Here is a 50,869-nt window from a genome sequence, read left to right as displayed (position 1 = left end):
ATCCCCCACATATAAACGGGCGGGCGGGCATATAAAAACTGGACCCATGGGAAGATGGATGGACATATGCAGCTAACTTCCCTGAGAAGGGTCGTCCGATCCACCTGTTGAAGGCGTTTAGAAAAATCAACAATGAGCATAGCCAGGGACCCGTCAGAATGAAACGCGCTCAAAAAATCTGTAGCACTATGAAATACCGCTTCTGCCCCATTAGGGATCCCAACCCCGAATTGGAAATCCCCTAGATAAGCAGCCACTTTTTTCCCTATTTTACGCATAGCGACTTTCGACACCAATCTTCTCCAAATGGCCCCCACTGCGATGGATCTAATTCCATTGTCAGGCTTCAACAGGGGGGTCAACGGTGCCGAAGTAATATGAACTCCGCTAGAACTTTTGGACAAAGCCCCCCAAGCCACAAGTTGATAACATCAGTGATGGCCTTTAAGAGCCCGGAGGCGGTCGAAGACCCCTGGCCACAGAAAGCGTCTAAAATATGTTGGGGCCCGCAACCATCCCTCCCACAAGATGTACCCCTTTCGGGAAGGTTTTAATACATTCCAACACACAATCACCGTCCACCTGCAAGGCTGGTTCCGATGGCACGACGGAGGGCATGGTACCACAGGATGTTTATCAATCAATGCTCTCAAAGTATCCCCCCGGCAGGCGCGACCCCGGATGAACACAGGACTTTGATTGCCGCTGTGTAATGGCCGTCCGCTACCTTCCGAAGGCACTGCTTGATATTGCCCCCTCCCTCTTCTTTATGTTGGCAATCCCACATCACTGGAAGTTCAAGGAGCGGTAGCACCAACTCTTCTAAACCTGCCCCATCTTTCAAAACAGCAAAGCCCGCATAATGGAGCTACATTGAAGCGATTTCCTGTTACCGGACCTTCGTTCTTGCCTAGTAGCCGGTTTGACAACACGTAACATGCAACGAGGCAACAACAAAAGTTTAACCCAAGCCTCAATAGACCTCGGGGCATCCACCACTTACGGAGCCCCCCTGACAAAGCCTGGGCAAAAGCCATGCGACACGCGGGCGGAATACTCTTGACAGTAGCAATAGGAATGGTGAGGACGCGCTCAAGGAGAGCGACATCTACCACAAACGTCTTAGACTGACCACTCCCAAGTTCCACCTGTGAATCGCGGGGGTTGAAGGATCCCCACAATAAAATCAAAGCTGCCTCCTGCACGTGGGGTGCATTTAACAACTTCTTTTCCGTGCAGACAAGGCCTACTCAAGGCATGCAGGGCCATGCACTCCCCGCATAACCATTTCTTATGCAAGCGCGAAGGTTTCGACAACGTCATTGTAGAGTTCCAAGTCCGAAGCAAGACGCTCCTTTAACTGATCTCTCCTTTCCCTTACATTGAAATGATCCCGCTGAAATGCATGAGTAACCTGGAGTACCCCTTGTATCCCGGATACCATCTTTGCAAACATGAAAATTTTTAAAGGGGAAACGCCAAATCCCCGTGCCCGAGCTAGGACCGGGCTCTCCACCACAGACCCTCATAAATCACTTAAGAAATTAAAACTTTTTTTGTTTTTGGAAACAAAGGAAATTAAAATAAAATTTGGTGTTGGCATTTAATCAAACACCTGGCGGGGCATTACTAGCGAAACCTCCAAACTAATGTCATTCAAACAAATCGCCTAGAAAATGAAATGCTAGAAGACCAAATAAGCAAAAACCGAGAATGGGTGATGACGGTGGCAAAATAAGGGTGAAGCAGTGAGGTGGAGAGGGGGGGGGGGGGTAACGGCAGTGGCGGTGGTGGGTGAGAGGCGGTAACGGAAAGGGAGGGTTCAAAGATTTCAAAACAATGGACAACTTTTTGACTCTTACCTTGTTTTTATCATAACCAAATTTTTATTTTCTTAAAATGATATATTTTGACTCTTACCTTGTTTCGGCCTATTACCCGTTCCAACACAACCCACATGTTCTACTATGCATAGTCTTGACTCTTTTGATAGTTGGTCACAAGGTACCCATAAATTATGATTAAAAATAAAGGTGCATAAATCGGTTTTAAAACATAAAACCGGTTTTGGTTTGATCAAAAAAATCAAAATTGGTTTATAATCGTTTATGGTTTGGGATGAAACTGGTTTCTTGACCAGGTTACGATCGATTTTGGTTCAGGTTTTGGATTAGTTTCGGTTTGGGTTTTGGTGGTTTCGGTTTGGTTAGCCGGTTTCTAAGCAGGGAAATTTACGAACTAGTTCCGAACCTACAGTTTCAATCGGTTCCAAACCAGTTTCTAGTTTCTACATAATAAGTTTCAAACTGGTTTGATTTCCAGTTCGGTAAGTTAACCGGTTCTTTTGTCCACCTCTAATTAAAAATGTTGTCAACCATTTAAATAGAATATAAGATACAATCTATACATGACAAAATTTCAAATTATTGGTTACGTTAAATATAGGATACGTCTATGTATTATGAGAGATGGATATTAGTTATAGACATTAGATATAGACGCTAATCTCACTCAAGGCGGGCCATTACATATGACAGTGTAGTCGATGGTCATAGGCCCGACTCTCGCTAGGCCCATATTTTTTTTTAAACTGTATGTATTTTGGTGAAAAACTATATCTATACTTAATGTTTTAAACACAATTACATAATAACTAACTAGTCTAGTGGCAGAGGGGTATGACTCCCAACCAAAAGTTTGTGGGTTCTAGCCTATTTGAAACAGTTTTAGCCTATATTTACACATTAGTTTTTCAAACAACACAAATCATAACCAAGGAAGTCAATTTAAAAATTAAATTGTTTAAACTCAACAAAATAGTCATTTTTTACTTTAGGTCCAAAATATTTTTCGCCTTCGGCCCCAAATTTTTTTTTCAATTCTCGGAGCCGGTCCTTGATCCCACTTATCGTCTTGGCTGTATTATTCCTATTCCTGTTCGTGGCATAGGTGTAAGGCCCCGTTACCGGTAACCCTACTTTCGTGTTGGATTTACTCATAAACACAGTTCTAAATATCAGAGTTAATTAAAACATTTACGCGGAATATAAAACTTTCATAAAACATTACAAATATTCATAACTTGTCTCAAACATCCTTTGTTTTTCACATTAAAACATTAAAATTAAAACATCATAAGTCTTCAGATGCCAGGACTCTTGTTCAGTGCCACGTGTCTCCTCAAGCGAGCTGCCTCATCCTACTCACCTGCGTGCATACTAAAAGTCAGCTACGCTGAGTGAGTTCTAGATAATCACATAATCATACCATTCACATAACATTATATTCTTTCATTCATACTTTCATACTTTCAAACTTCCTTACTTTCTTACTTTCTTACTTTCTTTTGTATTAACTTACTTCATATCTTACGTTATAAAGAGCATTACGCCCTACATTTCCTCGAGTATTATTAGGGCTCGGTACCCTCCTCCTCGAGTATTATTAGGGCACGGTACCCTCCTTCCTCGAGTATTATTAGGGCTCGGTTTCCCTCTTTCCACGAGTATTATTAGGGCTCGGTTTCCCTCTTTCCACGAGTATTATTAGGGCTCGGTTTCCCTCTTTCCTCGAATATTAGTAGGGTTCGGTTCCCTAGTTCTCGAATATTAGTAGGGTTCGATTCCCTCTTCGTTACCATACAACCATACATCATACCTCGAGTATTATTAGGGCTCGGTACCCTTTTCGTAACCATACAACCATCCTTTCCTTCTTTTATTAACTTTATCACATTCATACCCATTAAGCATACATATCATACTTACCTTAACTTAGCGTTACAACCTGACAGTACGTGCAATATCCGAAGATCGTTCACGTACCGTCAAGCCATCATTCATACATTTCACATTATTCACATAAGGCATACACTTATCTCTTAGGATAAGCGTATTAACAAACATATTGAGTATGCACACAGCCCCGAAAACATAACACATAAATGGGGGCTAGAAACTCACCTGAACACGGTTACGTTCAACGTTTAATCGTAATCCCTTTCTTCAGTTGTGCACGGCTGACTATATAACAAGTATACGTATCAATTAACTATCACTTCTCATAATGTATTCTATCTTTATATGACCCACAACGAACCGGGGGTCCGGGGGCAGCGCCCCTGGCAGCGGGGGTTTAGGGGCGGCAGCCCCTAGCAGGGTCCAAGGGGCAGAGCCCCTGGCTGGGGTCGAGCTGCCAGGTCAGCTTGGAAAAATTTATTCCATTAACTGTCTTAACACATTTTTCATTAGATTTTTAATTTATTTTCTAATCGAACTTGACTTTAGGCGAAGTTAACCCTCGGGCGAACTTAGCTCTAGGCGAAGTTAACCTTTGGCGAACTTAGCTTTAGGCGAAGTTACCAGCTAGGCGAACTTAGCTTTACAGCGAAGTTGCCATCAGGCGAACTTGGCTTCAGGCGAAGTTGTCATCAGGCGAACTTGGCCTCAGGCGAAGTTACCAGTTAGGGCGAACTTAACTTTACAGCGAAGTTGGCCGATCAGGCGAACTTAGCTTGCAGGCGAAAGTTCATCAGGCGAACTTAGCTTGCAGGCGAAGTTCATCGCTTTGAAGGCGAAGTTGCCCAGATGAAGGCGAAGTTGCCCAGACAGCCGCTGTTTTAGTTTCTGATCGGCCATTTCGAGCGATTTTAACACCCTTGCTATGGTTCAATATCACCCACTACGCTTCCCGACCATTTTTGGTCGTTTATACACTAAAAAGCTTGGATCTTTAAACTTCAAAGATCAAGAACCATACCTTTTTGGGCTCGTTTGGGTCTCGTTTACTTGCTTAATCACAACCAACCGCTCTCTCTCTCGGACCTCGCTCTCCCTCTCCTCGGCTGCCGCCGGCGGTTGTAGGTGGTGTGTATGTTTTGGAGTGTTTTTAGGAAATGATGGAAATGAAGATGTTTTGGGGGTATTTATATCCCTGAAATCCCATTCTCATTTAACTCATCTCAATTAATCCAAGTCCAAGACCCGCTCCTTACCCGATATTAATTAATTACGCGAAATCACTAAACATAACTTCCTTTATTCATCATTAAAATTTTAGGATGTTACAATAGGATTTCTTTATACGATTCAAAAGGGTTGTACAAGGCGTAGTCGTGAAAGGGGTTTCGGTTTATTTGGGTTAATCGGCTACACCACTGCATATAAGTCGGCAAAGGCCTAAAGGGGATCGAGATGAGTTTTCGGGTAGTTGTACCCGATCAACAAAAGTGAACGGTACAATGACCGTTAAATTTGATCATTCCGAGATTTTTTTATATTTTTCTATTTTTTTTTTTTATTTTAACACTTTGTATACTAACCACTTAATCAATTTTATTTACACTAAAATTCACATACTCTTTTCTACTATTTTTCTACTCTCCTTACACTAAATCAAGGTTGCAAAAGTCCGCTAGGCCTAGGCGGGTCGACTGGGGAGTTAGGGTGTACTTGGAGTACCCGAGAAGTACTCGAAGAGTACTCAGACATGATAAATATAATGAAAATAATTTTCGGATATTATACATATAACCAAATATCATTAGTTTACTAATATTTATAACAAAATATATAATATATCAATATAAGTAAGAGAAATACATTTTTAAATAATAAAATATTCTAAAATTAGTTAATCATTAATTAAAAAATGATATTTGTTCTTCAATATATAGAAATACAAATTATGTTTTATTATTTTAGGCCTAAATCTATGTGAGTTCACTGATTAGATGTGATTATGGATAAGGTCGGCCACATTTGATCGAATCTTAGTAACTAGACGGAGTTAAATAAACTCTCCTCGGTGACATATCGTGTAGCGAGTAATTGATGAATACTCTGCCTATAAATGGAAAGGTGTTTCTAGCCAAAAGAACCACTATTTGACCGTTTTGCATTACCCAAACTGTACCATATCGTAACCCAGCCCAAAATAAATAAACACAACTCCCATTATATTATGAGGAAGAAGACAAACATGAACAAGATGATGAAGATAAACAAGAAGATGATAAATGAAAATTTTAAAACATGAGTGCCTCGTAAAATTTGGATAACCTAATAAGAGTATGAAAAATAATCAATCAGAAATATGTAAAAGTTTTTTATAGAGTTTCCTTTCAAGTAATCTATAGCTAATTAGGGTGGGAAGGACGGTTTAACTGGAAAAAAATAGACGTACAAATGTTGAACCACACAAGCGTGTTGAAGAGTGTTAACTCGCAAAACTTATATCAAAACGTAAAGCATGCAAGTAAAAAAGAATAACTAAGGGGTTGTTTGGTAGTTTCTTAATGGTCATTAAGAGACTACATTTAATGATCCATAACCTCTTAATGGTTAAAATGTAACCTAAAGTCTAAATGGTTAAAAGGTAACTATTAAGAAATAAGTCCCTTAACCATTCAGACTTAACTATTTATTTGTTTTTTAAAAAGCAAAAGTAATTCTAAAAAAACTGAAGCTTATCAAACAACTATTACTTTTCAAAAATCAAATAAGTAAATAAGCGATTTTTAAAAGTTCACCCCAAGCACCCCCCCCCCCCCCCCCCCCCCTCCTAAGGTTATCTCTTAACAATTAAAAGATTACTAAACAACCCATTAGTCGAAACGATAAAAAAACCTTAAACTCAAAAAATTAATAATAATAATAACAGATTAATAAACTTATAAAGTCTAGCTTTTATCAAAACTCAAACTAAAACATATTAATTTCACAGGACGATATTGAAAAACTATTTTCGACTGTTTGGTAGCCTCTTAACAATCATTAAGAGATTACAATCTTAATGGCTCATAAATTTTTAGTGGTTAAGAGGTGCATCTTAATGATTGTTAAAAGGCTACAAAAAACTGGTGAAAAAATGAAAATTAAGAGATTTGGTGTCAGTGTTGTCGCCAGCCTTGTGTACAAACAAACAAAGCAACCAACAATTATACGTTAATTTTTTTTTAGAATAACGACTTTTTTTGTTTAGGTCACAATACTCTCTAATTTAGAGAGCTCCGTTTCGTCTCTCCGATCAGACTATGTTGTCGTAACCAAGCTCACGCTGGCTTACGAGCTTGACTTGGGCATTACTCCAGAAAATTCATACCGCCGACTGTCACTTGACATTCGTTGTGCCGTCACAAGAGCAGAACTTTCCAGCGTATCACACGGTGGGACGAACATGATTCGAAGTGACAACCTCGCAAGACGTAGCTCAAATATTTAATTGTCAATATCCACCAAAAATAACAAAAGTGAGAATCGAACTTGGATCTCCGCTAAAGAACCAAAACCCTCTACACAACACGTTTGGGAACTTTTCGTAATCAGAATAATAATATAAAAAATAAATAATAATTAAACCATACTAAATACTCTACTTCTAGAAAATAGACTTTCAATCACTTTTAGAAAGCAGTATCTAATTCCAGGGTTGATAAAGTTTGGTTTATATGAAATTTCATAAAAGTAAGGAAGAACGTAGTCGTCATTGATATTGATATGTGGTCACAATCTATACACAGGTTATGTTATTCAAATTCCCTAGCATTGATAGATCAATCTAGCTACTTGTTTAGTCAAAGAGTGTGACCTTTAAGTCCAACACGTCTTTCTTCTTTTTTATTTACATGTTCGTAATTTGTTCATGATTTTTGACAAATGCTATAAAAAATTAATATATTTATGTTTTTTTAGGCCACTAGTAGTGGACAACAAAAAAGGGCGATAGGGGACGACAACACCGCCCCACCCCCCAGGCGAGAAGAGGGGCTAAAAGGGGCGGGGCGAGGGTTATTTGTCGCCGGCTATGTTTGGGAAAATATTATTATTTTATTGTTGTGTGTCTATGTGATATATGTGTGTATGTGTGTGTGAGCTAAAACACCATTACACTCTTAAAACAAAAACCCACCCTGCTGATTGGGCGCAACAGAACACAAAACGTCCCATTATATAGCCCCTTCACAACACATAGCCTTATAAAAGCAATTCAACATTTCATCAAATACTGAGTACCCGTTTCTCTACTTGAATTCTAGGTTTTTTTAAAGGAAATGATGTATACTTGAATATTCTACTATAAACATTGAATATTCAAGTGTATATTATCGTTCGTCCACACACCACGAGGTACACTTGAATATTCTAGTATAAACATAGGTGTACGTCAAATTGGATATTTCACAAATTAAATTTATAAGTTTCACCTTTTTGTTCACTTATTATTTAAATTTTCCTATTTTTATGCATTTTTTTTTCTGTAGATTGTAATATTTATTTAAGAAATAAAATAATTAGAAAAACTATGCTATGTTGATATTGACTTGGTTTGAAGCTCAACAATGAGCTCATTCAAAGTCCGCCATGACGAACCACCGTCTTCCACGACCTTTGCGGCGGCTTCACTGAGTTCCTTCGCCTTCTTCCTCATCTCCTTCGCTTTTACACCCTCCATCAACTCCATCACCTTCTTTTGTAACTCTTGCGTCACAAGTTTCCACCCTCACCCCAATTTTTATTTCTTCCACCACAAACTTTGCGTTTAGCGGCTGCTCCGCACCTAATGGCCATGCCAGAATTGGCACGGCCGCACATATACTCTCCAGCACGGAGTTCCACCCACAATGACTCATAAAACCCTTCACACTTTCATGCTCCAATATCTCCCTTTGATTTACCCATTCTTTAACCACAATCGCCTTATCCTTCACTCTCTCCTCGAACCCATCATCCAACCCGAAACTATTTTCGCTTCTCACTACCCACAAAAAGTTAGCTTCTGATTTTTCAAGCCTGAGCTTGATCCCTTCTATTTGCTCCTCAGATATTTCCGCTTGTGATCCAAACGCCACGTATAAAACCGAACTTCCAAGTTGAAGCTTTTTGTCAAGCCAAACCATCCATGATGGTTTCTTGTCTGACAAACTTCCATTCTGTCTTTGTCCTTGACCGAGACAGAATGGACCAACAGACCATGATTTCGGTCCTAGTTTTAAGTTCCAATACTCCACGTAGACAGGCTCAAGCTCGTAAAAGCTGTTGGTAAGTATTCCATAGCTATTTGTGGTCGCGAGTACTTGTTCCATCATCCATTTAGATAAAGGGCTATCAAGGCGGCGGTACTCCTTATATGCATCTTCAACCTCTCTTCTTAACCCTCATCCGTGGGAATTCTGGGACACTGACAACATCAGTATCGGTATCAGTACCAATATCGGTATTATTTCCATCAAAGAGGTGTGACTTGAGGGAAATAACTTGGGGCACAGTGATGGCAAAGTTGCTCATCCCATAGTAAACGAGCCGAGGTATATTAAACACATTTGCGGATTCTAGAATCCACCCAAAAAACCCGTCCGTGACCATGAACGTGACTGGGGTTTTAAGGTCCCGAATCGCTTGTTCAAAATGAAATTTCATGAATTTTGTGGAGGAGACAAAATTAAAAAAATAGGCTAAGGAGGGGAGTTTGTCTACGCTTTCGACGCCTGAAGGGACACCTGGGATGTTATTAGGGAATGGGAGGGTGACAATTGAGGTGGCAGTGTCGGATAGGGAGGCGGAGACGTATGGGAGGTTGGCGGGAGTGGTGAAGAGAGTGACGGTGGCGTTCGGGCGGCGAAGGAGGAGGCAGGCTAGTTGGAGGATTGGAATGGTGTGGCCTTTGGCCATGAATGGGAACAATACTACGTGAAGTGGTTGTGGAGGTGTTGAGGCCATGATTGTTGAAGTAAGAACAAAAGATCCTAGAACAAATATATGAATATTCAAAATCCTAGAAACAAATGTTTTGAAATTTATATTGTGATATTCAAATTAAGTGGCGGATATATGAGCATTGACATGCAATGCTACAATATATGCAATTAATTAAAGTAGCCTCACATATATGGAAAATATGTAACTTTTTTACTTGAAGCTTGGTGTTTGAAATTTTTTTTGGAGCCTGGTTTTGCACTTTTTACTTTTGGAAAAAGTTATAAGGTGTTTGGTACTGAAAAATTAAGTGGGAAAAACAAGATTTTTGATGTTGAAAGTTGCAAAAGTTCCATCATAATATTGTAATTTTTATAACTTTTGCCAAAAATAAAAGGAGCTCCAAAAATGAATCCCAAACACCCAAGTTATTCTCCTCATGTTAAATTTAGGGCGTGTTTTGGTAAACTTTTTAAACTTGTTTATTTGTTTATTTGATTTTTGAAAAACAAAAACATTTTTTAAAAGCTCAATTTTGAAGCTTTTGAATGAGCTTTACTAAACACCTTTTTACTTTTTAAAAGTCAAATAGACAAATAAGCAAAATTTAACAGTTCACCAAACACCCCCTCGGTAGGGATGTTTTTTGGGTTCGTTTTTCGGGCGGATTCTTTGAGTTTCAAAGTTTTAAATCTTGACCTGAAACCCAACCCAAATCTGTCACATGTTTTTTGGGTAATTTGGGTTCGGGTTATTTCGGGTTGGGTTATTCGGGTTTCGAGTATCGTAGAAAAAAAAAACACAAAACCATTTTTAAAAAAAAACTATAATGTTAAAATTAAAATAACATGTTTTTCTTTTATTATAACACAAATAATCAAATAATAAACTAACCTAACTTGATAAAACAATTCAAATGAAGAGTAAAACTAACACGAACAATAATCGTATTCAATCGGGCATGATTTGGTTGTTCGATTACGGTTGCTATTAATAATAAACGAAAAACAAAAATTAATAATAAGCAATCAATCCATAATAGTTAGAATGACAATAGTCGATTAGAGCCAGATTCAGATAAATTTAGTGGCTAAGACTTAGCCTATTAGACATATAAATATATTTAATTTCAAAACTATAAGTTTATTCGGGTGTTTCGGTTTGACCCAAATCTTATCAATCAAACCCGAGAGTCAACCCGAATTACTTCGGTTCAGGTTAGTCTTTTCTCGGGTTCGGGTTCTTCGAGTCGGGTTTTTTCGGGTTGGGTTTTGGGTAAAAGTGACAGCCCTACCCTTTAGGTAATACCACGTAAAGGAGAAGTTTGTAATGTGGTCTGGTGGCTCCGATCGTCTCTAGTTTTTTGCTCAGCAGTGTAATATATGCGTTTTTGACTAACATTTTTTAAACCGGTTTTTAAACCGAACTGGTTTAATCCAAACCGGTTTGAAATATGCAAAAACCAAACCTGTTCGTTTTGTTAAAAACCGGTTTTTTTACACCTCTAGTATTGGGCATTAATATGGGACGGGGTGGGCTTTATGTAACTTTAAATAACTGGGTTAATGAGATGGATAATGGATAACCTAACAATTTAATGAATATATATATAATGATTAGTAGATTGTTTTTGTTAATATAAAAGTGATTAGCATTTAGCTTACTTGTTTTTTTATAAATACAAATTTATAAAACAAAAGTTTGAATCTAATCTTAACATGGTTTAACCATGATGCATGGGCCTTCAGACTGAAGGTTTTCTCGGGAGAAGCTAGTGGGCTTGGGGTTATCCTGGTTAACCAGACTCTATATGAAGCTTAATTTTTGAATAAGGAATTACTAAAGGAATGCATTATTAATTCCTGAGACAAAGAAAAATAGGAGTTAAAAAAAATATTAGCCGTTCAAAAAGACGTTCTTGATTTTGATGTTCTTCAATGCAAACATATGGAACAATTTTCACTTTATTTACCATCATTTGTCACTAACACAAATGAATTTATTCCAAAATTTTATGCCATTTGAAAACATAGTATTTCACATGGAGTGTAACGTTTAATCGAATCCAAAGTTATTCAAAGCAACATCAACCAACCATTCAATTTTGACACATTTATAATGTTGAGAAACAATATGTTATCTACCCTAATATGCAAGTAAATAAATTAACCTAATTCATTTTAGGTATAATTTTGTGAATTTGTTTCTTTATAATATTTTGATGATTGTGGTGATAGACGTACGTATTTGTTTAAATGTTTAGAGATTACCGGGAAGATATTTGGACGATTAAGTCATTTTATGATACGAATTTGGCTCTTACACATGTGGTGATTCACATATAATAATGTTCTTTTGATGTTTTTAAAGTATATAATTTGATTTTTTTTATTGTCATTTGATGACACTTTGAAGGTACTAAGTTTCAGTTTTATCAAAATTTTATAAATTAATTAATCTAAAATATAAAAAAAAACAAAAATTTAGGAATTCGGTTCGCTTCGGTTTTTTCGGTTTTTATTACATGCAAAACAAAACGTTAGTTTAGTTTTTACAAAAACATAAAACAAAACTGTCGGTTTTGGTTTCGGCTTGGTTTTTCGGTTTCGGATCGGGTTTTGCACACCCCTATCTTTGGCTGTCATGTAGGAAAGAGATATATGAAATATTAATTAATGACTAAAAGTAAAAAAAGAGGGAGGGTGTGTGTGTGTGTGGGGGGGGGGGTGGCATTTTCGCTTAAATTAGTATATGTGCTTTGTATAATCGAGTCTGGTATCAACCAGTCCCATGTATATAATAAATGCAATAGCATAAATAGATCCTAGATTTCATACTTTCATACACATTATTTTAGGTATTATACACACTTATGTGTGTATATAATAAAAGCAAAATTTATTTTCTTTTTGTTCTTAAGGGTGTAACAAAAAAAATAGATTCTCATGTTGTGTGCATATAATGCAGCCACAATATTTTCATTTACTTATATATATATATATATTGTTATGATTACAAGTGAAAACAATTGTCACAACCTTTAAAAACCATGGACTTAACACCTTCACAACCTCTACATGTTATCTTGTTTCCATTCATGGCCAAAGGCCACACCATTCCAATCCTCCAACTAGCGCGCCTCATCCTTCGTCGCCCTAACGCCATCGTCACTCTCTTCACCACTCCCGCCAACCTTCCATACGTGTCCGCCTCCCTATCCGACACGCCCGCCTCAATTGTCACCCTCCCATTCCCTAATAACATCCCGGGTGTCCCTTCGGGCGTCGAAAGTGTAGACAAACTCCCCTCCTTAGCCCATTTTTTTAATTTTGTCTCCTCCACAAAATTCATGAAATTTCATTTTGAACAAGCGATTCGGGATATTAAACCCCCCGTCACGTTTATGGTCACGGACGGGTTTTTTGGGTGGACTCTGGAGTCCGCAAATGTGTTTAATATACCGCGGCTCGTTTACTATGGGATGAGCAACTTTGCCATTACCATGTCTCGAGTCATTTCTTTAAACCCGCGCCTCTTTGATGGAAAGGCTGATAATGATCATGTCGTTGTGCCCGAATTCCCGTGGGTGACTGCCACTAGACTCGAGTTTGATGATGCATTTACCGAACATGGGATCAATAGTCCTTTGTCTCAATGGGTTGTGGAACAGGTTATTATTATACCAACATGTTTTGGTTCATCTATATACGTATAAGAATGTATTTCAAAATAGTTAGAAAAGTGAAGAGTAAATATTGTTTTTACTTTTTAGTATAAACTAAATAAGTAGTTGTGTTTTGCTTTTTTTTGTTTCTAGGTGACTTGTTGTTTTACAACGCGGATCCTAAAATGGCAGATCATCTAGAGACGTATAAAATAAATCTTGTTTTCGCTCACTTTTCATTCTATTTTGAAAAAATAAAATCATGCATATTGATAGTATGACCTTTTTTTTGGCATTTATAAATAGTTTAGAAAAGAGAAATTTTTTAAAATAAAGATAAAACTCTTTTAAAAAAACACGCGCTTTGCAACTCTTTTAAAATGCGAGTATTTTGGCCACATGGCAATGTTTGTGCGGATTGCCGGCCACATGAGCACCTTAAGGACTTATTACGTATACTTTTTAGGTGAAAATGTTAGAGCATTCCCAGCCTATTCCCTATCATATATCTATATATATCATATAATTATACTAAAAATCATTATATTTTCTTCTTTATGTTTAATTAAATAATATTTTTATACCTTTATCGTTATCTTTTTCTCTCTCTTTCACTCACAACCACTTTTAGAAAATATTAAAATATTATACAGTATGATCAGTGAAACCCCAAATTCAACTTTCTCATATAACATTTTCTCTCTACTCCACTCACAACTACTCATAAACATACCATATAATTTACAAAACGCTCTCACACAAATATAAGGAATAAACTGAGAATGCTCTTAGCCAAATTTCTTCTTCTGGTGGCCATGTAGTCAAAATTTTCGGCTAGCCCATTGGCGTGTGTACGGATGGTTCGACGAACCCGCGGTGCAAATGTTCCGACAAATCCACTGGTGTTTTTTTTTTATAAAAAAAAATAGTTTCTTTTCTTCTAAAATTCTTCAATGAATTATTGTGTCCAATTAAAATCATGAAAGAAAAATTGATTATTGATTGAAATATTTGATATGATATATTGGGGGGTATATGCTAAATCAGAAACTATAGATATTTGTTCCTACAGGAATAAATGGCGCAGTTAATTATGAATGTCGTGTAGGGAACAAGTTCATGTTCAAAAAGAAAAATGTATGGAACAAATTGAAACAATAGGAATAAAAACTTTTTTTTTAATAAATTTTCTAGGAGCAGTTATGCAATTAATTTTATAGAAACTCTAAAGAGTTTTAATTTTAACAAAGAATTAATTTTGCAGCTATAAAGTATAAACACACAATTACATTTTTGTTGCATAATTAATAACTAGCAACTAATAATTAATGTTTAATAATTAATCTTAATTACTTTTGGAAGATGCAAATGCAACTACATAATTTATTTATGAAAGATTTAATTACCTACATAATTTAATCCTAGTTTTTTTAGTGTTTCAGTTTCATCCCTACGTAACTACGTTGTATTCATATATAATTCCATAACTATTCATAAAAAAATTAACCTATAACCAATATAAGGTGGGCGGGCTCGTTAACTCGGTTGGCCTGCGTAGCGGAGCCGAGTACCCGAGTACCCTGAGAACCCCCCCCCCCCCCCCGCCCCCGGCTCTCCTCAAACCGAGTATATATAGTCGGTCCGAGTAGATGGATTGTGTTGGTTAACTTGAGGTGACATTACTTTAGTTAATTTTTGAGTGTGTACTTGGGACTCGGGTACGTCACCCGGTACTTACCCTGAATTAGTAAATTGAGTAGTTTGGAGTCGGTGGTTGATTTAGAAGAAAAGTTGAGGGGTCGTGCAGACTAAAAAAATTGATTAATTGATAGCCGATACGTAAAATGAAGTAGAAAAATGTTTTCTTGCATTAAAAATGTACTTCGTCAAGAAAGTTGAGGGTTAGTGCGGGCTACACCTCAACCTATGCTAGATTCACCCCTTTTGGGAGTAGTGTTGGTTTGGGTGTTTCTTTTTTTTAAACATTAATATGATAATTAATTCATTGAAGATTCTTTTGAGTGAGTTACCTATGCATGCATATTCACATTTTTTAGTTTATTATTTGTCAATACACTTTTCCCCTTATCAATGAATTTATATTCTACTATTCTTTCAAAGGTGCATGCAACCACAAACAGCTATGGATTGGTTACCAACAGCTTTTTCGAGCTCGAACCAGCGTACACAGAGTACTGGAACTCAAAACTAAGCCCGAAATCATGGTCTGTTGGTCCATTCTGTCTCCGGCAAGGACAGAGAAAACAAGAAAATTTGTCCGGCCCGAAACCATCATGGATGGTTTGGCTAGACCAAAAACTTGAACTTGGGAGTCCAGTTTTATATGTGGCATTCGTGTCACAAGCCGATATATCTGTAGAGCAAATAGAAGAGATCAAGCTCGGGCTCGAAAGATCTGAAGTTAGTTTCTTGTGGGTAATGAGAAGAAGCGAAAATGATTTGGTGTTGGATGATGGGTTCAAGGAGAGAGTGAAGGATAAGGGGATCGTGGTTCGAGAATGGGTGGATCAGAGGGAGATATTAGAGCATGAGTCAGTGAAGGGTTTTATGAGTCATTGTGGGTGGAACTCTGTGTTGGAGAGTATATGTGCGGCCGTGCCAATTCTGGCATGGCCGTTGGCTGCAGAGCAGCCACTAAACGCGAAGTTTGTGGTGGAAGAACTGAAGATTGCGGTGAGGGTGGAAACGTGTGACGGGAGGAGTGTGAAAGGTTTTGTGAAGTGGGAAGGGTTGCAGAAGAAGGTGAAAGAGTTGATGGAAGGTGTGGAAGCGAAGGAGATGAGGAAGAAGGTGAAGGAGATTAGTGACGCCGCCAATAAGGCGGTGGAAGACGGTGGTTCATCGTGGCAGACTTTGAATGATCTCATTGTTGAGCTTCAAAACAAGGTGTAGGTGTCAGAAAGAAACAAGATATTTTCTCCGTCTCATTAAAAGTGACATGGTTTGAAAAACATAAAGTTCCAAACATATTGAATGATTACTTTTTTTGCTTACCAAATGACAATAATGCCATTGGAAATTAGGTCTATCAAATATTGTTTATTAAAGTTAGTTGTGTGTGTTTAAGGGTAAACTTAGAAGTTGGCTAATAAATTCTAAAAGTGAACATTTGTAATATGACAAAGAGTGAACTGCGGTTTTCGTCCCTGTGGTTTGTCCAAATCTACAGTTTTAGTCCAATAGTTTCAAATTTGCGATTTTCGTCCACATGCTTTCATTTCACTTGCAATTAAACCCAAATTCACTAATCCCGTTAAGTCTGGTCATTACACCCGTCATCGTGCCCTTCACGTGAGTGGCAGTTTTGTCATTTTTTTCCCAAATACACCCCAGCCTCTCGCATGAGGGGCTTACGAATTAGAACTGAGGTTTATTTGGAGAGAAAAAGGACAAAACTGTCTCTCACGTGAGGGTCACGCTGATGGGTTTAACGACTAGACTTAGCGAGGTTAATGAATTCGGGTTTAATTGAAAGTGAAATGAAACCACGGGGACGAAAATCGCAAATTTGAAACTATTAAACTAAAACCGCATATTTGGACAAATCACAGGGACGAAAACCGCAGTTTACTCTAAGTCAAATATAAAAGGAAATGTAAACACTTTTAATGAAATTTCTTTTAAAATAAACAAGTGACAACGATTTCAAACAAAACTGTTATTAACCACCACTCTATGTTCAAGCAATTTTAAAATATGCATACCAACAAAGTGACAAACCTTTCAAGTAATGCGAAAACCATTGTACATGTATCTATTTCTACGAACCTGCACGAGCCACACTAGTCACACGAAGGACTGCTTGTGCTCTTAACTTCGACAGATTTGATTCACAAAACTGCTCCCAAGAATGCACTCGCGGTTCTTCAGATGGCATGTCCAGTTTTGGTGCCAAAACATGGGACTATTCGTACGCGGCTTGCAGCTCCAAGAGGAGTGCACGAGCAGCCTCACGTGACTCGGGCAACTGGTCACTCAACTGGGTTGCAGCTATTTGGATCAGTTTGTTAATCCCGTATGCTTTGATTTCATCCACACCCTGATCAAGTTAAATAAAGAAAGAAAGGTTTAATATTTTTATTGTCAAGTGATGAACATAAAAATATAGATATAAACTGATATACTTTCTCATTTTTCAACAAAAAGTCCAACACAATTTTAGCGTATAAAAGTCCATGCATATGTCAAAATAACACAAAAAAAGTCCCTCAACTAGGGCTGAGCACGTTTCGGTTCGGTTATTAGGCGAAACCGAAACCGAAGTAATCGGTTATTTGAATATACAAACCGTTCAGTTTTCCGGTTTTTCGGTTTTCGGTCTTCTGGTTCGATTATTTTCGATTTTTTTTTTCAATTCTGTGCAGACATTGCAAAAAAAATAAAAAATGAAAATGCATATTTTAGGCTTGTATAAGAACGTATTAGAGTACTACATATATATTGAATTCAAAAAACAAAAATAGGCACGTGTTACGCGGAACTATACGAATACAAAGTTGCTAAATTAAAAAACATTATAAGTTTAATCTCAATCTTCATTCATCATCTTATTTATCTTCAAAGTTTAGTCCATTCTTCATCATCTTGATAATCTTTATCACTATCAATCAGTTCGGTTCGGTTTTTTTCGGTTTTTTAAAAATGTATAACCGAATCGAAACCGAAAATTCTGTTTTTCAAAAAAAACAACAAATTAACCGTCGGTTAATGCTTCGGTTCGGTTTTCTTGGGTGCGATTTTTAGGTTAATTCGGTTTCGGTTCAGTTAATTCGGTTTTTTGCTCACCCCTACCCTACACTCAACCCAATTTTTGTACATTACCCCACACTTGTCTATAATGCATGTATTTGTATAAAAATATTTAAAATAACGACATGTTTCGTCTTAAATTTGTCAAAATTTGATAAAGTGGTTCAATTTTTTTTGAAAAAGAAGTTCCTGTAATCTTATTTTGAAGAATTTAAGGGATAACGAGTCATTATTTCCAATATTTTTTTTACAAAAGCACGCATTTTAGACAAGTATAGGGACTTTAAGATAGCATAATTAAGTTACGGTGACTTTTATATGCCAAAATTATGTTGAATGACTTTTTCGTAAAGAATAAACATGACAATGCAAAATATTACCAGTTGTCGGACGCTGCGAGAAAAGCACAATGACGCTTTTGCCCTTATCCGAGGATTGCGGTTTTTAAGAAACGGCTGCAACTTTGGCAACAACAAAGCAGGAGAGACCTAAGTTGTTAAAGCTTCCAATGCCTTTTCAGCAGCGTCACATACAAACCGTTTGTCTTGTGAGGATTTCAGAAGAAGTTGCGTAAACTGAAACCGAACATAATCAAGTAATCAAGATTCAAACTATTTCATAAAACGAATAAACTAGGAATCATTATATAAATTACCAGAGGGTCCAAGAAATGAATAATCTTGTCACCAAACGCTTTGAAAACGTCGGCACAAGTCATGATTCCGGTTTTACAAACCGCACTTCTCGGATTCTTGAGTGATTTCACAAGAAGTGAGATTATTGTGTCCCTGATCATCCAAATCTTGAAGTAATAAATAATAATATGAATCATAGCAAGAAAACTATTAAAATGAAAATTAATAAGGCTCACAGTATATCTTCCAATGCTTCATTGTGGTAAATCGAACACCGCCTCACATTGTTGAGTGCTTCACATAGTAAAACCCAATCTTTAGATTCTAATCCAGGTATGAGCATCTGAAAATAAAACCAGAATTTAATCATAAACAGCTAAACACTAATTTCTGTGTAAATGGGACAAGCCGCTCGTGAGCTACTTGAGATCGGCTCGTTAAAAGCTCGAATAGAGCAGAGCTTAAGCGAGCTCAAGCCTAAAAACAGGCTTGTTTAATAAACGATCCCGAGCCCAAGCTTCACTCAGCGGGCTTAAGCCAGCTCATGAGCCTACACGAGCTTAAGAGTTTATATAGAATTGTTAATATGTTGATTACATTTATTTATTTAATAGCAATAATTATTTATATAATTATGATATAAAAAAATAAAATAAAAAAACTAAATAATATATATTATGTAATACATGAATATATAGTCAAAAAAATACATATAAATAATATAATAAACGAGCCGAGCTCGAGTTTGCAAATCTAGTAACGAGTCGAGCTCAAACTTTAGAAATAGAGCTCGAACTTGACTGGTTTCGAGCTCTGTTTCTAAAGCGCGAGCTCAGCTCGTTAGTAGATTTGCAAACTCGAGCTCGAAACGAATCAAGCTCGAGCGCTTTGTAAGTTAAACAAGCCGAGCTCGAGCTCGACTCAAGCTCGTTTACACTCGCCCCTAATTCAAGATTACTAGTTAATTAATAGAGCAAACCGAAACCGATATACCTTTAGACTGGTATCAACGTCTTCTAGATCATCGAGTTTCTCAGACTCAATGTACTCCACTTCAGAAATCACTACATTCATGTCATGATCCACCGCTTCATCTCGACACAAAGGCGGTTGATCAGATGATGCATTGTTTTGCATATATGGTTTAGTAAAGATATTATTATTATTATTATTATTATTATTATTATTATTATTATTATTATTATTATTATTATTACTTGAACTCTCTGATTTGGACAACAAGTGATCTCTAATTACAGTAGTTTCTGACATCATTGTGTATAACTGAAACAAATTAAAATTTTAAACACTAAATGTGTAGAATCAAAGAATATTACATGAAACAAATGAATTAAGTAGAGTAAAAAGCTTATGACTGGTTGGAAAGAGGTCCAATATGGGTAAATCCAAATTTGAAATACCTATCTGGATTCAGAAGATGTAATAATAATAATAATAATAATAATAATAATGTATGTGATTATTTTATGCAAATATGTACCTCATTGCTTAATATAAAATAAATTGGCATATATACCTGAAAGAAAGAAAGAAAGAAAGTAAGTAGGAAATGATGTGAAATAAATAAATACATAAATAAATAGATTTGAAGTCAGACGGTGTGAATTAGCCGGCCTATGCCGGCAAGGTTTAACAAGTCGCCGGTGGAGTAAAAGCTGCTGTGTAGACAAGGGAAATTAGAGTAACGGTTGTGAGTTATGATCATGATGTGATGATGTCATTCTCAATTTTAGAAACATGAATTTAATTTAATTTTATCCATATTTAACATTGATAGGGGCAAGATAAGTGTAGGACACTTAAAACCGGTTACTTGACTCGTAGAACCCTTAATTAGACTTGAATATATAATATGGGCCGGTTAAAGGTATTTAAATTTCACCTGGTTTCAAGGGTCTGACTCTTTTTTAAATCCTTGACCTGTTTACTAGTTTCTAGATAGATAGATATTAGATTCGCAATTAATCTAAAATTTTGGAGAGATTTGTATTTCATATATGATTCATCCGAAAATTTCCACCTACTAAGAAAAATAAAAATAAAGGGTCATGCTACTGATTGGAAACATATATATGAGAATCTTTGAATTGTTCTCTAAATGAATTTGTGAATGTGAATACTATTTGCATCAATTCAAATGGATGATAAACTTTTAAAGTTAGGCTTTACTATGTTATTAAATGAAAGTATAATTATTCTAGGATTCATATATTAAAGTCATATATGAGATATGCAACTAGTAAAGAGATGTAATTAATGCCTTAAAGGATAAATGGTTGGACCCTTGAAACTTTTATTTATAGCCGACTCTTTTATTGTTTAGATGGTAGGATCTTGGGTCCACGTTTCTTCCTAAAAGGATAAGGGGTCCGAGTAGAATATTAGGTAAAGGGTCGGGTCTTACCCTTTGAACAGTCCTGGATATTTGTTATTTTTTATGTATAACATCGACCTTTTTATGTTTTTACTTATGGTTTGTTTAAATAGTGTTATAATTGTTCGTATGCTATTAATATTTCTGTTGCTAACCTATATGACTCGAAACTATGGGACGCCATGGATACCCTCGCTTACCCGCACCATCCTCGGATTCCAGTTTAAAAGTCGACTATGCCACAATTCTCAAACTCATCATAACCGTCCGAATTTCTAACTGTTCATAAAACCACTCATTGCCATTGTAGTTCGTCTACATACTAAAGAAAAACCATTCAAATCCATAGCCATTAAGTTTACCATAACCATAACCACACCTCACTGTTACAAGGTGATAAAGACCAAAGCTTTATTTAATAGCTCCAGCTCAACATTTATTCAAAACTCAAAACCACCATTACTACTACCGAAACCGATCAGCTCAACGGTACTGGCTTGCCAGCTCACCCTCCTTCACAATGTAATGCTGCGCAGGGAAATCTTCACCCTTGAAATAATTCTCCAACATTTCTTTCACTCCAGCCGCATATCGCAACTACGAACATCCATTTGGAAATTATAACATCTTCAGTTTCAACCAACTTAAGATGATAATATTATTTTAAAACAACCCGTGTTGACTCGTTACCTGTGCATCAATGGTGGTTCCAGAAATGTGAGGGGTCATGGCCTGATTTGGCATGTACCGCCATGGATGATCCTTTGGAGCGGGTTGTGGATACCAAACATCTCCACTATAACCTGAAAATCGACATTCAGAAACAACCAATTGACTTTGACTTTAACTGAACTAACGAGAGAAAGTAAACAATAATATCATGTTCAAAGTTCAATCTTGCCTCCAATGTGTCCACTAGCACAGCCATCAGCAACAGCTTGTGTATCCATAATGGCTCCACGAGCATTGTTAACGATAAGAACACCTTTCTTCAACTTAGCAATCCGTTCTTTGTCAAATAATCCTCTGTCACATGACTCCCGTTATATAAATAAAGTAAATAAAGATATCATATTATATAGGGCAAAAGCATACTTTCTGTTTATTTTGTCTCGTAAAAAAACCCTTAACAATATTTTGCACAAAAAAAACCAACTTACTTGATGTTTTTTATCATAAAGTCCCACAACATGTTAAAATTGAAATATATATATATATATATATATATATATATATATCTTGATTATGATTGGATGAAATCATGAAAACATTAGACATAATAATCATTTGTGTATGACTTATTAACGATTTTAAATTTAGACAAATCATTTTATATGTTTTCAGTTTTTTCATTTAATTTTGAGTTACATCATTCACGCTTATGTATTTTTATTATATTGTTTTTTTTAAATCATTGTTATTATCAAATTAAGGAATTAAAAATTGGAAAACCAAAGACGAACATGAAATGGACTTTGCCTTGCCATGTGTCCAACTTAAAAAATTGATTCATCTCAATTCTTTCCTCGCGTAGTACTAATAAGTAAAACAGTCACAATTTTCTTCAAATTTAACATGTGAAGGGGGCTTTAATGTGTAAACAATAGTTAAAGGACTTTTACGAGAGGAAAAAATAAAAACCAGAAAGTATGTTGATTTTTTAAGTTTGAAAAATTGTTAAGACTTTTATGAGAAAAAATAAAAAGTATACTGGCTTGTTAAATTAACCCTCTTTGTATCAGCCCGTTCCGACCCTAGCTCGTTCTGACCCATGAGTCCATGACCCAAAGTATTTTCCCTATTACATAATAGTATAATACTCACCTGGTTTTCTCTGTTAAAGGTGTGTTGATGACAACAACGTCACATTTGGGGAGCATTATATCAAGATTTTCCTCATAACTAGCACCAATTTGACTCTCCAATTCTGAGTCCATCTTAATACGATCATGGTACAAAAGATTGCACCCGAATGGCTTCAATCTTTGAAGCAAAAGTCTACCAATTCTTCCACAACCAACTGTTCCAACAGTTTTGCCTTCAAGATCATAAGCTCTGTAAGCAATACCCGCAACATTCCAATCTCCAGTAATAACCTGATGGTATCCAGGTAAGAAGTTGCGAACAAGAATGAGAATTCTCATAAGTTCATCTTCTGCAACCGACACAACATTGCTTCCTGTAACCTCTGCAACGGTTAATCCTGCGTCAGCAGCAGCTTGGAGGTCAACATGATCAGAACCGATCCCAGCTGTCAACAACAGTTGCAAATTTTTTGCTTTTTTGATCCTTTCAGCATTGATGTAACCAGGGTGGAATGGAGTTGTTATGATGACATGCGCATCGGGAATATGTTTTTCTAGTTCTGCATAGAGAAATGATAATAAAAATTAAAAAGCGGGTGTAAATGTGTTATAAATTTCAGAGGATTTGGTATAGTTACCGCAATCTGGTCCCTCTTTGTTATCAGTGACAATGTACTCATGGCCTTGTGATTCCAACCAGTCGCGAATGCCCAATGCATTCTCTACACAACCAAGAAAATTCGGGTTCATCTTAGCATACTCATGTGCCTTGTAGAAAACACCTACAATCTTCTTTTTTCCTGAAGAAGCCTGTAACAGTTGAAAGATCAGTCGGTGGGTTGAAAGATCAGTGAATGTTAATCTGTTACTCAGTTGGTTAATCTGAACATTCATGTCATATAGTAGAATTTTGTAGCCATAAAAATTATTCTTACATGTATGATTCTGATACCGATATTTATATATTTACAACACTTGTTATGGAGTATGATTAGGGGTGCAAATGAGTCAAGCCGCTCGTAAGCTACTCGAGATTGGATCGCTAAAAGCTCGAAACGAGACAAGCCTTATTGAACCCGAGCCTCAAATAAAGCCCGTTTAGTTATCGAGCATGAGCTCTGGCATTGTATAGGAATATCGTTTAGGCTCGGCGAGCCTAGCGTATTTTAAGTTTTAACCTTTTTGGACTTCTATGTAGTGATTTCATACTACACAGCCAAGCTCGAAGTGAGCTATGGCTTGTTTAAGGTACTCCACGCAAGCTCAGGCCGAACTTAGACTAGTTAATGTTATACTCAATATATAAAATAATAAAAAAATGTCTATAAATTAAGAAGTAATAAATGAGTCCAGCCCGAGCTTGATAAATTGACTCATGAGCCAACTTCGAGCATTAGAATAAACGAATCACAAGCTCGAACCTAGTCTAGGCTCGAGCTCTTTTTCTAATGCTTGAGCCTGGCTCGTGAGTAGGTTCTTCAAGCTCTGGCTAGACTCAAATATTAATTATTAATTAATTTATTTACATATCTTTTAATTATTTGTATATATTTTGAGTAAACCTTAACGATTCTAAGCTCAGCTCGAGCTCACGTGCAGTACCTTAAACGAGCCAATGCTTCTACAAAATGTCAGAAACCACAACAACTTACAATTAAAAAATTAGGTCACAGTTTTATGCAACAGAGTTAACAATTACTCATACAATTTCAGATAACACTCAACGAAGAAGATCTAATTCAAATCATATAAAAACAATTAAAAAAAGTATATGAATTAATTAATAAAATAATAAACGAGTCGAGCCCGAGCTTGAAAAAATGACTCACGAGCCAAGCTAGAGCATTAGAAAAAACGACTCAAGAGCTCGAGCCTCGTCTCGTTTCAGCTCTTTTTCTAGTGCTCTAGCTCGGCTCGTGAGTCGTTTTCAAGCTCGGGCTGGACTCGTTTATTATTTGTTAATTAATTTATATACAAATTTTTAATTATTTTTATATACTTTTGAGTATAACACTCAGAGGTAACCCTAGCAGATCCAATTGCATCAATCCACATACATACACTCAAACCGAATGACAGTCGAAAAGCTTAATTAGTTAATTTCTTCATCAAAAACCTAATTAGTAATTGTAACGCTAATAAACTAGCGATCGAAATAAATATTAAAAATATAGGCTAAATAAATTAAACTTAATAACTGAAACTGAGTACTGTAAGTGTTTGAGTGAGTGAAATAATATTACAATATTATCTTATTGCTTACGTGGAGGTCTCTGGTGAGAATTGAGCTGGAATTAGCGGAGGAGATGGCGCGTGTTGCGGCGGCGGCGGCGCGTTTAATTGCTAATGACATCGACATCGGCGTTGCCGGAAGTTGTTGGAGATTGGATTAAGATAGAGTAGAGAAGATGATGATAGGAATGAGTGTTGTGTTGGTTACAAATGACATACGTCTTTGACTCACTAGTACTACTCACTTAAATAATTAGTTGGAAGATAGATATCTTTTAAATTAATGTATCTTATGTTACTATTAATATTTTATTTTTCTTTTGAATGAACCACGAATTTTTTAAATTGATTACTGGCTAAATTTATAATATCGGGTATTCTCGTCTTTCGATTTAGTTAAAACCCTCATCTAAGCCAAGTGCTTGTGAACACTTGCCCGAAGACATAACAGTACGGTGAGATAAAACTCGCTCAGTTCAAGGATCCAACTAACTAAAGTCACCTACTTGCGGACTCGTCAAAACTCTCATTATGACCCTGGTGCCTTTGAAACTAAATGGTAATTAATAATTTTTTTAATTTTTTTAATAACATGTTTCTTTTACTTTCAACACCTTGGAACTCGAACCCTGACTCTAAACCTTCGAGTGTTTAAGAAACTTTGTTAAAATCTATGTTAATGAGACACCAACCCAATAGATTTTTATCAGTAAATGTTGAAATATCGAATTACATTTTTTTACTATTTTAACTTGTTTATATTATTTAAAAAATTGGAAATATAAAAAGCGAAAATGGGTGAATTAGTGTATTATTATAAAATCTAGTAACAAAATAAAAAATGTATACGAGTATTGTTCCAATAAACGGGTATATATGTTATTATGGCAAGGTCGGGTATCATGCAGCTAACACATACTCGTCTTATGTTGTGAAAAACTGTATAACTAATCTCATTCATACTTGCGGAGCCTAGAAAAATTTCCTACGGGTTTGTTTTTTTTTATGGTACTCGGGTTTCTTATAACCCAGCAGCATAAGTTTTGGGATACCTTAGGTCGGTAATAAAAACACAATACCATAGAATGATATTAACATAGTCGTGAATCCATTAATTGTAATTTACAAGGGGCAAAATTTTAGTCGGATTAAAAGTAAGGTAAGAGAATTTAACTACTGATGATAAAATAGCATTAAAATGCATCCTTAGTAGTACTTTAGATGCATTTTTAAAAATGTTCTTTTAGTTTTTTTTTTTTTTTTTTTGAACGATCAACTAAATAACGCCGGGTACTCCATACGCGGCCCCCATTGGCTAAAGGTAGCCCGAGCCGGCCACTAGTCCGGACGGACGGAGCCCCTAGCGGTCCACCTGTTGAGGGATTCACCGGATAAAACCCGACCCCCACGCCCGCCAAACGGCACGACAGCGAGGAGCCGGTAAAACCGGGTGAGATCAGGACTCGAACCCTGGCAAGCCAGGGTCATCCCTCATATCTCCCATATAAATTGGTGATAATGATGTTTGAACCTCCTACCTCTCACTTGTAAAGTAAATACTCTACCATTTGAGCTACAACCAATTTATTTTAGTAACTTGGAAGAATAATAGCAACTAAATAATTAATGCAAACAAAAAATGAACTTTTATAATATTTTAACTTGATTAACTAACAAATAAACATAATAATCATAAATATAATCAAGAAATAATTGAAAAAGGGTTAATCAAGAAGAGAAAATTAATTGAACTCTATTAAACTTTACTTAAAAATCAATAAATAATTAAATCTAGAAAACGATCTTTAATTATTTGATGGAGGAAAAAAAATTGTGACATACCAAGTTACCCACCGGTGGCTTCTAGTTCGAACCCACTACCTATATTATTGAAAAAGGAGGATTTACTGCTACGCTAATAATGAATTTCATTCCTGGTATTCGTTGCTTTTTTAACTGGATCACTTTTAAGAAAAACTTATGATTACACTCGTTTATGATAACTTATTTTACAATTAAAAAACAGAAAATTATGGCTTCGAATGACCCCGATATCTTCTATCCGTCTCTATTCATACATGTGACTTATATCCTGATACTCGATCTGGATGTTTTGGATCCAGGATACCTCTTTGTTAGGACAAATAGAGTCGGAAGTTTTATTTTAATTATATGACAGTAACACAGAATTATCAGACAAAACTATTATGTGGTGCTATACATAAAATAATAAAACAACACCACCAAGCTTTTAATTATTTTTAAATAAATATTTAATATACCGTTGCATGAAAAACACGTGTTGTGAAGTGGCGGCTCGGTGGAAGATGGTTTGACTGTTTAACGCTCGACAGTCGTCAGTCTACATTTGGCACACACTATTTTGAATTGATTTTTTATTATTTACTTATTAGTTTAAAGAATCTTTAAATAAAATATTGGTTAAATTTATCACATCAAAAATACGCTCATTTTATGATCCGGAGATATCTTCGTCTAAGGCCAACGCACCTGAACACTCGTCCGAAGGCACGACTGTGCAGTGAGACCAAACCCGTTAAGTTTAAGAATCCAACTAATGAATGTCACGTACTTGCCTAGTCTCCTATCATCGCTTGATGCCGCTAAAACTATATGATGAAAGCAAGAAGCAACCCCCCCCCCCCCCCTTCCCCAAGTTTATTTTTTAAAAGACTATTTTTTTCTCACTTCAGTGTAAGTTTGAATTCATGACCTTCTGTTCATACTTTAATCATTTTAATCATCTACCACCGCATCAAAGTAAGAATGACCTTATTTATACATATAAATATTTGAAGTAAGTAAACATAAAATTTAGTTTAGAAAATTAATCAGTGACATGAGTATAAATAGTCAATTAATGTTAATTAACGGCTTAAATATCTTACTTTCAGAAGTTATGTTTGGTTTTCGTTAACGTGGTTTGGTTATCTTAACCCGGTTAATTTTAAATTGAAACATTCAACCCTATGTGTCACTTTACTATGCTTTCATTTTCTATTTATTTTGTCCTCAACAATTAACGCTACGTTTGTTAGATCTTCTATACAAAAATACGTTGTTTTTTTATAGTAATAAATAACTAAAGTTCAAAAAAATATGTAAATACCCCACCCCCCCGATTTGAGCAAAAAAGCTGAAGAAACTTAATACACGGGTGACGAAGAAGCTTGAGGGACTGACGACGGTTTGAAGGCGGTGAAGGAACCTTCACATGATCAAAACAACTTGGTGAGTGTCTGGTGGCGTTAAAGAGGGTGACGCCGATCTGGAGAGAGGCAAAAAAAATATCGATACAAAAAACGAGTAAAAGTATAAACCGAATAATATACTAATCACATCAATTCAGTATTGGTCAGTATGATACTGATACCGTTTCGGTACTCTTAACGAAATTGCTTATCCATAGACGCAAGGGTGTGAATTGAGTTAAATTATATAATTGTTACTTTATTTGATTAAGTAAGAAATGGCCAAAAATGCCCTTCACGTGAGAGGTTTAATAGATATTCGGATGGCGTTAAGTTCAAAGATGAAAAGTATTAGAAATTAAACCATAGTAATGCAATAAAATGTTTTCAAATAGAAAACATTTACAGTTCCTGAAAAATATGTGTTAGTAAACATATGAATACTAAACAAATAGGAAAAACCAAACAGTAACTGAAATTGAGCATGACAAGCACTTTAACTTTAATGAATAAAATTATATTGCTTACATTAAGATCTCTTGTTAGAATCGAGCCAGAATTAGCAGGAGAAACAGCCTGAGTTGTAGCGGCACCAGAACGGTTAATCGCTGTTGATATCGGCATTGCGGCCACCTGTGTTTGTTGGAAGTTTTGATGAAGAGAAACTCAAGAGGATGATCAAAAGAAATGATATGGTGAGTTACAAATGTTATATGTCTCTGACCACCCCTTTAAATAAGTGGAATTGGAGGAAATAGATATATCTTAAGACTTAAATTATATTATTACATATTCATACGTAAGCAATTATCAAAGTCATTGTAGGCTAATTAAAATGAATATGAAAATGGATTCATATTTAGTGTAACACCCCGATCAAAGACGACGGAACATGCCGGGGTGAAACGGATTACCTAAGAACACAAGACACTATTAAAGTGACAATATTTAATCAACTCATTAATTTCATTCAATCATCAAAGTAACAGATATTGTTCATACAAATAAACATCAAAATATAAAAGACAGATATTATTCATTCTTCTAATAACCTAGCGGTATCAAATAGAATGACGCATTCGAACTCCAACTCAAGTAATAATCAAACCTGTAACAATGCATAAAATAACATTTGTCAACACGTATGTTGGTGAGCAATTTCATAGTTTTGAGTATATATAATATGATCGAAATCCACAAACGTATATGAAACTATAAATAAAAGCATCCATCATGGTATATAAAACATATGTAAATGAGGATCCTTTCTAATCGGTAACAACCGACATACTTGGATAATGAGGCCCTATTCTACTAGCACAAGGCTAAGTAGTTAGGGGAGCGTATGATCATACTTAATGAGGCTCAACAACAACATAAAAATAAACACTCGCGCACGTAAAACATATGAGACATATAACACACAATAGAACAAGTATTCTAGCATCATACACCCTAAAGTTTGTGGTTTGAGAAATGAGTATAATATAAATCATTTTTGTTTGAATAAGTATGCATGTTACCCCCAAAAGATAAAAGTGAAAACGGGGATGAAATGTACTCACGTTAACTAAGTAACTTGAAAGATTGATTCGTGAATAATCGGAGATCGGGTTAACGAGCAAGACCTAGATTGAATGGGTCTTAAGTTAGTAGGTAGTCTTGGAATGGTTTAAAGTAAAGTATGACAAGTAAAGTAAATAAATGAAGTTTATGGTTTAAAAATGTAAATATTTGGGAAATTAAAGACATGTTCTAAAAAGTAAGTTTACTCGAAACCGGGTCTTGGTATTTCATTCATAATTATTACTCAACCTATGTTAAGTAACTTATGTGGGTTATAATGCACTAATGCAAGACCCTTTGGGTATATGAACACCAAAACAAGGTTTTAATCGAGTGTTCGGATTTGTTAACTTGGGTCTAGATAATTAACTAAACTCAAAGTTAACTTTCCAAAATGTTTTGAGATAACTCAATAAAATCGAAAGACATAACCAAGTATATAGTTCTATTATGAAGAACCTTAACGTCCGTTAAGTGAGTATTTGGTTTCACCGGTCCAAGCTTGTTATAAGATCAAGTTGGATTCCGCCACACCAAGTAAGTTGATAAAATACTTAAAATTAGTTTAAAATACATTTTTGAAGAAAAGATGAGTTTCGATGGCCAAAAACACGCTTGTGTGTCTTAGGCAAGTGGACTCGGTTTAGTTCGGTTTTGGTTCGGTCCTTGACTCGGAATGATACCGAGGATGGTTGCCACATACCCAAATACCATAGAACTATCAAAATGGTTTTAGAAGTTACAAGGTTCAAATCTTTCATAAACATGTTTATTTAACTATTTTAAACAAATCTAGTAAACAAAACTATTTAAAACAAAAGCTAGTAAACAAGAGTTCGGTCTTGGATCGGTCTTGATTCGGGTCTAATCTCGGGATAAAACCGAGCCTAGTGACTTCATACCCAAGATCATGAAACTCTTTAAACATGAATTAAAACTAAACTACTTACAATATAAACAAGACTAGTAAAGCATTAAAGGAAAATAGTATAATCAAGAACTACAAAGAGTTCTCCATGAAGCCTTGCCTTGTAGCATATCACCTCCCTAAGAAGATGAAAGCCGAAGGAAACAATGGGTGCATATTATATATATGTTGTACCACAAGATATGAATTAGTAAGTATAAAAACAAAAATTAAAGAAGGTTGTTGTTAGATAATTATGAACCTTGAAGGTTAGAGATAGTGTTCTTAGTTTGAGAGAGAAAGAAGATGAACGAGCAAGAAGAAATGAAGGGGATGGGGTTGTTTATATAAGGAAGGAGTCAAACTTGTTTTCCTTGTTTTATATCAATACTTGCATGTGCTTTTTTTTAAAAAAAAAGGTTTAATAATACAAACTAGTAACAAATCCAAAAAGTAAGAGATGATTATGAAACATAAAAATCCAAGATTTTATATTAATAAAAGATTTGGTTTACAAATCGGGTCGGGTTTTGATACAAATACAAATACAAATACAAAAAAAGACCGAAAACGACGAATGTACATTTAGGAATTAGGGTGTGTAGTAAAAATTATTATGTAATTAAAGAATAGGTTTAATGTAGTTTGTGCCTTATGTGGGTTACCCATTAGGCTATGTATTATGACAGATGAAACGTGAGGGGGAAAAATGTTACGTATAGACATCATGTGTATTATACTATTTTGATAGTTTTGCCTCTCACCATTCACCTAGCCACCTAGGTGTGTTGTGGGTTTGAGTATTAGAGAATCCATAGTGAAGGGCCTAAAAACACTTATTTTTCATGTTACGTCAATGTAATGTATGCATGAGGGTTTTTTCCGATTTTATGCGCCGTGATTGAAACTCTTTGTTATTATTACTTTTGTTTTAATTAATTAAAAACACAAACACACATAGAGAGAGAGAGACGATAGGTCAATTGATCAACCCGTTTGTCCAAAACGTCGTTGTGAAAAAAACGGTCAGACCACAAAATGATCAAAAACACCCTAAGTGTAGTGGTATTTAAACGTTTTTGTTGCAATAACATGGGTGATGAAGCTCCAATATAGATCCCCTTACAAAAGTATTTAACTATATAATAAAAAAATAGGTTTGACTAAAATGCATAAATATTTCAAATGTAGAACATTTACATTTTCTGACATATCTTGTGATAGTAATATCAAATGAGTATAACTAAATTATTATGTTTCTACTTATATTAAAGTTTGTAATTTATGTATTTTGTTATTAATATAAACATCTTTAATAACTGATTTCATATTGTTTTTGACTAAAAAATATGTATGATGTAAAGAAGAGAGGGGATAATTTTTTAAACCTATTTAACTATGAAAGGTTAAATTCACTTAATATGGTGACATGTAGCCGATTCTAGAGCCGCCCACTTAGTAGAGTCACTTGCCATTTAAATGAGAGTTTCAGGTTCAAACGTGAACATAAGTAAATATTATCTATGTATATTATAGTATAAGTGATATTTTCCTTAAAAAACGGTTCTAGCCTTGGATTCTAATGTCTAAACCCAATGATTTAAAACCAAGATAAAGGATCCCAGAACAAGGAAATGCCACTTCAATTGTCTCACGGATCCAAATACAGAATCCAAATCTATTTTAAACGAGACGAAAAAGGGGGGTTAAAGACCACTCAAAAAATAAAAATATGAATATCTTTAAGATATTTTAGAATTCTTAAACTTGAGTTATGGGTACAAATGATTTTTTTCAGGAAGAAAGCTAAAAAAAATGATTATGCGTTAAATTATAGACTAATTTATTTTATGGAGTCCTTTCATATTTATTCTAATATTATCCATAGACAAAACTTATAATCATTTTTTCTTAAGAGTTCACTATATGGTTGTTGGAAATCACGGTATTTTGTCATGTTCATCATCACTAACAAAATATGTTATTTTGCTTCTTAAAAGAAAATAAAATTTAATACAATATATTAATTACACTTGCCACATTTTTGTATAAATCGTAACATCCAAATTTTGAAGATTCTCACAAACAAAAAGTTATACGTGTCAACTTGTCTTGTCCCCACCACGTCACATTTCCTTAGTTTCGACGCCGTTGTTTTGAGGTTGCCAACTTAAACTAAATAACAAGAAAATACTTTAAAAAATGATATTTTATAATAGTACTTTTTTTTATGAATTAAGAGAACTTTGGGGTGATTGTTGTATGTTTACAAAGTTTAAAATTAAAAGTCTTCATCTTTTATTTCAAGGACGTAGTAAAATAAAAATTTTAAAAAGATACTCTTAAAGGTGATTGATTGTCATTTGTCCTAGTTTTATTTGCAATTCCTTGACAGGTTTACAAACCTAACTGAAATGTATTGACGGATTTCATTTCATTTCATTTGTCAATTAAACACATAACCTATTTCAATCCATTCAAATTGTATTTTTCCTGATAGATTCCGGTTCATATAAACCAATATGGAAACCAACCAAATCTCGTTGTTTAGACAAGATGGTTGCGATTAAAATGTGAAAATGTGATTTCACGTGTTACTCCAACATATCAAGTTATAAATTTTAATGTTTGTGTAGGTCGAAACTAGTAGAAGAATCGTCTTAGTAAAGGTTCATAGTTATTTGTCCATTCAATCGAGAACGAAAGTTTGTATTTTTATATTAAGATTTCATTATTCATTTACCTCTTATATTTTTTTTATATTGTATGCATACAAATATAGTGAGAGCAAATACATCCTCTCTCAAAATAAAGATGGCTGGAATATGAGAAAAGAATGTGAACTTGTTGGGTCATTTCAAAGACTCAATGAATGAGAGCCTAGACAAGTCCGCTAATAAACAGCTTTTTTTTGTAGTAGTGGTCTTAATCAAGCTACTTATTGCTTTCTTTTGTGTATCAACATATTAGAAGAAAACGAGGGTTTGCTAGTTGAGAATTTGTATTTGATTAAAATTGTATATACTAATATTAGTTTTTCAGTTTCTATTGCTGTTTGTTTACATATGAATGGAAACATTCGGATGTTTACATCTGATTCATTCAAACTTCAGATTGTTTGGTTTCAAAGAGAGACAACATCTGAATGGTTAAAATTAGGTCTGAATCATTCAGACTTACTGTTGTTGTTGAATGGGACAGATGCTTATTCAGATCTGACTCATTTAGATCTAAATGAACCAAACAACCCCTTAAGGTTGTTTAGTTGTCTCTTAATGATTTCAGTAAGAGGCTAAATCTGAATCAGTCATATATATAGTGTGTTTGGTTCACTAAAAAGACACATAAGTTTAAGAAACCTGCTTAATACTTTAGAGGCTACCTCTTAATCAGCTAGGTATCTTAATACACAAGATTGTCAAACAACCTAAGCACAATATATTTAAAGACTGTAACGCCAAACTAATAAATTTAAGTAACTTGTATAGATGTATCTTAGATTAGGCCCATATTATCGGGTCACTTATCATTTCTTGAAGCCAATTTTATATTAGTCTTTTCCTCCATAAATAAGTAGAGATACAAGAGTTAAGTCTCAAAATACATTTCGTTATTCAGGTAGATATTCTTTGTCAATTGGTTGTTTGATGAGATCATTAACGAAAAACTTGACAAGTCTCACGACATCCTTTCTAAGTGAGTCCTTATATTTTATCACACGATTGTAAATTTGCAACATATCAATGAATGCAGCACATATTTCCATTGAATCAATGGTAGTTGGCTTCTTACCACGGATTTTTATTTCAATATTATCATAAACTTCTCGGATATTTTTGCACATATGATCATTAGTAGCCTACAAAATAGGCTTCTAATTTACCCTTTTCATTTTCATATGTGGTTTATCTATCCAATTCATCAAAATAATATTTTCCAGTACTTCCTTGTTAACAAAAAAAAATAATTTTTATAAGAATTCATCGCGTCTTCAGACACACATCCCCCAAGATGTTACATAAATTCTTGACTATTTATATTGTTCCAAAATATAAACATTTATTTAGCTTAGGTACGTAATCCAAACCAGGAATGATTTTATTCATTTGTTCATCATCATGTCCGTCACTGCCTTCTCCGTCAAATCGTGCTCTGATACTATTGTAGCTCGGTTGTATTCCCAGTGATATTGGAGAGTTTTTCATGATTCATATGATAACACACAATAGGTTTCAAAAACACAAATAATAAACAAACTTGATTATGTATTTAAACATAAGATACAAAACCGAGAACAACACATACAATATCCATTGTAGTTAGACATAGTTTTATAGGGATCAAAACGGTGCAAATAGGTTGTGCAAAGGTGCGAGTGTTAACCATAACCAACTTGGTGTTGGTAGCTCCTTAATGTCGTCCCTTTAGTTGGCACTCATGAATGTAGGCCAATCTAGATCGAACCATTTTAAATCCTTATATTCATTTATGGCTTTTGTGTGTATCCTAGATCCAAACATTTACCTAGGTGAAACATTGTCGTATGTTGGTGATGAAAACATTGAAGCAGTCGGATAACATTGAGGATACCAAATTACAGGATGATATAGAGAATTGTCGGAAAAGGTAGTGGTGGCTGGAATTCATTTTTCGAATGGGTTGAACCGTTGTTCTTGAGACCCGATCGATTGGCTCGGTTGAGCCAAGGCTCATTAACAGATGGGTCTAACTATTGTTATCGAGTTGCGTTAATGAATGGGTTTAAGGGCATAACCAACCAGGGCCGTCTCCGAGAATTTAAATACCTCGGCCGAGCCAAAATAAAAAGGCCCATAGGCCTTAACGAAAATTTTTTATTCGCTAATGTACATGGATAAAACTTTTATCGACCGATTTATTATAATCAGATGTCATTCTGAGCATGTTACTATATTATAAACCATTGCAAATAACTTTATTTTTAACACAATAACAAATATATGTAATATGTATAAAAAAGTTTGTGTCCCGGCCGATGGTGCGGCTCGCACACCCTCCAAGCCTCCCATGCCAAGAACAAATATTAACGCATGTTGGGTGGTTGATATATTGCCTTTTTTAGTGTTTTTAATTTACACCTACAAAACTCTGTGTAAGGTTCTCATGGTTTTATAATTAAAGTTAAACGTCACATATGATATCATCTTCGAAGGGAAGTTCAGAATCGTTAAAACAAAAAACGTCCAAACCAGACTAAATCAACCAAGTTAAGAGTTCAGATTTTTCACTAGGTATGAGATCGATATCATACCGGGATCAACAAAAGTACCGATGCTAAATTATGTAAAAGTGGTTACCGAATTTATCGGTACGATACATGTTCAGCACATACCCATACATTATGGGTAGGGTGAGCAAATGGTACTGGGTACCAGTACTTGTTAAAAAATTCGGTACTTTATGGTAGAGGTGAGCAAATGATACTGGGTACCGGTGCCCAACACACTTTTCGGTACCAATTCGGTACCCACTCTTTTGCGTTTGTTGGGATCAGTACTTTTGGTACTGGTTCAATATGGTGCCAATATTATTGTTTGATTCACCTTCTAATAACGTACGAGTACTATACCGAACACTTTTGGTACCAAGACCTATTTCCGGCACCTTTTTGGGATCAATACTTTTAGTACGTTATCATTACAGAGCTCATCCTTAATTTATGGTATCTGTACATTACTAGTACTTAAAATACAAATATCAAATTTATGAAAAAGTAAGCACCGAATACCATATTAAATTATCAGTACGGGCAATGTTGCAAAAATCCTGACTAGTCACCGATTAATCTTCGATTAATCGCTAGTCCTCACTTAACTGATTAATTTTGGGCTAGTCGGCCAGTTAATCGGTCAATAGTCAAATCCGGTCAAAATCAGCGGTTTCTGGTCAAATCCGGCGAAAATCAGCAGTTTCCGCCAAGATTCCGACCAATATTGGCGGGTTCCGGTGAGATTCCGACCAAAAATGGCTTCTGCGTGAGATTTTAGCAAAAACCAACTGTTTCAAGCGAGATTCCAGCCAAAATATGTTTGTGTATGTATAAAACTGAAAATTACATATAAAAATGTGTGCGTGTGTATATAAAACTGAAAATTATACATTAAAATCCAATCCGATTAATCCCTAGTCTCCACCTCACCGCCTGACTAGCAACTAACGATTTTTACAACATGTGGGTACTCGGTATCAAATGCTTTCCACAAGAATAACCGAATAACCACGCTACATACATAAGGGTCAAGTTATTCTACAAAAGATAATAAAAATGAGAAGTGTGAGAAGTCATAAATAATTGACATGTGTCAAGTGGTGATCAAAGGAAAAAGGGTATAAAGGTAATTATACACGTTTTTTCTCTTCACATGCAAGGGACATGTTAATACCCCCATCATTTTAGAACGTTTATAACTTTTTTGTATGATATATTTTTAAAAAAAGATCATCATAATAACAAACGTTTTTTTATCTTTAATATGAATATGATTTTTGTTATATAAAATTTAAAACAAAAATCACGTCATTGTGTCTTTTCGCACACCATTGTGTCTTTTCGCTTATCATTCTGTCTTTTTTTGTCATTGTGTCTTTTCGCACACCATTGTGTCTTTTCGCTTATCATTGTGTCTTTTTTCGCACACCATTGTGTCTTTTTGCTTATAATTGTGTCTTTTTTCGTCATTGTGTCTTTTCGCACACCATTGTGTCTTTTCGCTTATCATTGTGTCTTTTTTCGTCATTGTGTCTTTTTGCACACCATTGTGTCTTTTCGCTTATCATTGTGTTTTTTTCGTCATTGTGTCTTTTCGCACACCATTGTGTATTTTCGTTTATAATTGTATCTTTTTTCGTCATTGTGTCTTTTCACACACCATTGTGTTTTTTCGCTTATCATTGTGTCTTTTTTCGTCATTGTGTCTTTTCGCTTATTATTGTGTCTCTTTTCGTCATTGTGTCTTTTCGCACACAATTGTGTCTTTTTTTGCCATTTTGTCTTTTCGCACACCATTGTGTCTTTTTTCGCACATCATTGTGTCTTTTCGCTTATCATTGTGTCTTTTTTCGTCATTGTGTTTTTTCGTCATTGTGTCTTTCAACTCATCATTATGTTTTTTTAAATACTAATAACACCATTGTGTAATAATAATATGTAAAAATAATGATAAAATAACAACAAATTATCTAATACATAAAACACAATGATTAATACATGTTACACAATAACTTGAAACGTAAAACACAATGGTGAATACGTATAACACAATGACCTAAAACGTAAGACACAATGGTGAATACGTATAACACAATGGCCTAAAACGTAAGACACAATGTTGAATATATATAACACAATGACTTGAAACGTAAAACACAATGGAAACAACATATTACACAATGACACAATGAACAACAAAAAAACATAATTAAAAAACCCATTATTTTTTTTTGTTTTTATATAAAAATATGATACTCATACTAAAGATAAAAAAACGCTTATTATTATGGTGACTTTTTTAAAAAAAAATGATGTCGTATGAAAAAGTTATGAACATTTTAAAATTGACATGTGCATTGCATGTGGAGAGAGAAAATAAACAAAGGTATGTTATTACCTTCATGCATTTTCTGTTAATTTTTATTTATTAAATTAATTTCACTCATTTATTTTAACTTTACCCCCTACATAAAAGCCCAATGGGATTGAAACTTTTAAATCACAAATTTGACGAGGAAAAAAACTCAGTGTGTAATAAAATAATAACCAAAAAGCCCCGGGGAAAACCCACAAACATACACTTGCGTCAAACCACCGATATGGAGTCATCATCATCTGCGGCTGACGGCTGGAAGCCGACTATAAGCCAAGAAGACCAGTGGACACTCGAGAGTCAAGTATTCCACATATATCGTATGCTCTGTGACATTCCGCCCAAATCTCAAGCAGCTATGTAAGTTTATTATTATTATTATTTGTCACTTGAAACCCTAGCTTTTTATACACTTGATCTTATAGTTTCGGTTAATTGATTTTATGTGATATTGTGATAATGTGTGATTTGTTAGTAGGTTAGAGCTTCAACGGGATAGTCATGTAGAGTACCTGGAGAAAGGTCTTCGGCATCTCGGTCCGTCGTTTTCTGTATTGGATGCAAAGTAAGTATATATTATGATATCACTCTGTATATATGTATTGAATTGATTAGATTGTGGATATAGATAGTATATGTAGGAGTGTAAGGTTATTATTTTAGGAGATTGAAGTTTATGTATCTAATAAAATGTGATTACAATTAATGATACTCTGCATAAATTGTGAAGATCACCAGAATGTGTAGTTAATTTGACGGTTTTTAGAGCCATTCGTATTATTCCACGTGTACTAATACGAGGGGTTTTATTATTATTATTTTTAAATATCATGATCTGCTAGTTACTAAAAACTGACTAACCGCCATTATAAAACGAGCTTCTGTCAATACGTGACGAGCTGTCACTATAAAACTAGCTTTCGCCAATACAAAACTAGCTTCGACCAATATAAAACTAGCTTGTGCTGATATAATACTTAGTAGCTTCTGGCAATATAAAACTAGCTTCCACATAGAAAAATTAACTAGCGGCTCATGTGGCAGATTTTGTTTGGCTCTAATAACCGTAGTATTAATAGTTGAAAGTGAATGAAACTTTTGGAAAACAAATTGTCAAATAGACATTCTGGTCGTTTTAGCTTATATCAATCAATTAATTGCTAGAAGTAAACTTGAAGTGTGTAATTTTATGATGTATGAACAAGTTTTTGAGCTTTATCTTTAGATTTGACATATATCTTGCTCTAATGTGTATTTTAAGAATTCTCCAGCTTTACTGTCATATTTGATCAATTTTACCACAAGATTCGACCAACCTTTTTCACCTTTTTATAATTATTTACCTAATTTTCATGTTTTATTACGACATTGGCTCACTTTACCGGAAAATTACCAAAATAGTCAAGTTTGACCAGATTTTTTTCTTCCAAAATAGACACTTAAATTTAGCCCGTACTGCCACACAGATCAGTGGACTAAATTGGCTTACTAAATAACACACTAGCTTAGCCTACACTTTCTGAAAGTGCAGGCTAAATATCTGAAATCGTAGGCTAAATATTAGAAAGCGTAGGCTAAGCCAGCTTGTTATTTGGTAGGCAAATTTAGCCTACTGATCTAGTGTCCGTGTGGTCTAATGAGGTCGATTCGTAGACTAATTTAGCCTACGAGTGGACACGTGTCACTCTTTGAGTGATCAGAAGGTGGGACCTGTTATACAATTCATGGGTTTCAGTACCAAAAAGCGCCAGCTAAGGTTTAGCCGACTTGGCTGATGTGGCGCATTCTGTTTGGTATAAAATGAGGATGACTATGAAGTGGCAGGCTAAAAAAGTGACTATTTTTAAAAAAAAAGTTGGACAAAATGTCTATTTTGGTAATTTCCCCCTATTTTACTATAGTTGTAGGAACTATTTCTTATACCGTCACTCGTATTGTGGGTTCTTTACAGTCGGCCATGGATTTGCTATTGGATTTTGCATTCAATTGCTTTATTGGGAGAGTCTGTGGATGTTGCTTTGGAGAATAATGTTATCGACTTTATAAGTCGGTGTCAGGTTGACAATTTAACTTTGCATTCTTGTTTGCAACCCAAGTTTATATAAAGTTTTTACGATATATCCTCTTGGACTGGTATAACTTAATTGCTAATTGTTCATCTCATGTTTCTCTCAGGATCAACATGGTGGATATGGTGGAGGACCTGGACAGGCAAGTGGATTTCCAGCCATGCTTATTAACTGATTAATATATAAAATGTATCATATTCATATTGGATACTAGAAATAGTTATAGTTTCTTTATGTTAGCCATTATTGTAGTGAATGATGTATAATAGAAACATTTTGAGTTAATATTTGTTTTAAAGCTGCTAACATTTGCTATTAATGCCAGATGCCACATCTTGCAACAACCTATGCTGCTGTAAATACACTTATCACTTTAGGCGGGAATAAATCTTTGAAATCAATTAACAGGTGATTTTTCGTGCCGCTGTAAATACATTTATCACTTTAGGTGACATTTTTTTTCATGGCATTTCATTTACTCTGTTATTATTTCCAGAGGCAAGATCTACTCATTTTTGCGAAGAATGAAGCATACAAGTGGTGGTTTCAGGTGTGACATAGATTTAATTTATGTAAACCTTATTCTATTGAAGGATTTTGTGTATCCTATTAATAATCTTTCTGTATATTCAATTCATTCAGTATGCATGAAGGTGGCGAAATAGATGTCCGTGCTTGTTACACTGCCATTTCTGTAAGTTAGCAAATATCTATCTTTATATAGATCTGTAATAACACAAGTTTATTTCAAAGACGATGTTGATTTTTGACTAAAGCCGAATACTTATACATGCGCAGGTTGCAAGTGTTCTGAGTATTATAGATGAAGAACTTGTTCGAGGTGTGGGAGATTACATCGTAAGGTTTGTTTTATTCAACTTAGTTTTTCATCTTTTAGATATTTTCATTTAGGTTATGTTATAATATAAACAATCTTTACTGACTTCATGCAGCTGTCAGACTTATGAAGGTGGAATTGCCGGTGAACCGGGCTCAGAAGCTCACGGTGGGTACGTTTCATACTTTCATGTTAAATTTGTGTCAGATCTAATAAGTAATTTTGTCATTTAATTGCGCACATCTATAATAAATTAAAGCTTAAGGTTCTTTTTTCAACTATGGATAATATGTTTATATTCAAGTCATAGTGTATGCTTTATAAACTTAATTTCACTAAAGAATCCTAACGCTTTACTCATTTATTGCTAGGTACACCTTTTGTGGGCTGGCCACAATGATATTGATTAACGCGGTTAACCATTTGGATTTGGCTAGTTTAACCGTAAGCTCACCTAATCTCACACAACATCAACTTAATTACTCTAATTGTGGCTGATTTTATGTGTGAGATATTCTATTAACAGTGAAATGTATTGGTTTTGAGAGTAGACTGAACAGTAAAACTTTCTAATATCTTTTTTAAGTTTTATTTTCACACCTTATACTATAAATAATGTACGCGTTTTACCCATTTTATGATTTAATTTAATTTTTTTCTAATAACTTGCATTCGTTAACTTTATAAAAAATCGTAAATATGCAGTTGCATTTATTTATTTTTTCTTGACATTCCGGTACAAACTTTGTTACAATAGAGAAAGTATGTTTTTACAAGGATGTCACTTTTTTGTGCTTTCTGAATATATCATTGTGAATTTTTTTTATATCTAAGTTTCGATTTTCAGAAACAACTCGCCGCAACGAGCTGGCTAAATTTTGCTAGTTGATGACAAAACTTATTGTTTCTTGAACTAGGATTGGTTGGTTTTCAGACAGGGAGTTGAAGGTGGATTTCAAGGAAGGACAAATAAGTTAGTTGACGGTTGTTATTCCTTCTGGCAGGTTTAAAAAATATTCTTGTTGCTTACAGCCAATGATTATGCTTGACTTTCAGTTTAAATAGTGTAATTCACATTGACCAGGGTGGAGCTGCTGCTTTGTTACAAAGATTACACGCACCGGCACCCGCTGGTTCCATATCATCCGATTTGTCCGATGATGGAGGCTCCCCTGATCAGGAGGAAGGTAAGCCAACTTTTAATTTATATTTTCATTTATTTTTAGAGTAAATTATACTGATAGTCTTTGTGGTTTAAGCTAAATTTTTAGATTTCGTCCCTAATTTTATAAATTGCACGGTGAGTCCCCACGGACCTTTTTTCTTTCATAAACGGTCCCTGGGTCTGGTTAAATGACTATTTTGTGCTTTTCAAAAGTTACACTTTAACCTCTTTGCTATTTTACTCTTCTAAAATTAACAGTGTAACCCCTTATTTTATATTTTATTATTATTAGTGTTATTAAACTTATTATTATTGCTGTTATGATATTATTGTTATAACTATTATAATATTAGTAATAATAGAAATAATGCTAAACATCCTGGGTAACTGTAAATTTTGAAAGAGTAAAATAGTAAAAGGGTTAAAGTGTAACTTTTGAAAAGGGCATAATGGTCATTTTAAAGATACATGGTCCGTTTATGAAAAAAAGATAGGTGTGGAGTGTGGACTAACCATGCAAATTTTAAACATTAAGGACGAGATCTAAATTTGGCCTAAAGCACATGAACCCTCCGTTTAATTTACTTGCATGCATGTGTAGGTTCAGAAAAACATAGTGACGATGAAGTAAGTATTCCAATTAGAAGGCATACAGAAACCGAGCCTCTTTTTCAAAGCCAGGCCTTGCAGCAATATATTCTTTTGTGCTCACAGGTAAATTTGAATTTGAAAATTACTAGGTTTGACCTTGAAAGTCAAACATGATATTTAAGGTGTTTTAACTATTGATAACAATATAGGTGGAGGGAGGATTCAGAGACAAACCAGGGAAAAGTAGAGATCACTATCACACATGCTATTGTCTTAGCGGGTTAGCCGTGGCTCAGTATAGTTGGTCCAACGATGCTGATTCTGTACCCTTACCTGGCTCGGTGTTGGGCCCGTATTCTAACCTCTTGGAACCAGTTAACCCTCTTTATAACATAGTGGTGGACCAGTACAACGAGGCGCACGAGTTCTTTAGCAATGCACCGGCATTGAAGCATGAATGATCTCATTGATGTGTTTTTTAGTATTTTTAAGTGTCATAGCGTTAATGCGTTACATTTTATGAATAATTTTTTTGATTTGGTTTTTGTTTTTGTTTCATGTTGCAGCATTTTTTAAATGTTGTGGTTTTATAAAGTGGTGTAAATGGTCTGATGTTTTTTTTGTATCATGAATGCTAAAGATTTATATTCAACTTCAATGTTAAAGGGATGTTTACTCAGGTATTCAACTTACAACAATAAAGCCACATATCGTCATTGGTAATAGCTAACATGTTAAAAAAATGTCAGTATATATTAAAAAGCAAGCATTTTCTATTTTTAGTGACCAATTCAATTATTATAATAACCAACTGTTTATTTTTTAATTACTTATTTAACATAATTGTGTATATAAAAATATATAATATTTTATATTGAAGTTTAAAGATTACATGATATTTTGTATATATAGTTAAAATCATAATTAAAAATGACAAATTAAAATTTAGAGTTATTTTTATATATAAAAAAAATAACCTTAATCAAAATGACGCTTTTAACCAAGGTTGTAAAAGTCGCTAGGCGGCCGACTGGGGAGTTAGGTGTACTCGGAGAGTACTCGAACATGGTAAATATAAAGAAAATTAATTTTTTGATATTATATATATGTCAAATATCATAAGTTTACTAATATTTATAACAAAATAGGTAAAGATCAATATAAACAAGAAAAATACTTTTTTAAATAATAAATTATTCTAAAAACTTAGTAACTAAGTAAAAAATGATATTATTCTTTAATATTAAATAAATACTAGTTATGTTCGGTGCGATTCTAACTGAGGTTGACCGCCCTTATCAATCCTTAGTAACTAGGCGGAATCAAAGAAACTCGCCTCGGCGACATACCTTGTAGCGAGTACTGGGGGAGTACTCGGCCTTGAAAACCTACTTTTACAACATTGCTTCTAACACCGTTCCCTAAAATCAAAAATGGTCTTGGATGGCTACATCAACCAACGAGCGTACCCACAACGAGGCGTTGCTCATGCTCTCATATAATTCCTATCAAAGCGGTTTTTTCACAAACAATTTCTGATGCATAGTTCAAGTGTTATTGGTGTTACATATTTTAATATCAATTGACATGTTTTCAACTCAAATTGATGTAAATGAAGAAAAAATTGTAGGTGTATAGTTTAGTATATAAATAATAAAAAGTAAATATGGTTATTGAGATTTCCGTCTACGAGGAGTTTTCGAGTCGGATGTGAAGTTGTCAAGTAACCCATGACGGCTAGAATCCTGTCACAAGTTTACTTGGAAACAACACTGTTGATAAAAGTTGTACCGATATATACATTCTCTCATACTTTTATCTAATTTATTTATCATCTCATTGGTCATTATAAATTTAGTTGGAGGGGATTAACCATAAACCACCAACTAAATTTGTGGTCAAATAATATTTCTATATTTAATTTTTATATTTATAGATTTTAAAACCAACGGTCGTTTCTCTACCAAAATTTGTACAAAGGAAAAACCCCGCCAACCGAATACAAACGATTGAGAAAGAAATAAAGAGCGCCAAAAGTTGCAGAGGCCGGGGACGCGGTCGTCGTCTAACACCCCTCCTCTCGTCCTCCTCGTCATTAATTTGCGGATCAAAAACCTTTTCCTCCATTCGTTTCTCGCTCTAGATTTTGGTTTCGGTGTTTGGTTGTAGATTTACGCGAGGAGGCGGTCAGAAATTGTTATTTGGGTGAGATATTATTAAGGTACGTTGATAAGGGTTCGTATTTGCAAATTGCATTCGGATCTCGGTTATGCAAAACACGGTCAAATGCAGAAAATAAACAAACATGAGACACATGGATTTATGTGTTGCAAAAAATGACCAAAGTGTCTATTTGACCGGTCAAAGTAGGCAAAATGTCCATTTGACCAACTTTTTCCCAAAACTTCCACCCATAGTCTTGTCGGTCCGCACACTTTTTAATCATTAGTCTACGGGATTTTCAACCAACGAGATTCTTCAACGCGTCATAAACTTGGATTTTTTGTTAAAAGAAGTTGTATGAGCCGACTGGGTTTTTAGGTGTCAGGCGAGATTTATTTTGGCGTATGATATTCTTTTTGGCGTCTGATAATATTTTTTCAATTCTGACGATTTTTTTTTGGATACCGGTGTTTGCAAACTGCAAACTTAGGTCGTGTCTATGTTATGTTAGGATATCGGTTATGCAAAACACGGTCAAAATTCAGAAAATAAATGAACACGAGACACAAGGATTTATGGTTCACAAGCCGCAAAATAATGACCAAAATGCCTATTTGACTGGTCAAAGTAAACAAAATGTCTTGACAAACTTTTTCCCAAAACGTCCACACATAGCGACCCCGCACACTTTTTAATAATTAGATGACGAGATTTTCAACCAACGAGATTCTGCCACGCTTTATAAACTCGTATTTTTTGTTAAAAGAAGTTGTCTGAGCCGACGGGGTTTTAAGCGTCCAACGAGATTTATTATGGCGTTCGATAATATTTTTTGAATTCCGACTAGATTTTTTGGCTTCAGTAGATATTTTTTTGGATTCCAGTTTTTTTGGAAATCTGGCGATATTTTAATGGGACAGGTGGTAGAATCTAGTTGATTAAATTTTGTTGAGTAATGATTAAAAAGTGTCTAAGTTGACGAGATTGAGGGTGAACATTAAAGAAAAAAAATACTGGTCAAATGAACATTTTCTAGACTTTGACTGTTCAAATGGACATTTCGGTCATTTTCCCATTTATTAATGCTCTATGTTAAACACATGTTATTATATATTTGATCATGCATAGTTTTTATTCCGAATACTGATACTGAATACTGATACTGATACGATAATCGTTTGTTTGCTACAGAGTAATATTCTAGCTAAACGCATTCGACGAATAAACATGTCGAAATCCGGCTTACAATCAACATCACTTCGCAACCTATCATTGCCTCACAAAAACTTGTCCATCACAACACCACCAAGCAGTCCATTGAGCACAAAAGAACTCGACAACAACATAATCGATCTAGATCAAGCCAGCCCTCTAGCTGCCAACAGTTACGAGCAGTTATATCGCGATGCATTCGATTTACACACCTTAAATCACTCCAACACAACATCTATAAAACCATCTAATAACCAAAAAACCAATACAAACAAAAAAACAAAGCAGCCTTTAAAAACAAGATTTGGTTCGGTTAACGACAAAGTAACGAAGAAAACGACATCCACGGGACGAGAAAATGATTCATACTTGGGGTCATACTTGCTTACACAAACCAAGGAGATGTTATCATCGGGTGAAAACCCGAACAAAGCTCTTGAGTTGGGGATAAGAGCAATGAAAGCATTTGAAAGCAGTCGGTTTCAAAAACCGAGTTTGGAGTATATAATGTGTTTACACATTGTAGCAGCCTTGCATTGTAGTTTAGGCGAGTACAACGAAGCGATACCAGTTTTAGAACGGGCTATCGAGATAGCAGGCGTGGGTGAAACGCGTAAACACTTGCTCGCTAAATTCTCAGGGTGTATGCAGTTAGGTGACACGTATGCGATGCTCGGTTTCATAGAAAATTCGATATTATGTTACAAAGCCGGGTTGGGAGTTCAGAAACAAGCGTTGGGTGTAACCGATCCACGTTTCGGTGAAACTTGTAGGTATGTAGCTGAAGCTTATATTCAAGCACTTGAATTTGATGAAGCTAAAAAGTTATGTCAAATGGCTCTTGACATTCATAAGTCAAATGGGTCAACCGCGTCGGTGGAAGCGGCTGCAGACCACCGGCTCATGGGTCTGGTGTGCGACACGATGGGTGAGTACGAGGCTGCGCTTGAACATTATATGTTAGCGAGGACCAACATGGCTGCAGCCGGTCAAAACTACGACGTTGCAGCCGTCGATATATGCATAGGCGAAACTTACTTATCATTATCCCGTTACAACGAAGCGGTTTCCACTTTCGAAAAAGCTTTAAACGCGTTCAAGAACACGAAAGGCGACAACCACCCGTCGGTTGCGTCGGTCTTCGTTCGCTTAGCCGAGCTTTGTTACAAAATGGGAAGATTCACCGAATCGAAATCATACTGCTTAAACGCGTTACAAATATACGAAAACCCGACGTCGGGTAGCGCGAAAGACGATATTGGGAACGGGTTTATCGAAGTAGCGGGGATATACGAGTCGATGAGTGATCTTAGTTCATCTATAAAGTTACTAAAAAGAGCATTAAAAGTTTTGGGTCAAGACGAAAGTCAACTAAGCACTATCGCGGGCGTGGAGGCTCAAATGGGGGTGTTGTACTACACGATAGGGAGTTACGAAAATTCGTATATGTATTTAAAAGGCGCGGTGACAAAACTAAGAGCGGTGTCAGAAAAAAAGTCGGGTTTGTTCGGGATAGTTTTGAACCAAATGGGAGTGGTTTGTGTGCAACTTGGGATGTTACAAGAGGCTGCAGATGTGTTTGAGGAGGCTAAGGGTGTAATGGAGGTAGAATACGGCGATTTTGATGCGAATACGGTTGCGGTTTGTAGTAATATTGCTGGGACTTATGATGCAATGGGGAGGTGGGAGGATGCTATAGAGATGTTGGAGTATGTTGTGAGGTTAAGAGAGGGCAAATTAGGAACTGCAAGTGCTGATGTGGATGATGAAAGATTGAGGTTAAGGCAGTTGTTAAAGGATGCAGGCAAAGATAGAAGTAATAAACGTTTGTCACTTCAGTTTTTGCTTGTTGGTTGAGTTAATGACTAATATGTTTTATGTATATGTTGTGTGTCTCTTTATTTGAAAACCAATCCAAGAATATTAATTTGATTTTTTTTTTCATTGTTGAAGTTTTTTTTTTCCACTTCTGGTCCCAACTAACGAATTGGCTGTTGGCGGTCCCAACTAAAAACGTATTAGTTCCTAACGGTCCACGACTAACAGAATACTAACGTTGTTTGTTACAAGTCGCCGGAAAAACGTTTTTGGCTGGAAAAGTTACATTTTTTTGCTGGAAAACACCTCCTGACCAATTGAATCACCGCCAACCAACCATCAACCAATTCCGACGATGGTTCTAGGGTTCCGACGACTTCAATAATTGGGGCTTTTACTAGAAAAAAGTTTATACAAGTCTGATACAAAGTTTCCAAGATGTAAAATGTTGAGTTTTCAGGAAAAAATGTGAGTTTTCGGGCCAAAAACGTTTTTCCAGCGACCTACAACTAACGGTGTTAGGATTCTGTTAGTCGTGGACCGTTAGAACAAATACGTTAAAAGTTGGAACCGTCAAGAGCCAATTCGTTAGTTGGACCGGCAGTGACCAAAAGACGATCGTTAGGATTAATAAAAATCAATATTCTTTTTTTTTCCCGAATCATGAGTTTATTAACAAAAAAAAGCCAACAACCAGACCATCTTCACAGGGTGGAGGAAGGCCACCAAGCACGCAAAGAAAAATTACATTAACTCAAACTTACACCAACTTGACCAATCTAACGGTCTCTTTTTCGACCTATGTTTGTACCATAAAAAGGCAAACAGCTTTATATACCCTATAATCTCCTCAATCTTGACCTCTTTACCCGCGAACACCTTCTCGTTCTTTGCCTTCCAAATCTCCCAACAAGCAATTATCACAATACCATGAAAAGCCTCCTTCTCGACCACTCCGAGCTTGATGGATTTGTGAAGATCTGACACGTCTCTCACCGAAAAGCCAAAAATAGGAGGGACTTTACACCAACGACTAACGTGATCCCATACTATCGCTGCCATCATACAACCGGTAGTTATATGAACAGCCGATTTGTGAAGTTAAAGAAGATTTGTGAGATTTTGAAGAATTGTTCAAAAATATTCATGTTAAATTTTATAACACTTCTAAACTAAAACTATGCGTAAAAGGCAGTTTGAATTTAAATGCGTCTTTGACGACAACTTTGGAGAAAGTATTTTTTTGATGGGATTGTAAACCTGTCGGCGACGGCTGGAACATTCCAAAGATCATCGTCGTCGGTTTCCAACTTTTCTCAAACTTGCCTTTATCAACGGGTTTGTTTCAAATACCGCCGAAGAAGACGGGTTAAGAACACACGTCAACTTCTTATTGGGAGTTAAAAAGCAGTCGTCTCGAATACCAAGTCGTCGCAGGCGACGGATTTGTAAGGAACTTTTTTGGAATTTTAAAAAAGAAAATGATATTTTTGAAACCTTTATCCTTAAAAAAAGACATTTTCTAGAATTTTCCTTAAAACAATAGTAGCATATTGAGATGACACCTTAGAGCATTCACAGGTCCTTTAAAAACTTTATGAGAGAAATCTCTAAAAATTTTAGAGAATGTTAAGTGGTTGTGAGTAGAGGAGAGAGAAAATTTAAAAAGATGGGTAAATTTTGAGTAAATTTGAAGAACCACTGTTTATCATCTATTTATTTTTTAATATATTTGAAAGTGGTTGTGAGAGAGGATAAAGAAAAGATAATGATAAAGATGTAAAAAAGTATTATTTAATTGTATATGAGAGAGAAAATATAGTGTTTTTTAGTGTAATTATAGAGATGGAGATGGAGAATGTGATCTGAATCCTCTTAAGCTTTACTTAAACATGACTACCTTAAACTTTACTTCAAATATCTATCTATCTAGTAATTAGATGGAAGCAAACTCCCAATTAATATTCATTATATTCCTTTGAGCTCGGATCTACGTTTTTATCTTTGGTTCCTATGCATTGTAATAGTTAACTATGACATGGTATGTATTTTTCCTAGGTTACTACGTTAGTAACCCGTATACTGTATTTGAAGCTGAATAAAAGATATAATGTTTACAAATGTTATAGCATATAAGCGCATGTGTAAACACATAAAAAACGATAATTATCCATAAAAACACAAAACCGTCAAAATGAATCATAGGATCATGGGTTATTATAACCATCTAGTATTCTATATAGTTCAAGACCTCTTAGAAACTTTATTCTTATTCCCCATTAGGCCATTATTCATTTAGCATAAAGTGTTCTATCAATTTATAGCTTAGGTTTTAACTTTTAAGAGAACAGATTTCATAATGTCACTTGTTTTGGAAGAAAACTAATGAATATAAATCTATAATACATTTTTATAATTGATAGTTATAAATTTCACATGCATCAAGAAAAAAGTATACTTGAATACTTAAATATTAGATATAAGATTCACACCATTAACTCACCACCACCCAT

The 50,869-nt window shown here is 35.1% G+C and overlaps 4 protein-coding genes and 3 pseudogenes across 6 annotated transcripts; 3 read left to right on the top strand and 4 right to left on the bottom strand.

Annotated features, from left to right (window-relative positions):
- Window positions 1–8,304: 8,304 nt before the first annotated feature.
- LOC143560839 (UDP-glycosyltransferase 90A1 pseudogene) lies at window positions 8,305–9,829 on the bottom strand (annotated as a pseudogene).
- A 2,912-nt stretch (window positions 9,830–12,741) lies between these two features.
- On the top strand, window positions 12,742–16,269 carry LOC143560838 (UDP-glycosyltransferase 90A1 pseudogene; annotated as a pseudogene). The gene is made up of 2 exons (XR_013140193.1): window positions 12,742–13,362; window positions 15,478–16,269. The product of XR_013140193.1 is annotated as a UDP-glycosyltransferase 90A1 pseudogene (transcript).
- A 2,087-nt stretch (window positions 16,270–18,356) lies between these two features.
- Window positions 18,357–20,036, bottom strand: LOC143560837 (uncharacterized). Its single transcript, XM_077049047.1, has 4 exons — window positions 19,755–20,036; window positions 18,998–19,104; window positions 18,782–18,914; window positions 18,357–18,701 (listed from the first exon to the last, which is right to left on the bottom strand). Exons 1-4 carry the CDS (start codon window positions 20,034–20,036, stop codon window positions 18,615–18,617), a joined length of 609 nt encoding a protein of 202 aa, XP_076905162.1. The 3' UTR covers window positions 18,357–18,614.
- Window positions 20,037–21,452: 1,416 nt separating this feature from the next.
- LOC143560851 (formate dehydrogenase, mitochondrial-like) lies at window positions 21,453–25,399 on the bottom strand. Its single transcript, XM_077049057.1, has 6 exons — window positions 25,225–25,399; window positions 23,600–23,771; window positions 22,981–23,521; window positions 22,058–22,182; window positions 21,847–21,959; window positions 21,453–21,753 (listed from the first exon to the last, which is right to left on the bottom strand). The coding sequence occupies exons 1-6, from the start codon at window positions 25,318–25,320 to the stop codon at window positions 21,640–21,642; spliced, it is 1,161 nt and encodes a 386-aa protein (XP_076905172.1). The 5' UTR covers window positions 25,321–25,399; the 3' UTR covers window positions 21,453–21,639.
- A 13,327-nt stretch (window positions 25,400–38,726) lies between these two features.
- LOC143560850 (protein farnesyltransferase subunit beta-like) lies at window positions 38,727–43,828 on the top strand. The gene is made up of 14 exons (XM_077049056.1): window positions 38,727–38,860; window positions 38,979–39,065; window positions 40,452–40,557; window positions 40,676–40,711; window positions 40,895–40,977; window positions 41,066–41,119; window positions 41,212–41,263; window positions 41,368–41,432; window positions 41,523–41,579; window positions 41,779–41,851; window positions 42,325–42,411; window positions 42,492–42,594; window positions 43,174–43,286; window positions 43,373–43,828. Exons 1-14 carry the CDS (start codon window positions 38,727–38,729, stop codon window positions 43,622–43,624), a joined length of 1,302 nt encoding a protein of 433 aa, XP_076905171.1. The 3' UTR covers window positions 43,625–43,828.
- A 1,427-nt stretch (window positions 43,829–45,255) lies between these two features.
- Window positions 45,256–48,395, top strand: LOC143560849 (protein KINESIN LIGHT CHAIN-RELATED 2 pseudogene; annotated as a pseudogene). Its single transcript, XR_013140194.1, has 2 exons — window positions 45,256–45,384; window positions 46,518–48,395. The product of XR_013140194.1 is annotated as a protein KINESIN LIGHT CHAIN-RELATED 2 pseudogene (transcript).
- A 705-nt stretch (window positions 48,396–49,100) lies between these two features.
- On the bottom strand, window positions 49,101–49,418 carry LOC143560836 (uncharacterized). Its single transcript, XM_077049046.1, has one exon. The coding sequence runs from the start codon at window positions 49,416–49,418 to the stop codon at window positions 49,101–49,103; it is 318 nt and encodes a 105-aa protein (XP_076905161.1).
- Between the last annotated feature and the right edge of the window lie 1,451 nt (window positions 49,419–50,869).

Source organism: Bidens hawaiensis, unplaced genomic scaffold (assembly GCF_021521415.1).
Source record: "Bidens hawaiensis isolate Kalapana, Puna unplaced genomic scaffold, B.hawaiensis_p1.1 tig00020455_1, whole genome shotgun sequence".
NCBI classification, from domain to species: Eukaryota; Viridiplantae; Streptophyta; class Magnoliopsida; order Asterales; family Asteraceae; genus Bidens; species Bidens hawaiensis.
Note: the sequence above shows the minus strand (reverse complement) of the source record. Positions and strands in the feature narration are given on the sequence as shown.

Excerpts from the sequence above, each read along its gene's own strand:
- LOC143560837 (XM_077049047.1), bottom strand. The coding sequence starts at position 20,036 with ATGATGTCAGAAACTACTGTAATTAGAGATCACTTGTTGTCCAAATCA. Across the intron at positions 19,105-19,754 it reads ACGTTGATACCAGTCTAAAG|ATGCTCATACCTGGATTAGA; the intron begins GTATATCGGTTT and ends TTTTATTTTCAG. Across the intron at positions 18,915-18,997 it reads GAAGCATTGGAAGATATACT|GGACACAATAATCTCACTTC; the intron begins GTGAGCCTTATT and ends TTGGATGATCAG.
- LOC143560851 (XM_077049057.1), bottom strand. The coding sequence starts at position 25,320 with ATGTCGATGTCATTAGCAATTAAACGCGCCGCCGCCGCCGCAACACGC. Across the intron at positions 22,183-22,980 it reads CCTTTAACAGAGAAAACCAG|AGGATTATTTGACAAAGAAC; the intron begins GTGAGTATTATA and ends GTCATGTGACAG. Across the intron at positions 21,754-21,846 it reads GAACCACCATTGATGCACAG|TTGCGATATGCGGCTGGAGT; the intron begins GTAACGAGTCAA and ends GGATGTTCGTAG.
- LOC143560850 (XM_077049056.1), top strand. The coding sequence starts at position 38,727 with ATGGAGTCATCATCATCTGCGGCTGACGGCTGGAAGCCGACTATAAGC. Across the intron at positions 38,861-38,978 it reads CCCAAATCTCAAGCAGCTAT|GTTAGAGCTTCAACGGGATA; the intron begins GTAAGTTTATTA and ends ATTTGTTAGTAG. Across the intron at positions 42,595-43,173 it reads CTCCCCTGATCAGGAGGAAG|GTTCAGAAAAACATAGTGAC; the intron begins GTAAGCCAACTT and ends ATGCATGTGTAG.
- LOC143560836 (XM_077049046.1), bottom strand. The coding sequence starts at position 49,418 with ATGGCAGCGATAGTATGGGATCACGTTAGTCGTTGGTGTAAAGTCCCT.